This window comes from Triticum urartu, chromosome 6A (assembly GCF_056163025.1).
Source record: "Triticum urartu cultivar PI428250 chromosome 6A, HENAU_Tu73, whole genome shotgun sequence".
NCBI lineage: Eukaryota > Viridiplantae > Streptophyta > Magnoliopsida > Poales > Poaceae > Triticum > Triticum urartu.
Window position 1 is genome coordinate 489,768,329 of NC_141878.1, and position 72,089 is coordinate 489,840,417.

Below are 72,089 nucleotides of genomic sequence, written 5' to 3' on the forward strand. Positions count from 1 at the left end.
GAAAAATGTGCAATTTTTCTAATTCGAATAAAATAGCAATAAACTCCAAATAAAATCCAATATTTAATTTTAATATTTTTCCTCCAATATTTCATTTATTTTGGAGAAGTCATATTATTTCCTCTCGTATATTTTAATATGAAATATTTTCAGAGAGAAAAATAATTAAAACTAGAAATCCTCGTTTCAATATTCGATAGAATTCAAATATGAAAACGGTGAAATCCCCAACTCTCTCCGAGGGTCCTTGAGTTGCTTAGAATTTCGAGGATCGCGAAACGAAATGCAGCAAAATATGATATGCAGGAATGATCTATGTATAACATTCCAAATTGGAAATTTGGGATGTTACAAACCTACCCCCCTTAAGATGAATCTCGCCCTCGAGATTCGGGTTGGCTAGAAAATAGGTGTGGGTGGTCTTTGCGAAGAGCATCCTCTCGTTCCCAGGTGGCTTCATCCTCGGTATGGTGGCTCCACTGAACTTTGCAAAACTTGATAACCTTGTTGCGGGTGACTCGGCTGGCAAATTCAAGAATCCTGACTGGCTTCTCCTCATAGGTCAGATCACTGTCCAACCGAATCGCCTCCAAGGGCACTGTATCTCTTAGCGGTATTTCGGCCATCTCAGCGTGACACTTTTTCAACTGTGAAACATGAAACACATCATGAACTCCTGACAATCCTTCGGGTAATTCCAACTTATAAGCAACCTCTCCCATGCGTTCCAAAACTCTGTATGGTCCCACAAAGCGTGGCGCTAGCTTTCCCTTAACTCCAAAGCGCTTAACTCCTCAGAGTGGTGATACTCGAAGATACACTCTGTCTCCGATTTCATAAGCTACCTCCTTGCGTTTTGAATCCGCATAACTCTTCTGTCGGGACTGTGCTACCTTCAGTCTATCTCTAATCAATTTAACATTCTCTTCTGATTCCTTGATCAAATATGGTCCAAACAATTGTCGGTCTCCAACTTCATCCCACATCAACGGTGTTCTGCACCTTCGTCCATAAAGGGCTTCGAACGGTGCCATCTTCAAACTGGCTTGATAGCTATTATTGTATGAGAACTCTGCGTAGGGCAAATTGTCATCCGAACTAGATCCATAATCTAGCGCATAGGCCCTCAACATATCCTCCAGAATCTGGTTGACTCTCTCGGTCTGTCCATCTGTCTGCGGGTGGAATGATGTACCGAACTCCAACCTCGTTCCCAAAGTCTGGTGCAGTTGATGCCAAAACTTTGAGATAAACTGTGTTCCTCTATCTGATACGATGGTTCTCGGAACTCCATGCAGACATACGATCATGGTCATGTATATTTTGGCCAACTTCGCACTTGTATAGGTGGTTTTCACTGGGATAAAGTGAGCCACTTTGGTCAAGCGATCTACTACTACCCATATAGAATCATATCCTGATTTGGTCCTGAGCAATCCGGTGATGAAATCCATGCCAAGTTTATCCCACTTCCATTCGGGTATCGGCATAGGCTGTAACAATCCTGCGGGCTTTTGATGCTCAGCCTTCACTCTCTAACATACATCACATACGGCTACATACTTTGCAATATCCTTCTTCATACCAGTCCACCAGAAAAGTTCCTTCAAATCTAAGTACATCTTGGTGTTTCCGGGGTGTATCGAGTATGGTGAGTCATGAGCCTCCTGAAGTATTAACTTCCTGGTCTCTGTGTTATTGGGCACATAAACACGGCCCTCAAACCATAATGTGTCGTGCTCATCTTCACGAAAACCTTTTGCCTTTCCTTTGCCCATTCCCTCCTTTATCTCAGCAATCTCTTTGTCATCTTTCTGAGCTTCTCGAATCTTTCCTAACAATGTCGACTGAACTTCCATTGTTGCAACAAAACCTCTAGGAACAATCTCCAATCGAAGTTCCCTGAGATCCTCTGCTAACTCCTTTGGCAATCCCGTGCTTACTAGGGTATTAGCATAACTCTTCCGACTCAAAGTGTCTGCTACGACATTGGCCTTGCCTGGATGATAGTGAAGCTTCATGTCATAATCCTTTATAAGCTCCAACCATATCCTCTGCCTAAAGTTCAACTCCTTCTGTGTGAAAATGTACTTCAAACTCTTATGATCCGTGTACACATCACAACGGTTTCCAATAAGGTAATGTCTCCAAGTCTTCAACGCATGCACTACGACAGCCAACTCCAAATCATGCGTGGCATAATTCAACTCATGCGGTTTCAGTTGTCGCGAGGCATACGAAACAACTCTTCGTCCTGCATAAGCACACTTCCAAGTCCTAGGCGAGAGGCATTGCAATACACTTGAAACTCCTTACGTATATCCGGCAGAATCAGCACTGGGGCTGTAGTCAAACGTTTCTTTAACTCTTGAAAACTCGCCTCACATTCTTCCGTCCATTTAAATTTGGTATCCTTCTTCAATAACTCCGTCATTGGCTTCGCAATCTTGGAAAAATTCTCAATGAATCTCCAATAGTATCCTGCGAGTCCAAGAAAACTGCTGATCTCGCTAACTGAAGTGGGTGCCAACCATTCAGTGACTGACTGTACCTTGGTGGGATCTACTGCTACACCTTCTCCTAATATAACATGTCCAAGGAATCCGACTTCTTTCAACCAAAACTCACATTTGCTGAACTTGGCATACAACTGATGTTCCCTGAGTTTCTCGAGAACTAAATGCAAATGTTCCTTGTGCTCCTCTTCGTTCTTTGAGTATACCATTATATCATCAATGAACACCACAACAAACTTATCCAAATATTCCATGAACACCTTGTTCATCATGCTCATGAAATAGGCAGGGGTGTTAGTCAGTCCAAATGACATGACCGTATATTCATACAACCCGTACCGTGTGGTGAATGCTGTCTTTGGTATATCCTTCTCTTGAATCTTCAGCTGGTGATATCCTGATCACAGATCGATCTTTGAAAACACCTTAGTTCCTTGCAGCTGGTCAAACAAGTCATTGATCATCGGCAGTGGGTATTTGTTCTTGATCGTCACCTCATTCAGTGCACGATAATCAACAACCATCCTTAGAGTTTTATCCTTCTTCTCAACCAAAAGCACTAGGGCTCACCATGGGGATGAGCTCCGTCGAATGTAACCTTTCTCCAATAACTCCTTGATCTGCTTCTTAATCTCCTCCAGATCATGTGCGGGCATCCAGTAGGGTCTCTTTGATATTGGCCCGGTGCCTGGCAATAGCTCTATCAAAAACTCGATGTCTCGATCCGGTGGCATGCCTGGTAACTCCTCTGGAAAAACATCTGGGTAATCCTGTACTACAAGCACTTCCTCCTGAACAACTCCTGTGAGGGTATTTACTTGGCTACTCCTAGGTGCATGCCTAGATACATACTTAATCATTTTTCCCTCAGGGGTGGTGAGATAAATTGACTTACTAGCACAGTCAATGCTTCCTCCACACTTTGACATCTAGTCCATGCCTAATATCATATCCAATCCTTGTGACTCCAGAATTATTAGGTCTGACGGGAAAACATGGCTACCAATGGTTAAGGGTATCTGGTCACACCATCGACTAGCCATATACTCTGCTCCAGGTGAACTTACTAACAGAGGGGTCCTAAGGGTTTGGGTTGGTAGTTTAAACTTATCCACGAATCCCCTTGATATGTATGAATGTGATGCACCAGTATCAAAAAGAACAAGGGCGGTAAAAGACTTAACCAAAAACTTACCAATAACCGCGTCTGGCTGCTCTTCAACCTCCTCCACGTTAATGTGGTTCACTTGTCCTTTGTTGAATGGATTAGGCTTCTTCCCAGCGCTCCCATTACCGTTTCCATTCTTCGCTTCAGGGCACTCCGTGGCATAGTGTCCAGTCTTCCCGCACTTGAAACAAGTAACGTGGCTCAGGTCTCTCTTGGCGGGTGTGGCTGGATTGGGGCGGTTCTGATTGTTGTTTGCTCCATTCCCATTCCCATTCCTTGGGCCAGTATGATTGTGGGTACTTCCTCCATTGTGGGTGTGGCCTCCATGGTTATGAACAAGTCCTCCCGAGTTCGGGGTTAGACGAGGCTTCTGCTGAGCTCCTGAGTTGTACCTTCCTTGTCCATACTTCCTTTTACGGCTCTCAACTTGCTGTTGCTTCCCTTCAATCATAAGAGCTTTATCTACCAACTCCTGGTAGTTGTTGAATGTTGCCACCATCAACTGCATGCTCATCTCATCGTTCAGCCCTTCCATAAACTTCTCCTGCTTCACGGCATCTGTGGCCACATCGTCAGGGGCATAGCGAGATAACTTGCTAAACTCATCCACGTACTGAGCCACAGTACGGTTCCCCTGGCATAAGTTGCGAAACTCATGCTTATTCATACTCATAGCTCCAGTTGAGACATGGGCTGTACGGAAAGCTTGCTGAAACTGATCCCATGTAACAGTGGCTATAGGATAGGTGACTATGTAATTCTCCCACCATGAGGCTGCTGGTCCATCCAACTGATGTGCGGTGAAACACACCTTCTCAGCATCTGTACATCCTGTAGTGGTTAACTCCCTTCCAATCCTGCGGAGCCAACCATCTGCCACTATTGGCTCGGTGCTACTAGAAAACACCGGCGGCTGCAACCTCAGGAAGCGGGCTAAGTTGTCAACTAGTGGTGGTGGTGGTGGGTTGTTGTTGTTGTTATTGCCTTGGTTCTGAACTAACAACTGCATCAGGGTATTCTGCTGCTGGATCAACTGAGTGAGCTCCAGTGGGTAAGTAAATCCGGGGTCACGTCTCGGAGGCATCTGAGGGTGTAGAGGGAAGAGATTAGAATAGAATGAGGTCTAGTGAGAAAAACACTACTCATATGCACATGAGACAAACACAATCATTTCACTCAATCAATCAAGCAAGGGCATACAATCGATCTAACTATCGTTACAAAAGTGCTTGGACTATACTATATACATGGTGGAATACTACTACTAATGTGGTGGTCTTCTAGAAATATTGACCGGTCGACGACTCCATAATGTCTGCTCCAGCTTAATCTTCATAGTCATCATCGCTATCGTCGGGGTCCGAGTCGGTGTCGTCGATGATGATGTAGTCCTTAGAACGAATCTCCTTGGGTTCTTCGTCTTCTCCTCCTGGCGCGGGGTCTCCCATGAATACTCCCAGCTTCCTTTCCAGATCATCATTCTTCTCCACTAGTACGATGATTTCCTCCTCATAATCTTCGCGGGTAGCCTTGAGTTCTTCCTCCAGTTCCGTGATCCTTGTCATTGCCTTCTTCAGATCTATCATGCCTACGCACATCTGGTTCTCCTAGCGACGAATGTGCTGGTTTAACTCCTGGATGAAAGCGGCGATTGATCTATCCTTCCGGGTGCTAATCATCTCTCATTGCTCATCTCAGCGCCCACAAATATGATAGATAGTATCCTTAAGCTCCTTATGGTAAACTTCTCCAATGCGTCCCATGGTGATGTGAGCTGCCATGCTCTTTCCAAGACTCCAGGTTGGTGCATCAAAGGAAAACTCTATGGGTTTGGTGACTGGCACGAATGTCCTTCCTGGAACTTGAACTTGAATCATCCATCGCTCCTCTTCTGGTAAAGTGGCATTGTAAGTCCCGATGAAGCTTGGTATTCCAATGTTCAGGTACCTAGTGACTTCCTTCAAGTGTCGTCCAAAAGGTGCTTCTTCATCCGGTTGTGCAAACTTGTTCCTTGCGTCTGCCATCCTAAAGAGTAGAAAATGGAGAGGAGTCGGAAATGAGAAGAGAGTGGTGATCTAGGGCTTTAGCTTACTGGTCGTGTCCTACACTCAGCGTGTGCTCTGATACCATCTTGTAGCGACCCGACCTCAAACGGTCAAGTCTCTGTGCTTCAGTGTCATCCCTGGATCGGTAATGCTGACACACAGAGTACTTGAAGGATTTATAACAGAGTAGCAATCACACACTTATTACATCGAATGTCTCAAAAGAGAACTTATTACAATAAATATGGCTTAAGGCCATCTAATACGATAACAGCGGAAGGCTTGGAAGATAAAGTGAGTCCATCAACTCCAACGGCATAGCTGAGCTGCACGGCAACGACCTAACGAACCTTACTCCTCGCCTGAAAAGTCTGCAACATAATACGTTGCAGCCCGAAACGGATCAGCACATGGAATATGCTGGCAATATAACACAGTAGAGCAAAACAAAATAATGCTATCACTATATGCATATATGGCTGGTGGAAAGCTCTATGGTTGTAGTGTTTGCGAAAAGCCAATTTTTTCCTACAACAAAGGAATAGATTTTATTTAACTATCATGGTAGTTGAAACATCATTGAGAAGGTTCCTCCAACTCAATCCCAATTAAAAGTAATTATCAACCCAACAATATTAATTTAGAGTGATGAGATACATATGATAATCCAAGTACTAGATACTCAAGATTTGTCCATAACCGGGGACACGACTAACCATGATTAGTTTATACACTCTGCAGAGGTTTGCCCACTTTTCCCCACAAGACTCGATCTCCTCCGTTGGATTTCTCGCACTACATGATGTTTGAGAAACGGATGGCCGAGACATAGTCTTTCAGAAGCATTAACTCTCTACTCCGGATAGACTATACCACCTACAACCCACTACCTACTAGTCTATCTCTTCAACAGTTTACCGCAACTTACTCAACTATGCTAGAGCCCATAATAGCTTGTGGCTGCACACGGAAGTTTCTAGCATGAAATATCTCAGTTCCCTTTGAGCCTGGGTGGCGGACCGTAGGATTATCACACGGGTACTCCGGGATATCCTAGGACAACACTGGATTCTCCAGGTGCCCAACAAGCAATCCACCCAGATGTGTATTAAAGTTGCCACCTTAAATTGCACCATTAATTATCAATCTCACATCTGTCATGGTTTCACTCAAATCCAATCCACGTCTACGAGCATAGCATAGCAATATAAGCAATACGTAGAAGTAACCCCCAAGGGTTTGATAATAACAGGGCAATAGGTTCTACCTCATCAACTACTTCCCAACCCACATGTTATCAAGTCCTAACCATGCAATGTTTGAGGATTGAAACTAATGCATAAAAACTGGGTGATAAAGGGATATGATCAAAGTGTTACTTGCCTTGCTGATGATCCGCAAAACCTAGAGACTCGTAGTAGCACGCTTCGCACTCCGGATGTTCTATTGCAAACAAACAATAGCATACATAAGAAATCAAGCAAAGAAGCACGGGTAAAACTCAAATAAGAGATCTAACCAGAAAGTTCAACTTAAGAACTCCGGATTGCAAAAAAATCAAATCAAACGGAGCAACGAAACTCAAACGACGAAAGAAACAAGATCCATTTACTAATCTAGACTAAAGTCAAATTTTACAGTACCAAAATCTTGTTCAAGTTGATTAAACAGAAAGAGGGTTTCGAGACGAATATCTAGGCACTTGAATTGCCTGATTCCGATAAACGAGCGAAAAGATAAACTAAAACGAAAATCGGATCAGAAATCGCGATCAAAAATAATTGCGGAAAATCTGAGAAAAAGAAAACTGGCGAACAGGCTAACGAATGAACGTTCGCTGTCTGCGGCTAACGAGTGAACACCGTTCGTTAAAACGAAAGTATGGACGAACGTCCGCTAAATAAACTAAATCGAGAAAACCAGCGAACCGATCAAAAAAACGAACCTAGGGTTTTCTAAAAAAACCGAACGGCGGCTTATACCTCCGGCGAGGTGGCGCGGCTCCGGCGGGGTCCGGCTGCGGCAGCGGGTGGTGCGGGTGGCACAGGGCAGCGACGGCAGGCGGCGGGGCGGCGACGGCAGCGGCGGCACGGCGCTAGGCGGCGGCGGGTGGCGCGGTCTAGGCGGCGGGGCGGGGTGGTTCGGGTGGTGAGGTGGGGTGCGGGGGCGGCGTATATAAGGAGGGGGGCTAGCTTGGGGGAGGGGGCAAGGTGGCGCGGGGAGGAGTCCCGGCCGGACTCGGCTTGCGGCGGCAGCGCGGTCTCCTTGAGGGAGACGGCGGTGGCCCGGCCTGGCTCGGTTGGGCTTCGGCCCAGCCGGGCGCTAAAGATTTTTTTTAAAAATAATTTCACCGAAACTTAAATAAATCCTAGAAAATAAAATAAAAATCTAAAAATGCCAAAACAAATTTTCACCGTCTAAATAAAATATTTAGAACAAGATGAACATTTTCTTGGCCCTAAAATGCAACTCTGAAAAACGTGCAATTTTTCTAATTCGAATAAAATAGCAATAAACTCCGAATAAAATCCAATATTTGATTTTAATATTTTTCCTCCAATATTTCATTTATTTTGGAGAAGTCATATTATCTCCTCTCATATATTTTAATATGAAATATTTTCGAAGAGAAATATAATTAAAACCAAAAGTCCTCGTTTCAATATTCGATAGAATTCAAATATGAAAATGGTGAAATCTCCAACTCTCTCTGAGGGTCCTTGAGTTGCTTAGAATTTCGAGGGTCGTGAAACGAAATGCAGCAAAATATGATATGCAGGAATGATCTATGTATAACATTCCAAATTGGAAATTTGGGATGTTACGCATAAGTTTAATGCTATGGATAGATTTTATCTTAATTCTTCTTTCGTAGTTGTGGATGCTTGCGAGAGAGGTTAATCATAAGTGGGAGGCTTGTTCAAGTAAGAATATCACCCAAGCACCGATCCACCCATATATCAAATTATCAAAGTAGCGAACGCGAATCAAACCAACCTGATGAAAGTGACTAGATGAAATTCCCGTGTGTCCTCAAGAACGCTTTGCTTATTATAAGAGACCTTTCCGGCTTGTCCTTTGCTATAAAAAGGATTGGGCTACCTTGATGCACCTATAGTTACTATTGCTACTTATTACTTGTTACAAATTATCTTGCTATCAAACTACCTGTGACCGACAATTTTAGTGCCTGCAGAAATTACCTTGCTGAAAACTGCTTATCATTTTCTTTTGATCCTCGTTGGGTTCGACACTCTTACTTATCGAAAGGACTACGATTGATCCCCTATACTAGTGGGTCATCACGCGTGGTGGAGAGAGTGGAAGCACATGATTCCTACTTCAACCTCACCAGAGATTGTTGCAGATAACTCTCATTCTCTTCTAAGCAGAAGTGCCCATCTTCTATGAGGATGCTTGCACTAGGTACCACCGTCAATGCCGTTGGTGAGATGGTCTGGATGCGGGAGAGCACATGCCTGAAGACGACTGTGAGATTGTCCCACGTCGTGGTGTAGGTGTTTGGAGCAGAGTATCTGAGAGAACCAAATGTGCAAGATACAGAAAAGTTGATGGCTATTGGAGCAGCAAGAGGCTTTTCAGGTATGCTCGGTTCAATGGTTGCATGCATTGGCAATGGAAGAACTGTCCCAAAGGTTTGCACGGGATGCACCAAGGTCACACCAAACAGGCAACCATCATACTTAAAGAAGTGGCATCAAAGGACTTGCGGATTTGGCATGCTTTCTTTGGCATGTGTCTGGTTCTCACAACTACATCAATGTGCTCTAGTGATCTCCCGTGTTCAAGAGACTTTGCAATGGGGAAGCGCCAACATGCAACTACACTGCCAATGAGCACGGCAACAACATGGGGTACTGCCTTGCAAATGGTATCTATCCTCAGTGGGCGGCATTTGTGAAGACCATATTTTGATTCTCATGGCAATAAAAAAACAACTTTGCAACAATGCAAGAATTAGCTAGGAAGGATGTGGAGAGGGAATTCGAAGTGCTCCAAGCTCATCGGGAAATTTGTACATGGATTTGCAATGATGTGGGAATCAAAGATTTTGTTGCAGCTGATGACATGTTGTGTCATTTTGCATAATATGATTGTTGGGGACGAGGATGAAAGGGTATCCCGAACCCATGATTCGAGAAGCCCGGAGAACAAGACCACATCCCGGATCAAGATGCGGGTATGATTATGATTTTTTTTGCGTATGCATCGGAATCTTTGAGGTGAACAGGTGCACGTGTAGTTACTCAATGATCTTATGGAGCAATGTGAACCCACAATTAAAACCAAGAAGTTTAATATTTGAACTCTGCACTCCAAATAAATTTTATGTTTGAGCTATGTATTTCATGCGTGAACTATGTTTGAATTGTCGTACTACTCTATTCTCTTCTGATATTCAGGTGTATGTTGGACATGCATGAATTTGCATGGATTTGGAGGTCAGTTATGATGAGTGTGGTTGTCTAACAAGACCTTTGAGGGGCCGCCTGGACGGCGCATGCCATGACGTGTGGGCCTTGGCTCTCCTTCTGCCTCGTAAAGTGCTCTGGCTCTTCGATCCCGAGCGGGAGCGTCTTCGCGTTCTTGCGGCGGAGCGCCTTCGTATTCTTGCGATGGAGGCGCCTAGGGTCTAAAGCAAATATGCCCTAGAGGCAATAATAAAGTTATTATTTATTTCCTTATATCATGATAAATGTTTATTATTCATGCTAGAATTGTATTAACCGGAAACATAATACATGTGTGAATACATAGACAAATAGAGTGTCACTAGTATGCCTCTACTTGACTAGCTCGTTGATCAAAGATGGTTATTTTTCCTAACCATAGACATGAGTTGTCATTTGATTAACGGGATCACATCATTAGGAGAATGATGTGATTGAGTAGACCCATTCCGTTAGCTTAGCACTTGATCGTTTAGTTTGTTGCTATTGCTTTCTTCATGACTTATACATGTTCCTATGACTATGAGATTATGCAACTCCCGTTTACCGGAGGAACACTTTGTGTGCCACCAAATGTCACAACATAATTGGGTGATTATAAAGGTGCTCTACAGGTGTCTCCTAAGGTACTTGTTGGGTTGGCCTATTTCGAGATTAGGATTTGTTACTCCGATTGTCGGAGAGGTATCTCTGGGCCCACTCGGTAATGCACATCACTATAAGCCTTACAAGCATTGCAGCTAATGAGTTAGTTGCGGGATGATGTATTATGGAACGAGTAAAGTGACTTGCCGGTAACGAGATTGAAATAGGTATTGAGATACCGACGATCGAATCTCGGGCAAGTAACATACCGATGACAAAGGGAACAACGTATGTTGTTGTGCGGTTTGACCGATAAAGATCTTCGTAGAATATGTGGGAGTCAATATGAGCATCCAGGTTCCGCTATTGGTTATTGACCGGAGACGTGTCTCGGTCATGTCTACATAGTTCTCGAACCCGTAGGGTCCGCACGCTTAACGTTACGATGACGGTTATATTATGAGTTTATATGTTTTGATGTACCGAAGGTTGTTCGGAGTCCCGGATGTGATCAAGGACATGACAAGGAGTCTCTAAATGGTCGAGACATGAAGATTGATATATTGGAAGCCTATGTTTGGATGTCGGAAGTGTTCCGGGTGAAATCAGGATTTTACCGGCGTACCGGGAGGTTACCGGAACCCCCCGGGAGCTTAATGGGCCTATATGGGCCTTAGTGGAAATAGAGGGAAGCAAGGGGAGTGTGGGGCGCCCCCCCCCAAGGCCCAAACCGAATTGGTTTAGGGCAAGGGGGGCGGCCCCCTCTTTCCTTCTTCTCCTCTCTCTTTCCTTCTCCCGAATCCTATTCCAACTAGGAAAGGGGGAGTCCTACTCCCGGTGGGAGTACGACTCCTCCTGGCACGCCCTCTCCCTGGCCGGCCGCACCCCCCTTGCTCCTTTATATACGGGGGCAGGGGGCACCCCATAGACACAACAATTGATCGTTTGATCCTTTAGCCGTGTAAGGTGCCCCCCTCCACCATAGTCCACCTCGATAATACTATAACGGTGCTTAGGCGAAGCCCTGCGTCGGTAGAACATCAACATCGTCACCACACCGTCGTGCTGACGAAACTCTCCCTCAACACTCGGTTGGATCGGAGTTCGAGGGACGTCATCGGGCTGAACATGTGCTGAACTCAGAAGTGCCGTACGTTCGGTACTTGATCGGTCGGATCGTGAAGACGTACGACTACATCAACCGCGTTGTGCTAACGCTTCCGCTTTCGGTCTACGAGGGTACGTAGACAACACTCTCCCCTCTCGTTGCTATGCATCACAATGATCTTGCGTGTGCATAGGATTTTTTTTGAAATTACTACGTTCCCAACAGTGGCATCCGAGCCAGGTTTTATGCGTTGATGTAATATGCACGAGTAGAACACAAGTGAGTTGTGGGCGATATAAGTCATACTTCTTACCAGCATGTCACACTTTGGTTCGGCGGTATTGTTGGATGAAGCGTCCTGGACCGACATTACGCGTACGCTTACGCGAGACTGGTTTTACCGCCGCGCTATGCACACAGGTGACTAGCGGGTGTCAGTTTCTCCAACTTTAGTTGAACCGAGTGTGGCTATGTCCGGTCCTTGCGAAGGTTAAAACAACACCAACTTGACAAACTATCGTTGTGGTTTTGATGCATAGGTAAGAACAGTTCTTGCTCAGCCCGTAGCAGCCACGTAAAACTTGCAACAACAAAGTAGAGGACGTCTAACTTGTTTATGCAGGGCATGTTGTGATGTGATATGGTCAAGGCATGATGCTAAATTTTATTGTATGAGATGATCATGTTTTGTTTCCGAGTTATCGGCAACTGGCAGGAGCCATATGGTTGTCACTTTATTGTATGCAATGCAAACGCCCTGTAATGCTTCACTTTATCACTAAGCGGTAGCGATAGTCGTAGAAGCATAAGTTGGCGATACGACAACGATGATACGATGGAGATCAAGGTGGCGCGGCGGTGACGATGGTGATCATGACGATGCTTCGGAGATGGAGATCACAAGCACAAGAAGATGATGGCCATATCATATCACTTATATCGATTGCATGTGATGTTTATCTTGTATGCATCTTATCTTGCTTTGATTGATGGTAGCATTATAAGATGATCTCTCACTAAATTTCAAGATAAAAGTGTTCTCCCTGAGTATGCACCGTTGCCAAAGTTCGTCGTGCCCAGACACCACGTGATGATCGGGTGTGATAAGCTCTACGTCCATCTACAACGGGTGCAAGCCAGTTTTGCACACGCAGAATACTCAGGTTAAACTTGACGAGCCTAGCATATGCAGATATGGCCTCGGAACACTGAGACCGAAAGGTCGAGCGTGAATCATATAGTAGATATGATCAACATAATGATGTTCACCATTGAAAGCTACTCCATTTCACATGATGATCGGTTATGGTTTAGTTGATTTGGATCACGTGATCACTTAGATGATTAGAGGGATGTCTATCTAAGTGGGAGTTCTTAAGTAATATGATTAATTGAACTTTAATTTATCATGAACTTAGTCCTAGTAGTATTAGCATATCTATGTTGTAGATCAATAGCTCGCGATGTTGCTCCCCGTTTAATTTTTATATGTTCCTAGAGAAAACTAAGTTGAAAAATGTTAGTAGCAATGATGTGGATTGGATCCATGATCTGAGGATTATCCTCATTGCTGCACAGAAGAATTATGTCCTTGATGCACCGCTAGGTGACAGACCTATTGCAGGAGCAGATGCATACGTTTTGAACGTTTGGCTAGCTCAATATGATGACTACTTGATAGTTTAGTGCATCATTCTTAACGGCTTAGAATCGGGACTTCAAAGATGTTTTGAACGTCATGGAACATATGAGATGTTCCAGGAGTTGAAGTTAATATTTCAAGCAAATACCCAAGTTGAGGGATATGAAGTCTCCAACAAGTTCTATAGCTAAAAGATGGAGGAGAATAGCTCAAGCAGTGAGCATGTGCTCAGATTGTCTGGGTACTACAATCGCTTGAATCAAGTGGGAGTTAATCTTCCAGATAAAATAGTGATTGACAGAATTCTCTAGTCACCATCACCAAGTTAGTAGAACTTCATGATGAACTATAATATGCAAGGGATAACGGAAACGATTCCCAAGCTCTTCGTGATGCTGAAATCGACGAAGGTAGAAATCAAGAAAAGCATCAAGTGTTGATGGTAAACAAAACCACTAGTTTCAAGTAAAGGGACAAAGGGAAGAAAGGGGAACTTCAAGCAGAACGGCAAGCAAGTTGCTGCTCAAGTGAAAAACCCAAGTCTAGACCTAAGCCTAAAACTGAGTGCTTCAAAGGGACTGGTCACTGGAATCGGAACTACCCCAAGTAATTGGCGGATAAGAAGGATGGCAAAGTGAACATAGGTATATTTGATATACGAGTTATTGATGTGTACTTTACTAGTGTTTATAGCAACCCCTCAGTATTTCATACTAGTTCAGTTGCTAAGAATAGTAACTCAAAACGGGAGTTGCAGAATGAACAGAGACTAGTTAAGGGTGAAGTGACGATGTGTATTCAAAATGGTTCCAAGATTGATATGATCATCATCGCACACTCCCTATACTTTCGGGATTAGTGTTAAACCTAAAATAAATGTTATTTAGTGTTTGTGTTGAGCATGAATATGATTGGATCATGTTTATTGCAATACGGTTATTCATGTAAGTTAGAGAATAATTGTTGTTCTGTTTACATGAATAAAACCTTCTATGGTCATACACCCAATGAAAATGGTTTGTTGGATCTCGATCGTGGTGATACACATTTTCATAATATTGAAGCCAAAAGATGCAAATTTAATAATGATAGTGCAACTTATTTGTGGCAATTCCGTTTAGGTCATATTGGTGTAAAGCGCATGAAGAAAATCCATGCTGATGGGCTTTTGGAATCACTTGATTATGAATCAGTTGATGCTTGCGAACCATGCCTCATGGGCAAGATGACTAAGACTCCGTTCCCCGAAACAATGGAGCGAGGAAAAGATTTGTTGGAAATCGTACATACTGATGTATGTGGTTCGATGAATATTGAGGCTCGCGACAGGTATCATTATTTTCTGATCTTCATAGATGATTTGAGCAGATATGAGTATATCTACTTGATGAAACACAAGTCTGAAACATTTGAAAAGTTCAAAGAATTTTAGAGTGAAGTGGAGAATCATCGTAACAAAAATAAAAGTTTCTACGATATGATCGCAGAAGTAAAATATTTGAGTTACGAGTTTGGCCTTCAGTTAAAACAATGTGAAATAGTTTCACTACTCACGCCACCTAGAACACCACAGCATAATGGTGTGTCTGAACATCATAATCGTACTATTATTGGATATAGTGCAATCTATGATGTTTCTTACCGATTAAACCACTATATTTTTGGGGTTATGCATTAGAGACAGCTGCATTCACGTTAAAAAGGGAACCATCTAGATCCGTTGAGACGACATCGTATGAACTGTGGTTTGGCAAGAAACCAAAGTTGTCATTTCTTAAAGTTTGGGGTTACGATGCTTATAAGAAAAAGTTTCATCCTGATAAGTTCAAACCCAAATCGGAGAAATCTGTCTTCATAGGATACCCAAAGGAAACAGTTGGGTACACCTTCTATCACAGATCCGAAGGCAAGACATTCGTTGCTGAGAATGGATCCTTTCTAGATAAGGAGTTTCTCTCGAAAGAAGTGAGTGGGAGGAAAGTAGAACTTGATGAGGTAACTGTACCTGCTCCCTTATTGGAAAGTAGTTCATCATAGAAATCTGTTCCTGTGACTACTACACCAATTAGTAAGGAAGCTAATGATGATGATCATGCAACTTCAGATCAAGTTACTACCGAAACATCGTAGGTAAACCATAGTGAGATTTGCACCAGAGTGGTGCGGTAATCCTGTTCTGGAGGTCATGTTAATTGACCATGACGAACCTACGAACTATGATGAAGCGATGATGAGCCCAGATTCTGCGAAATGGCTTGAGGCCATGAAATCTGAGATGAGATCCATGTATGAGAACAAAGTATGGACTTTGATTGACTTGCCCAATGATCGGCGAGCCATTAAGAATAAATGGATCTTCAAGAGGAAGACGGACGCTGATAGTAGTGTTACTATCTACAAAGCTAGAATTGTCGCAAAAGGTTTTTCGACAAGTTCAAGGTGTTGACTACGATGAGAGTTTCTCACTCATATCTATGCTTAAATCTGTCTGAATCATGTTAGCAATTGCCGCATTTTATGAAATCTGGCAAATGGAAAAACAAAACTACCTTCCTTAATGGATTTATTTAAGTGGAGTTGTATATGATGCAACCAGAAGGTTTTGTCAATCCTAAAGGTGCTAACAAAATATGCAAGCTCCAGCGATCCATCTATGGACCGGTGCAAGCATCTCGGAGTTGGAATATACGCTTTGATAATTTGATCAAAGCATATAGTTTTATACAGACTTGCGGTGAAGCCTGTATTTACAAGAAAGTGAGTGGGAGCACTACAGCATTTCTGATAAGTATATGTGAATGACATATTGTTGATTGGAGATAATGTAGAATTATCCTGCAAAGCATAAAGGAGTGTTTGAAAGGAGTTTTTTCAAAGAAAGACCTCGGTAAATCTGCTTACATATTGAGCATCAAGATCTATAGAAATAGATCAAGACGCTTGATGAGTTTTTCAATGAGTACATACCTTGACAAGATTTTGAAGTAGTTCAAAATGGAACAGTCAAAGAAGGAGTTCTTGCCTGTGTTACAAGGTGTGAAGTTGAGTAAGACTCAGAACCCGACCACGGCAGAAGATAGAGAGAGAATGAAAGTCATTCCCTATGCCTCAGCCATAGGTTCTATAAAGTATGCCATGCTGTGTACAAGACCTATTGTATACCCTGCCCTAAGTTTGGCAAGGGAGTACAATAGTGATCTAGGAGTAGATCACTAGACATTGGTCAAAATTATCCTTAGTGGAGTAAGGATATGTTTCTCGATTATGGAGGTGACAAAAGGTTTGTCGTAAAGGGTTACATCGATGCAAGTTTTGACACTGATCCAGATGACTCAAAGTCTCAATCTGGATAATTATTGAAAGTGGGAGCAATTAGCTAGAGTAGCTCCGTGCAGAGCATTGTTGACATAGAAATTTGCAAAATACATACGGATCTGAATGTGGTAGACCCGTTGTCTAAACTTCTCTCACAAGCAAAACATGATCACACCTTAGTACTCTTTGGGTGTTAATCACATAACAATGTGAACTAGATTATTGACTCTAGTAAACCCTTTGGGTGTAGGTCACATGTCGATGTGAACTATGGGTGTTAATCACATGGTGATGTGAACTATTGGTATTAAATCACATGGCGATGTGAACTAGATTATTGACTCTAGTGCAAGTGGGAGACTGAAGGAAATATGCCCTAGAGGCAATAATAAAGTTATTATTTATTTCCTTATATCATGATAAATGTTTATTATTCATACTAGAATTGTATTAACCGGAAACATAATACATGTGTGAATACATAGACAAACAGAGTGTCACTAGTATGCCTCTACTTGACTAGCTCGTTGATCAAAGATGGTTATGTTTCCTAACCATAGACATGAGTTGTCATTTGATTAACAGGATCACATCATTAGGAGAATGATGTGATTGACTTGACCCATTCCGTTAGCTTAGCACTTGATCGTTTAGTTTGTTGCTATTGCTTTCTTCATGACTTATACATGTTCCTATGACTATGAGATTATGCAACTCCCGTTTACCGGAGGAACACTTTGTGTGCCACCAAACATCACAACATAATTGGGTGATTATAAAGGTGCTCTATAGGTGTCTCCGAAGGTACTTGTTGGGTTGGCGTATTTCAAGATTAGGATTTGTCACTCCGATTGTCGGAGAGGTATCTCTGGGCCCACTCGGTAATGCACATCACTATAAGCCTTGCAAGCATTGCAGCTAATGAGTTAGTTGCGGGATGATATATTACGGAACGAGTAAAGAGACTTGCCAGTAACGGGATTGAAATAGGTATTGAGATACCGACGATCGAATCTCGGGCAAGTAACATACCGATGACAAAGGGAACAACGTATGTTGTTGTGCGGTTTGACCAGTAAAGATCTTCGTAGAATATGTGGGAGCCAATATGAGCATCCAGGTTCCGCTATTGGTTATTGACCGGAGACGTGTCTCGGTCATGTCTACATAGTTCTCGAACCCGTAGGGTCCGCATGCTTAATGTTACGATGACGGTTATATTATGAGTTTATATGTTTTGATGTACTGAAGGTTGTTTGGAGTCCCGGATGTGATCAAGGACATGACGGGGAGTCTCGAAATGGTCGAGACATGAAGATTGATATATTGGAAGCCTATGTTTGGATGTCGGAAGTGTTCCGGGTGAAATCGGGATTTTACCGGAGTACCGGGAGGTTACCGGAACCCTCCGGGAGCTTAATGGGCCTATATGGGCCTTAGTGGAAATATAGGGAAGCAAGGGGAGTGTGCCCCCCCAAGGCCCAAACCGAATTGGTTTAGGGCAAGGGGGCGGCCCCCTCTTTCCTTCTTCTCTCTCTTTCCTTCTCCTGAATCCTATTCCAACTAGGAAAGGGGGGAGTCCTACTCCCGGTGGGAGTAGGACTCCTCCTGGCGCTCCCTCTCCCTGGTCGGCCGCACCCCCTTTGCTCCTAAGGATGGCAATGGGTCGGATTTGGATCGGGTTGAACAATATCAAATCCATATCCATATCCATGAAGACAGTCTTTGGCCGCCCGTGAAAAAATCCATGGGTGAAAAATTGTGTCCATGTCCAAACCCGATGGATATCCATACCCATTGGATATCCGTTGGGTCCTCTGAAGACATATAAATAAGACATAGCATAATGTTAACATAAGCTCTTCCATTCTTCACCTTGTGGCGGGCTATACTTCACTTATGGTAAACATCAACTTATGGCAAATCAACGTCCACTAACAACCTAATATCACTTAGTATTTTTCTAAAAGATGAGAATGACGAGTCATTTAATGAGGAGATAAAAATAAGGGAAGGGTCGTTGAAGTATGTTATGGTGGGAATTGAATGTCAACTAATAGAAGTTACGTCGGGGATCATGCAATTTTTTGTATGTTTTAGATAACAAAGTGGAAAATTGCAGTGGGACATGTGACTGTGGGGTAAGGATAGCAGATTTTGGCCCAATAAATCATACTATCTGGTCGAGTTTGGGTATACCCATGGGTACAAGTTTAGATCCATGCCTTACCATGAGCAATCGGGTCGGGTTTGGACGCTATCCATGGGCACAAAAGCATATCCAAACCCTATCCATTCGGGTCGGATATCCATGGGTATCCATGTCCATGGGTAAAATTGACATCCTTACTTGCTCCTTATATACGGGGGCAGGGGGCACCCCATAGACACAACAATTGATCGTTTGATCCGTTAGCCATGTGCGGTGCCCCCCTCCACCATAGTCCACCTCGATATTACTGTAACGGTGCTTAGGCAAAGCCCTGCGTCGGTAGAACATCAACATCGTCACCACACCGTCGTGCTGACGAAACTCTCCCTCAACACTCGGCTGGATCGGAGTTCAAGGGACGTCATCGGGCTAAACGTGTGCTGAACTCGGAGGTGTCGTACGTTCGGTACTTGATCGGTCGGATCATGAAGACGTACAACTACATCAACCGCGTTGTGCTAACGCTTCCGCTTTTGGTCTACGAGGGTACGTAGACAACACTCTCCCCTCTCGTTGCTATGCATCACCATGATCTTGCGTGTGCGTAGGAATTTTTTTGAAATTACTACGTTCCCAACAGGGTCCGCACCCACCGTCATCAGCAACCGACGGAGGACATCGCGGAGGAGCCTTTGCATGCTTCCAGATTCGTGCTCAGTTGATGAACTCTTTATCTAGTGGTACTTCCAGAATCACTAGATAAATAGTAGGTTACTTCATACCACTAGATAAAAATACACCACAAGACAGTTGATGAGCGAGTGCAAATGAGTGGAGTACCATATGCCTCTGTTATTGGCTCCATCATGTATGCTATGATATGTACAAGACCAGATGTTTCTTATGCGCTAAGTTTTAGTAGCAGATACCAGAGTGATCTAGGAGTGGCTCACTAGATAGCAGTTAAAAATATTCTTAAGTACCTTAGGAAAACAAAGTACATGCTCCTTGTTTATGGAGGAGATGAAGAACTCGGTGTAAATGGTTACACCGATGCTAGCTTCATGACTGATATAGATGACTATGGATCTCAATTAGGTTATGTTTTCACGCTTAATGGTGGTGCGGTTGTTTGGAAGAGTTACAAACAAAACACTGTTGCGGATCCTACAACAGAAGCAGAGTATATTGCAGCTTCAGAAGCTTCAAAGGAGGCATTCTGGATCAAGAAGATTCTTGAAGAGGTTGGTGTAGTCCCAAGTGTGATGAATCCAATGGCTCTCTATTGTGACAATAGTGGAGAAGACCAGAAACATTGAACACAAGTATCACATTGTCCGACAATAGGTTGAGAAGGGCTATGTGAAGATTCTCAAGTTTCACATGGATTTGAATGTGTCAGATCCAATGACGAAGGCTTTACCACGAGCAAAACATGAGCAACACTAGATATCTAGAGGTGTTAAAGAGACTATGTAAACTAGATTATTGACTCTAGTGCAAGTGGGAGACTGTTGGAAATATGTCCTAGAGGCAATAATATTTGTATTATTATATTTCCATATTCATGATTATAGAGTTTATATTCTATGCTATAACTGCTATGATCCTGGAATATGCGATTCACTGGAAAACCCATATGCACGTGTGGAATGATAAATGGTTAAATAAAAGGTTCATAGTCTTGCCTCTAGGAGTAGCTCAAGTGTTTTTGGGGATCATGTTTTCCGGATCTTAGGATATCGTCAAGTTTTTCCTAAAACAACATTGAGATTATGACGTTAGAAGAACGGTCATATTGAATCGACCCGATCTAGTTTGTTATGACTTGAGTTAATATTGTATGTAATCAGTTGTAATAACATGGAGTGTTAACATGTGATTTTGCTCCTTAGACCATAGAGAGTATCGCGCTCACTTATTGCCAAACGTTGGGCTTTGGGGTTGCTCGAACGTCACCTGTAACACTGTGATTATAATGACAACTTACGGGTTCATCAGAAAGTTTGATAAGTGGTCGGATAGCTCGAGAGTGGAATTTGCTCCTCCGATGATGGAGAAATATTCTTATGGCCCTCTCGTGTGACACCATCCATCATCATCTAGCCAGACACAGGTGACTACATGATATGTCTCCAACATATCTATAATTTATGAAGTATTCATGCCATGTTTACAACAATTTTATATGGTTTTGGTATGATTTGATTAGAACTAACCCGAACTGACGTTGTTTTCAACAAAACTACTATGGTGTTGTTTTTTATGCAGAAATAAAAGTTCTCGGAATGGGTTGAAAATTTCCGATGATTTTTTTGGACCAAAAGAGACCCCCGAAGCACTGGAGCTGGGCCAGAAGAGTCCCTAGGAGGCCACAAGCCTCTAGGGAACGCCCTTGTGGGCCCCTCGGGCACCCCCCTGACATGTATCCAACGCCGAAATTTTTTATAAATACGGAAACCCCTGAAAAGAACCCTAGATCGGAAGTTCCGCCGCCGCAAGCCTCTGTAGCCACGTAAAACCAATCGGGAGCCCGTTCCGGCACCCTTCCGGAGGGGGAAACCATCACCGGAGGCCATCTTCATCATCCCGGCGGTCTCCATGATGAGGAGGGAGTAGTTCACCCTCGGGGCCGAGGGTGTGTACCAGTAGCTATGTGTTTGATCTCTCTCTCTCGTGTTCTTGATGTGGCACGATCTCGATGTACCGCGAGCTTTGTTACTATAGTTGGATCTTATGGTGTTCTTCCCCCTCTACCTTCTTGTGCTGAATTGAGTCTTGCTCTTTGAGGTTTTGTTATGTTGGATTGAGTATTGGATTTGAGAACACTTGATGTATGTCTTGCGATGGGATATATGTGGTGACAATGGGATGTTCTATTGATTCACTTGATGTATGTTTTGGCACTCAACTCACGAATTCCCGAGGTGACATTGGGGTAATCTATGCATAGGGGTTGATGCATGTTTTTGTCCTACATTCTCCGATAGAAACTTGGGAGTGATTCTTTGTTGCACGTTGAGGGATTGTTATATGATCCAATTATGTTATCATTGTTGAGAGATTTTGCACTAGTGAAAGTATGAACCCTAGGCCTTGATTTCAAGCCTTGCAATACCATTTTTGCTCACTTTTGTTACTAGTTACCTTGCTGTTTTTATATTTTCAGATTACAAAAACCTATGTCCGCTATCCATATTACACTTGTATCGCCATCTCTTCGCCGAACCAGTGCACCTATACAATTTACCATTGTATTGGGTGTGTTGGGGACACAAGAGACTCTTTGTTATTTGGTTGCAGGGTTGTTTGAGAGAGAGCATCTTCATCCTACGCCTCCCACGGATTGATAAACCTTAGGTCATCCACTTGAGGGAAAATTGCTACTGTCCTACAAAACTCTACGCTTGGAGGCTCAACACGAGTCTACAAGAAGAAAGTTTGCATAGTAGACATCACTACATCACGGGGATGTTGGAACACAATAACGAGAAAGAAGAACAAAACCGGTAACAAGGATTTCGGTATAGTGAGCATGGTGATGACTCAGGAGGATACCGATGAATCCCGGGTTTTGTGAAATATCACAAAGCAAAGGGGACATCACATGATAACCAAAGTTTCACTCAAATATCATTCGTGTTCTCATAGGGATCGATATGGACATCCACGGTCCCGCTATCGGTTATTGAACGAACAATTTCATTCATATCTATGAGTTAGCGAGCCTACGGGGTCACAAGCTTAAGGCAATTACAATCTATTGAGTGTTAGTAGGACGGGAGTGATGAGAATATATTTGTGAAATTGTTTCATTAATATTTGGAATAGTTTTGAGAGGAACCGAAACCGTATTGGGGTCACCGGAAGGGTTTCGGTGAATATCAGGTAATATAATGATCTAAAAGTATTTAAAACTATTTTATATTTAATTTAATATCAATGGGCTTTAAAAGGCCAAGAAGGAAGGCGCCCCTTCCTATAAGGAAGGAGGCCGAATTGGGAGGGGAGGAGTCAGACTCCTCCTCCCCCTGGCCGGCGCACCAAGGGGGAAACTTTCCCCCTTAGTGGCAGCCCTCCCTCTCCCCTCTATCCTATATATACTTGAGGTTTGATGCTCTTCTGAATACACAAGTTTTGGAGCCTCCTCTAGTTCTTCTAGTTCTAGTTGGTCCTAGTTGACTAATTAGAGCTAGGCTAATTCTCTTTTCCTCATAATTAGAAGCCCCGTGTGGTTCTAATCTCCCCCCTCTAATTCTCCGGCAATGATTAGCTCTGGATGGCAAAGCGCTGCCGGATCCTGAAGGTTGCATGCTTGAAACCAAGTAGAGAGGTCGTGGGCAGTTCGCGGGATCGTTCATCGATAGTTCGAGAGACTCCAAGTACGATCTACATCGACACGTTCTTCTTCCGCTGCAACTTGGTGACGGTAACGATCGTGATCCCAACGCATCATACATCTTCATATTGATCTTGGGTATGCGTACGCGTGGAATTTTTTGTTTTCTACTACATTTGCCAACATATTTGGGGATAACATTTATTCATGGCTAAAGCACATTTTGGGATAACACATACACCCTCCATCCATATATATATGCCTAATGCGTTTTCTGAGACTGACTTTGAATATTGATAAGATTAATAGTACTATATGAGATGTATAATGTGAAAATTATATCATTGAAAGCTTCTTTCACGAATGAATTTGATGGTATGATGTGTGTAACTTGCATGCCATGTATTATTGCTCTAACATATGGTCAAAGTTAGCCTTGAAAAACACATTAGGCCATATATATATAGATAGAGGGAGGGAGTAACATTAAATTCATGGCTAAAGCGTGTTTTGGCCACGAGTCTAACCGTTGGGAGTAAAGTTCATTTTGGGATAACATTGATTCGCCCCTAAAACGCGTTTTGGGATAACACGTAACATTGATTCATGGCTAAGGCGCGTTTGACCTTGAATCTGACCGTTGGGATTAAAGCCTATTTCGACCGTGAATCTGACCGTTGGGAGTAAAGTCCACTTTGGGATAACATTGATTCACATTTAAAGCATGTTTTGGCATAACATGTAACATTTATTCATGGATGAAGCGTGTTTTGACCGTGAATCGACCGTTGGTACTCGAAATCCATAAATAGGGGTGGGGTTGGACCATGGTAGGTATACTCCATCGTTGTGCCTCCTTTCCCTGCCGAGTAGCGCAACCGCGCCTCTTTGCTCGGGAGCGCAGGCGTGCGCAACCGCGCCTCTTTGCTCAGGAGCGCAGGTGTTACCATCAACTCCTCGCCAAACGAATCAGCACCTACCTCTCCTACTCTTATGGCTTGAGATCACTTCTCCCCATCTAAAAACCCTCCCCCATGAATTTATTTGCACAAGATCCAATCAAGGAGAAACCTTAGAGGCCCAGAATGGAGGCGTCGGGGTCTTTGTGCACCCCATCTGGAGTCCGAAGCAAGCTCACGTTCAAGATCTCCGGCTATAGCCTTCAAAGGGGCCTCGGCGTTGGAAGTACTTTTTGTCTGCCGCCTTCGATGTCGACGTCTACTTCTGGCGCATCAAGTACTACCCTAATGAGGACTACATGTCCCTTTCTGTGGAGCTTGCGACCAGGCGAGGGCATCCTTCGAGGTCAGGCTCGTTGACCAGACCAGCAAGTTGTCGCCGTTGGTGGTGCTCTCCCAGAAGATGTCGATAGTGTTCTGCTCTCATTCGCCAACCTATGTGGGCACTTCCTGCAACCATCGGAGTATTTGCAGGATAACAACCCTGTGATTGAATGTGATGTCACAGTTCTGGCGGCAATAACTGTGCCGCCCTTTAACATCCAAGTGCCTCCCTCGGACCTGCCGGATAATCTCAAAGAACTGCTTAAGGAAGGGGAAGGAACAGATGTCACATTCAAGGTTAGAAGGGGGAGTTTTCCTACACACAAGATTGTACTTGCGATGTGGTCGCCTGTCTTCGAAGCGGATCTCTTTGGGTCGATGGGCGACGGGACAAGGCGTACCATAACCATAGAAGATATGCAACCTGCTATTTTCAGTGCATTGCTTCACTTCATCTACATGGATTCATTGCCTTCCATCGGGACATCTGATGGAGATGATGGTGAAGAAATGGTCAAGCACTTGGTCATGACTAAGAACAGGTATGCCATGAAGAGGATAAAGGTGATATGTGAGAGCATCCTTTGCAAGAATCTTAATGTTCGAAATGTTACTACTCCCTCTATTCCATAATGTAATGTGTATAGATTTATTTATTTTTGAAAAGTCAAACCTAACAAACTTTGACCAAGTTTGTGAAGACAGATATTTACATCTAGAACGCCAAACAAATATCCTTAGATTCACCATAAGACGTAGTTTCATGTTTGTATATATTTGATATTGTAGATATATATTTGATAAGTTCAGTTTAAGTTTGCAAAATTTGGCTTATCAAAAAATCTATATGCACAACATTATGGAATGAAGGGAGTACTACTTTAGCTCTCGTGACCATTATCATTGCAACCACCTAAAAAATGCTTGCCTTGAGTTTCTCACTTCTCCAGATAGAATAGCCGATGTGGTGGCAAGCGAAGGGTATGCTCACATCAAAAGATCTTTCCCTGCTATCATAGCAGATGTTTTTGAAAGGGCAACTGAGTCTCGCAAAATTTAGTGTGCTCATCCTTGGTTAGCTGTATAGCTAATGGATATTGGCTTGTTCACAATAAATTCGGTTCGCAACAATTCTTCCATGCCGACAATCATTTTGGCTTAAATATTTGATGTTTCAGTTCCATAGTTCTCAGTCAAGCTGAAATGAGCAATAGAATGAGATAGCCCAGATGCTATCTTCAGTTTAAATTTATCTTGAAAAGCCATATAGGCAGGGCCACATGAATGGTGATCAGACTCTGGACTCTGGAGCCTGCCAGTTGATCAGCACTGAAGATTTAGGTGAGAGAAATAGGCAGTGAAGCAAAAAAAAAGTCTCATACAAGATCCATCTCCAGTAAGAAAAAGCAAGAGTCAAGGTACATATATACAACAATAACATCTCATAGTTCTTCCAAAGGTTCTGTAAAGTGTCATTACGCTACTATCTCACAAGACATCATCTTCTTGCAAGTACAGACCACCATCCGTCTCACAAGACATCATCTTCTTGCACGTACAGACCACCATCGGTCTCAATGGGCATAGAAGGCGGAGTTCCAGGTGGAATGCAATCGGCCCCGGCCTCACCTGCAATGCTACACAATGCCTCGGCGTCCTGAATAGCCCGATCAATATTGATTTGACCACTTAGCTCATTGATGAACTTGAGAAGGGTGTCGAAGTCCATCCCTTCCCCAATTATCCGCAGGCGGTACCTTTTCAAGATACCGACGCACAAGTACAGGTGAAAGTGTTCTGAAAAATAGTGAGTCCACAAAACTTCCCACAAGAGCATGATCTGATCAAAACTGAACTCCCTGCAATCCATAAGAATTTGGTGTGACTTGGAACTTAAGAGAGAGAGAGAGAGAGACTAACTGCTAACTGTGTTTTCTTTCTTTTCAAATAAATGCTTCAGAGCTCACTGAATAAATGCATTTCTGTACAATTTATCTCTGTCAATCAAAATATTTTTAAAATGGCATGAAACTGGTAATGGTGAAAACAGTTTGTGTTTGCCATACCAGGCCAGTAACCACTGGTATAGACTAAAAAATAACTTCACAGTGGTAGCCAGACATAAATCAGGCACACTGATTTATAGGCATCTTTTGGTTCGTTAGGTCTTTGCTAAAAGAGAACTAATTTTGCTCTCCCTGCATGGGCATCTCTTTCCTTACTCTGCATCTCTTCCCTTTAACTCCAGATCTCTTACCATTAATTCTGCTAACATTTTGTTAAAGAAAAGAACCAGACATACCCCGACTGCCAAGTCGACTAAACTAGGTCTGGACTTAGGTAGGGCCTACTCACCAGCAAAAACCTAGGTTTAAAACCAAATTAAGTTATCAAACTCAAAAAGTAACTATCATGATTGATAGATTCGGTTTTTTCTGTCACAGCTGATTACTCCTCTTTTTGTGTCCTTTGTACATGATTGATGCCACTGGTAAATGTTTTGCTGGGAATGAGAGCTGGTAGACTACCAAGAAGGCGCCAGCCTACTTGCGGTACAACCAATAAAGCTGTGCCAAATGTAAGTTGCAACAGCAGGGCACTATGATACAGTAATCCCAGCTGCTTGCACGAAATATTAACTACTAAGAATGCTTCTGGCCAGTAATACTAGGTGAAATTTGGCCTTGTTAGAAATATGGATGCAGATGGGGCAGTTCAGTTTGCCAGGTTTGCTGATCCACTTGGCCTGCTCAAAACTGTAAAGGCTATGTTTGGATGTCTGTAATGGACTCCCAGATTGGGATTTGGTATTCCCAGCTACCAATTCGGTTGTTTGGGTGCACATCAAAACGTCGAATGGAAATGGGCTCAAATACATCAGCGAATTCGCCATCTCACGCCCTCCCATGTTACGGAGCCATTTGCTACCAAAAGTTAAGAGGAAGTCCAGAGTGCTGAAACGGACCACGTGCATCCTAACTTAAAAGCTACGTGTGCTTTCACTTTCTGGATAACTTCTAAACCTTATGATTCCCTTAATTTGGCTACTGAAGAACACTCATTTTCTGCATATCTAGATTTCAGTAAAATTAATGAGTTACAACTGTATAACAATGGCTCTCTCCAAGAATTACAAGTCAGTAAGATGCAAACGCTGCAACTTTAAAATGAAGAATTTACCTTTTGAATTGTATAAGAACCCAGCGGAAACAGAAGAAGTAGTTTAGACAGTCGTTCTGCCTAAAATAGTTATGCAATGAAGGATCGAGAAGCTCCACCAGCTGAGGTAGGAAAAATATATACAAACTCAGTATGTTGTATTTATATTAGATTAAAAAGGTAAGAAATGGATGGAACCAATTACTATGAGACTAAGCTGAACAGCATTCATCAAAGACTTGAAATGAATAGCCATAGCATAGTTGGGATTAGAAGATACTCCCTCCGTTCCAAAATAGATGACTCAACTTTATATTAACTTTGTACTAAAATTAGTACAAAGTTGGGTCATCTATTTTGGAACGGAGAGAGTAGTAACCATGGGATTGATGCATAGCTATAAAAATAATACATTATAATTCAGCATCTTAAAAAGTTAAAGATATTTAAAGGCTTCAAAGGATATGAGTGCATTGCCATTTGTCAAAGAAACCGAGGGAATCATATAAGTATTAATTAACACAAACCATAAGTATGCCCAAAGTGAAAATGTTTTCCTTGATTTGCATTAGATACACCAACAAAACTATTCTAATAGATATAATATTGACCTCTAACAAGAATATCTACCGCGTACAGCTAGATTGGAAAAGGAGCAACATGATAATCAATAGTCCATATATACCTTGGATAATCCAAGTAGTTGAGCATGCATGCCATTCTGATCACGATTAAAATTGCCTCCTAGTCGTTCCATCAAAGAAGCAAAGCACCAAAATGCTTCGGACTCATCCTCCATGACATAAAGTATAGGTGCCAAGAAATCACTCATTCCCTGGAGGACAGATCATATATGAATATGGTATCGTTCCAACAAAACTGTAGACAAAACTTTATGGTCATCATAAAGAAAAATAAGTTTATGTAAGGTTTGAAGTTCAACTTTGTATCCCAAATAATCAGTTAATAAAGTTGCATAGATTTACAAGTTAATAACATAAAGATTTACTGGGTTGGTATACAGTACCAAGTACTCCCTCCGTTCCTAAATATAAGTCTTTTTAGACGATTTCAATATGTACTATATACGCAGCGAAATGCGTGAATCTCACTCTAAACTGTGTCTATATACATCCGTACCTAATCCACATTGAAATCTCTAAAAAGACTTATATTTAGAAATGGAGGGATTATCGATCATCAAACAGCTAATGTACCAACATGAAGCCGCTCTGTGTGTCAACACAGCGAAATAATGTCTAGGATGGCACACCTAACTCTCCTGAGTGTTGTATTAGATCTAAAACTGAGAATGAATGCATGCCAGGTGATAAGTAAATTCAACATCTATCTATGATGCTATTGTCTTAAACAAGCATGAGAATGAAGCATCTTCAAGCATTAAGACCAAAAGAAGGAAACAAAATAAGTAGTCGAAGACAGCTAGTGGACAGCTTGTTTCAGTTAAATGCCACACAGTTTCATTACATGGCGGGAATTGCAGATGCAGGGCTATATGTAAAGCACACTTACTTGACAATAACCCAGGTCAAAATTATAGAAGGAATATGTCACCAAGATGTCACGTAGAACTACAACATTTGGATTGTCATCTCCTTCATAGTAAGGAACAGATCTGTCTGTTCTCACCTTCATACCAAAAAAAAACGTCAAAATGTAAGCGAAAATAGTACAGTAGTACAGAATTATATACAAGGAGATGGTAGAAAGGATAAGAGGAAACTTATCCATACCACGTCTTTGTCAATAAGACCTTTTCTTTCCCTAAACTTGGTGAACCTTTTAGCTTGTGTGGTTGAGATACTCTGCAAATGCCACATGGTATAAGAATAATCACAATTATTTATTTAAAATGGAGATCGGTGTATCTCCTGATCTGAAAGCAATGAATATGATAAGAATTAAAACAGCTGGATGTGATCTAACAATACTTTGAATGGGTTGCTATTTATGCAAGCAACAGTATGCTTAACATAAATATCAGCCAATGTAATCACACCCAGAAACTGTGTCCAAACATTAATGTGCGACCATTCTCCTACTCGTCAAAACCAGAAATGCCTCGCAGACCATAAGCCTAAGAGAACAATATGTGTTTATCTTCCTCATAAGCCAAATTCAGAGTTAAAAAAATTAACTATATCTATATAGTGCAACTGTGCAAGGGGATATGTCATGACCAGCATTCATAATTTATGCAGGAAAGGAGCAGCTTCGGGCACACTGAATTGCAGAAAATTAAACTTGTGAACCTTGACTAACCTTCCACTGGGATTTTATGGCTTCATATTCTTCTCGTTTCATGGCAGCAAGGTATTCCCTCTCAGCTTGTGTTGAATCATATTCATGATAACCCAACAAGAATTTCCAGACCTGCATGTTGAATATCAGTATATATGGATAAGATTGCCTTGCTGAGTAATTATGACACACAGAGTTAAGTACAACACCTCTTTTCTCAGAACATGATCGACTCCCCCATAGAAAATCTTCTTCCTCAGTGCCTTTGAATCCATAATTCTACCTTCAGGATCTAAGAAAGATCTCCACTGTCCAAAGATATTTATTCCCAAAAATAGTAAGGATTCAGATGAAACAGAGAAGTACTGACATAGCATGATCAATACAGAAATAAGTGCCAGATGGTCGGTGATAAAGATCCATGAAACTAGGAACATGATGTTCAGTATAAATTCACACGGCTCCTGGTGACTGAAAAAAAATATCAGACTAGCTTTTGGTAAAGCAATCCTTGTAAAGTGTTCAGCATGGTGCAGCTTAGGTTGTGGCATTACCAAGGATAAGTGGATAACTACAGGTTTGGACTGGAGGAAACAGGTAATGGCCTGCAAACTATCTAACCTTCAGAAACGGTGTTGTTCATACCAAAGGTTTCAGTATCTAATACAAAGGTTAGTAGGCCAGCCAGGAAGAGTAAGGTTTTGAACTTATGGGACACCTCCATTAGCAGGGGCGGGCCTAGGACCGGTGCTAGACGGTCCAGCCCAAGTAACCAAGGGAACATGTTGTACTGAAGACAAAAAATTCTGAATCTGAGTAGTCCAGCACCCTGTGACCGGTCAGCAGCCCACTTGGCCCCTCCCTTGGTCCGTTCCTGGGTGCACCCTTGTCCCTAACCTAAAGCTTCCTTAAAATCCAGGTCATAAACCAAAATTGAACATGATTGTTCCTAGAGTCTGAGCGAGAGACCAGGCAAATCTGGGAAGTGTGTACGTCCAACTTTATTGTTTTCAGTCCCACGATTGAACTGTACTTGATTGTCCTGAGGATCATAATATTTTATGATCATAAACACACTAGAAATCAAATGTCGGACTCATCCCAATTGTTTGGTTACACAACGTTCACAAGAGATGTATTACGCAAACTCGGTTACGGAACTAGCAACAATTACTACTGCTTCACAGCAGAATATGTGTAGTGCAACATGGATTTTTGTAAGGAAACATATATAGATGGTGACATAAAGTGCTCACAAAAATACATCAAATATCCGAGAATTGTTACCTCTTCAACACTTAATGGGTTGCCTCTCTTTTTTCCCCACACCAGCAGTAACTCGTCAGACTACGAAAAGAGTAAGGAAACTGATGTTACACAAAATGAAGTATGCACAGTTCATAACCATGGAAGGTTAAGCAGGTTCAAACTTTCAATGTCATCACAATTCAGAACATAAAACTAAGCAGATCATTGTTTTCTAGAAAAAAATTCAAATCAAGTTTTCAAATTTGAGTTCATTAATTTACAGAAACTACAGTTAATAAAGTTCACTGGTGGTGAATTGACAGGTTATGATATTACATTTGAGCAAATGTCAGAAAAAATAGTAGCACAGCTTCAATTATCCGCCCGGTATAAGTGGCCTGCGGCCATGATCCTAATTTAAGCTTCGGAAGTTATTGCCAATTTGATTTAAATATATAAGTAAAATTAAATCTAAAAAGGAAGTAAAGTTCAAATGTGTGTCCAGACATCTGGTAAGCAACACTTCAAGAAGATGTATTTCAGTGCCGCAAGTTGTGGTGCCTGAATGGATACAAAGACAATACATCATGTAACATATGTTACCTCTACCGAGTCCGAGGGCAAAGAAGCATCATCCGGTGTTATTAGCTGATCTGCGTACTTGTCACTTGCTTTGTTGTCCAAAACATATTCTTGTTTTTGCCGTCCATAAGCATGAGAACCACTACTGTGATTTTCACGAAAGAGGCTTGATGTTGTCTCGCGCGCAAACTTCGTAACCAGTGAGAATTTCTCCAGAACTTGAAACGAAATGTCTCGGCCTGGATCACTCGATTTGCGCCTTTGCTTTGAGACATATTCAGACATGGTTGAAGGCCCCCCATATTTGGCATCATCTCCATGTCGTACTTCACTAACTGAACCAGTGAAGCTGAAGGAATTCTGTCGTGACATGGCATTAGCCACAGTGGCAACCCCTGGAAGCTCTAGAGATGACAGGCTTTTCTACAAAGGCATCAAAAGAGTTGGATTAAGGATGATGGCCTTTCTACAAGGAACAAGCGTAAATACTGCATCAGTAATCAGTAATCACTATAAGTTCAATTTGGTCAACACCTTGGTCAGAAAAAGAATTTTTTACCAATGATACTAGAAAGCCCAAACTTAACAGATTCACAAGGTCAACAGTTGCTGCAGGACAGAAAGAAGGGGGCCAAGGAACTAAAAAGAATCCCATTGATGGCATTGCGTCTTTTTACTATGACAGAGTAAGCTACCAACAGAATAACAAGATTCCAAATTATCAATTGAGAATGTTTTGCTCGATTCAAGAAGCTACAGCGGTATAACAAACCTGAAGAGGATCTTCAAAGTCGTTGACAAGAAATACATTAGGATCATCATCCGACCTACAACATAAAGAAAACATGTAACCACAAGCAGGTAAGAAAGACATTTGATACAAAGAGAAGTTAAATAGCATTTATAAATGTGGTTTCATAATCATGGGGATGTAGATCTTGTGGTCAGAGTTTGATGCTTCATTCAATTTCTTTCGAATAGGATGGATTGATGTTAAGATTCACAATCGAACTCTAGTAGAGTAGATGGCAAGGTCAACAGTCGGAGTTATCTCCCTGAGTTCAGAATATGTGGCACTAAGATGCTATCATACACAACAGGAGTAAAGCAAGACATGCATCGAGAAATTGTAGTTGAGAATATAGTTGATAGCCTTAATACATGACGCTTTCCGTTAAGGCATTTGTCAGTTGCTTTAAGTTCCATTTGTAGGAAGGCACAAGTTAGGCATTAATAAACAAAATATGTACAAACATGATTAAATATTTAGGATCACTGAGCCGAAAGAAGGAAACCTGATAATAAAGACATGCTGTTTCAATGTTGCGAACAATTCACGAATTCCGCCATTGTAGAAATAGAAAGGAGGAAAAGCCAAGCCTGCAGAAGTTGACAGACTAGATAAATAAGACTGGTCCCACTCATAAATTTGTCTGCCAGTGTGCTCATCTAATGATGATTGGGTCAGCTGGCAGAAGCAGAAATGCTAGGTGCGAACAATATATCTGAAAAAATCCGACCGCCAAGATATAAAAATCAAGCAGAGTTTCAAACCAGCTGCGAGATAAGAGGAACGAACACCAAGAAAAACACTTCACCTGATGAGAGAACAATGATTATGTACTCCAATCCAAATGTTGGGGTGTGCCTACGGATGAAGCGCACGTCACTTAGAGGCAAGGCCTGAATGGTGTACAAATTTCTATCTGCACAGAACCACATATGTAAAGAGTCAGGCACCATCGCTGCTGTGCTTCACTTGCCAAATTTAGTACGACCAAAGACGCAAACTATAGATTCCTACATTTTTCTATTTCTGCAGTGATTGAACTGGTTGAGAAACTGTTAACTCCCTCGTTTGGCTCCCAGCTCTGTCAAACATATCAGACGAAGCATTAGCAGAAGAAGCAGAACTGTATTGAGGTAGCAACTAGCCATAACTCATCCAAGTCTAATATCCAGTATACAGAGGATAATACTATGAAGTGGAAAACAGCAAGTAACATCCTCTCAATCATTGTCACATAAATGGCCGCAGAAGAGTGCAATATAAGCCAATGGGCATGCAGTCTGCGTAATAACACGGTTCCTCACAGCAGTTAAAAAGTGACAAGGTTCTGGCGCATGAGTTCTAATATCAATTTCTACCCCTAAATCATGCACTATCATGTACGAACCACCACACATTCATATTAGCTGGTTGTGATGTGGATAGCTCACCAGGAAGAGGGAGCCGAGCTGCAAGTAGAGGCGCAGCTTGCCGCTGATCCGGCCGGAGCCATACTGAGTGGGGTGGATGGTGACGCGCTCCTTCTCGTACACCACGTCCATCCTCGCCGTCTCCTCGGACCCTATGTCCGCCATGTCGGTCCGCATGGCCTTCGATCACCAGAACGACACCATGTCAGTAACCAGTTAAACCAAAAAGGGGAAAACACGCAGAATCGATTGCCGGTGGAACAACAGAAGTATCTATCTATCTATCCGATGCTAAAACAAGAGAAGAGGGCAAGAGCAAGCCCCGAACCCCGTCCTCCGGACTCACGAAACCGGCGAGCGAGCGAGCGACCTAACCAACCGATCGACTCGTCGGCGCCGGGCCCTGAACCCCAAACCGCGCTAGGAAGGAAGCGGAAGCGGAAACGGGGGAGGCGCGGGAGGGCGAGTGGTACCGCGTGGATGGAGGCGGGGACGGAGGCGGCGTCGGCGTAATCGGGGTCGTCGGAGAGGTCGTGCGGGTCCGGCGAGCGCGGGTGGCCCGCGTCGGCGGCGCCTGCTCCCCGCGCTGCTGACTCTGCTTCCCCGCGCATCGATCCAGGGAGGGGAGGGGTGGGGTGGGGAGTCGGTCGCTGGGATTGGGTTTGCTGCTGATCTCGCTCGGGTTTTTGCCAGTCGCAATAATGGGGATCGACCATATAGCGCTGCGTTGGAGTGCTTGGCCCCGTGACCCCCGTCTCTCAGTTGCCCTCTCTCTTTGCTTTGCGAGAGCGTTGCAGTGCGGCGAAAGAATTCCCCGGCGATAATAAATAAACAAAACAAATAAATATCCCAGGCCAAATCATTTTTGGGCTGGAGAAAAATACAGGAGCGACGGAACGGCAGGTGAGACTTGACTGTTTAGCGCTGCTGGCGTTGCTTGGTGGAGGTGCATGTGCAAAAAATGCTTTCGTTTTTTCTCCAACGTATGGCGGAGGGCATCTTGTGGACAGATATGGTAGTAGTAATTTGCACTGGTGACTAAACAAGGGTGACGTGGCATACGGTACGGGTGCCAACGGAAAGCGACCACATCCGCAACCAAGTTGCTTTTGCTAGCTACTCCAGGCTTGGTCTCGACTCTGGGTAATAGTAACAGGTCGGTCGTGCCTTAGAGACAAAGGCAGGGAAAGAAATCAGCGTCACCTTAGCCGCGTGAGCAAGGACCCGCAGTCACACGGACGGAACCACGGAATCACGGCAGCTGTTAGATCACAACTTTACGCAGGCAGACTCCCGTCGGCAAGTAGGGGCCTGTTCGGAAACACTCTGGCTCCAAACTTCGCGGAGCTGAAATGGCAGAGGGGAGCGGAGCAGTTCATTTTTGCGAAGCTGCCATTTTGTCGCTCCGCATTCCAGCGCTGAGCGGAGCGGAGTAGCTGGGGCGGTCCGTTGCCAAACAGGTATTAGGTCGATGTCCGTTGAAGACCAGGCAGACTCGCAGTGGCGCATTGAAGATGAAATAAGAGTATCTACAGCCGGCATCTCAAACCCGCCTCAAACGTCTGAGCGGACAACTGGGTCACTGATGGGTCATCAAAAAGCGACCCAAACGAACTCATCAAACGCGCGCTGACCGATACCCTCTTATATTCAGCCCAAATCCGGGACGGATATGGGGGCGCCCGGGCGCGTCCACCACGCCGGACTAGCGATGGGGCCTCACAGAAAAACATCTCTGAAACTCGACGGTCTAAGCTCGTCACCTCCATCGAACCGATGGCGTGGCGCCACTCCGACGGGTCGCGTAGTGTCTAGTCTGGCTATTTAAGCCAACCGCCGGCATCAAAACCCTACACGTCCACATTTCCCTCCGCCCATCCGCCAGTGCGCCAGGCTGCAACTCCTTAAGCAAATATGGGCAAGGTGCGAAGCCCGGATCGCCACGGGACTACCAGACCCTGCACCCATCAAAGCCCTCCCCTTGTTCCGGCTAACAGCACCGCCTCCCGCTTGTTGCAGACTCATCATAGTTCAACGCTTTGCTCTCACGCAAAAATCAAGGACCCCAATAACCAACGAACATTTTTTATGACAAATTCTTTGAAAACACATGACAATTTCTTCATAACCACATGGCAAATTCTGGCAAACAAACACTTCAAGGAGTTGCCATACTTCCAACACAAGCCCCATGTTACATTATGCTAGAACAACAGATCAACGTGCTCAGCTGGAATGTGAGGGGTCTAAACAACCCAGACCGAAAAGCCACTGTCCATGAAACGATCGCAGCATCGTCGTGCCAAATTGCCTGCTTGCAAGAGTCCAAACTCGGCAATATTGATCAATTCACCGCTGCCTTCCTTGGGGGAAATAGACTTTGCGTTTTCGCGCAACGCCTGATGAAGCTATGTACCTAGGGTAGGGTCATGGACCTGTCCCAGCTGCCCTACCCAAGGACATCTTAAGAAGAAATCACCTTCCAATCGACTTGGAGGTGTTCCACTCGACAAACTCGAAAACACTCGACCAAGAAACAATCACTCGACCAAGATCCAACCACCCGACGGCCAGGAGACCTAAAGGCACTCCGCACGCTAACGGTCGGTTATTAAGTAGTTTTTATGGTCATCATAGCACTTTATTAGAGGCGTTACCAGTAACGCCCGACCTTAATCTATTTAAGACCCTGCACAACTGAGGGCCGGAGGGGTCCGGCGAACTCTATATAAGCCACCCCCTCCTCAGTGTAAAGGGTTCGCACCCCTGTAATTCATACACGCATAATCCAGTCGACCGCCTCCGGGCTCCGAGACATAGGGCTATTACTTCCTTCGAGAAGGGCCTGAACTCGTAAACCTCGTGTGCTTACAACTTCTCCATAGCTAAGATCTTGCCTCTCCATACCTACCCCCCTACATTACTGTCAGACTTAGAACCACAACAGTTGGCGCCCACCGTGGGGCAGGTGTTTTAGCGATTTATTGGAGGAGTTGCGATCTTTCCCGATCCAAATCATCATGGTTTCTGGCGGAGGTTTGATGGAGGGCTGCGAGATCCGTCTCGGCGCGCTCACGTTCATCGCCGACGACTCCGCTTGGCTTCAGGAGGCTCCGCTCGACGTGGACGCACTCCCTGTCCGCAGGGCGACGGCGTGCGTCCGCGGCATCCTCTTGCGGCAACCATCGACCCACTATCGGTCGGCTCCTGTGCTGTCCTCCCTCCCTGTTTCCCGCCGGCGCAAGCGCTCCGGTCGGTCGAGACTTCAGCGGTGGGTGAGACACGCAGTGGCACGCCAGTCGGCCACCCCTCAAGTCGCGGCGATCGAGCCCGACGAATCCCTCTACGGCTTGTTCGACCTGTCGACTGGCTCCGCAGAGACCGCATCCGAGTGCGACAGCAGTGATCCGGCGACGGAGGTTCTGATGGTCGATGGACCACTCAGTCCTCCCGGTTTTCCCCGCACCGACGGAGGCGCAGGTGGAGGCGACCCGTCGCGTCCCCATGAGGAATATCTCCCCGAGCCTCTCACGTCGCTGCAGAGAGAAGAACTTCGTCGCCGGAACATGGATGCACTGCACACTCCTATCGTTGGAGAAACCCCCGAGGCTCGTGCCTTAAAGGACGCGCGCCTGGCAAACTTGGCCGAGCGCACCCGACTGGAGAACCTCCAGCGAGCACTCGACGAGCGTGCGCGACAACGGGTTCTAGAATCCAGTCGACGTCAGCTCTTTCCGCCCCCGCAGGTATATCGAACTCCGATTCAAAACTTAGCAGCTGCAGCCCGTATAGCAGAGTCGATTCAGCCTTCCCTGTCGGAGGCTGGCAGAGGCTTGCTGCAGATCAGAGCGTTACTCCGAGCAGCAGGAGACCAGAATTCCGCTGTTTCTCAGTCGCGGAATAGGATTCATAGCAGATCCATTGCTGCAGACACAGTCCAGTCGGCTCATAGCCCAAGATCACCCCCGAGGACGTGGGGACCGGCGGAATCAGTACGGGAACCGTGAGCAGTATGATCACCGATTCGATCATGACGATCAACGTCGAGTGCCCACCCCTCCCCCGAGGAGCGGGTCGTATGTGCCTCGACAGCAGGATGACATGCGCCCTCATAGTGTTGGGCGAAGGATTCCAGTCGACCCCAGGGAACCAGGCTTTGATGCGAGATCCATTCTCGTTCAAGGTTTGGTCGACAGGAACAGAGCTCACCGAGAAGGTCACGACAGAGATGCACCTACCAACAGCGGAGTACATGTTTCGGGGCCAGAGTGCTTTAGTAGAGCCATCAGGGCCGCTGTGATTCCTCCCAACTTCAGGTTGGCGACTGGGGTCAGTAAGTTCACTGGTGAGTCCAAGCCCGATACTTGGCTTGAAGACTACCGAGTGGCCGTCCAGATTGGCGGTGGCAATGATGAGGTGGCCATGAAGCACCTGCCTCTCATGTTGGAGGGCTCGGCCAGAGCGTGGCTGAATCAGTTAGCACCCAGCAGCATTTACACTTGGGAAGATCTCACCCGAGTGTTTGTCACCACATTTGAAGGAACATGCAAGCGACCGGCAGGGCTGACGGAACTGCGGTCCTGCGTGCAGAAGCCGAATGAGACTTTGAGGGATTACATCCATAGATGGATCACGTTACATCACACGGTAGAGAATGTGCCTGACCATCAAGCGGTCTGTGCCTTCAAAGAAGGCGTCAAGTACAGAGAACTGAATCTGAAATTCGGTCGAACCGGAGACATGTCCTTGAATCGGATGATGGAGATTGCCACCAAGTACGCTAATGTGAAGATGAGGATCGACTCAGGAGCGGCAAGCTCAAGTCAGTCGTTCAAGAAACCGGAGGAGGAAATTCCAATCGGAAATAGAAGCGGAAAGCCGAGCCAGCTGCTCCTGGGGAAGCCTTGGCTGTAACTCAAGGAAAGTTTAAGGGGAAACCCAAAGGACCTTGGAACCCCAAGAAAGTTAAAGACCAGGACGGAAATGATGTGTTGGATTTGCCATGTCACATCCACACCAAGAAAGATGAAGAGGGTAATTTCATTTACCCGAAACATACCACTCGACAGTGTCGACTCTTGATCCAGCAGTTCCAGGGCAAGCAGCCCAAAGATAAGGAAAAGGAGTCGGACAAAGTTGAGGACAAGGAAGATAGTGACGATGGATACCCCCAGGTCAATTTCACCCTGATGATTTTTGCTGATGTTGAAAGCAAAAGTCGACTGAAAGTTATCAACCGAGAGGTGAATATGGTTGCTCCGGTGACACCCAGTTATCTGAAGTGGTCTCAGACTGCCATCACATTCGACCGGTCCGATCACCCAATGCACATTGCCACCCCTGGGAGGCAAGCTTTGGTGGTCGACCCAGTTGTTGAAGGCACTCGACTGACCAAAGTCTTGATGGATGGTGGCAGTGGTTTGAACATACTATATGCTAAGACGTTGAAAGGGATGGGCATTCCGATGTCCAGACTCAGTCCCAGCAACATGAGTTTCCATGGAGTCATTCCTGGGAAGAAGGCTGAATCACTCGGCTAGATTGCTCTTGATGTGGTTTTCGGTGATTCCAAGAATTACCGCAAAGAAAAGTTGACGTTCGAAGTTGTAGACTTCCAGAGTGCCTATCACGCTATTTTGGGCAGGCCGGCTTATGCACGCTTCATGGCCTGACCATGTTATGTGTATCTCAAATTGAAGATGCCTGGCCCCAAAGGTGTGATCACTGTTACGGGCAATCGGAAGAAAGCAGAAGAATGTTTTCAGAAAGGTTCAAAGATAGCGGATGCTCAGATGGCAGTGGTGGAGCTGCAGGAATACCAGAAGACTGCAGACCCGAGTGATTTGTTGCGAGCCAAGAAGCCCGCTACAGAATCAGCTTTTCAGTCGTCTGGCGAAACGAAGACAGCTCACATCCACCCGACCAATCCCAGCGCTGCTCCAACTCATATCTCAACAACACTCGACTCCAAATAGGAAGAAGCGCTCATCTAGTTCCTCCGTGAGAACTGGGACATTTTCGCATGGAAGCCTTCTGACATGCCAGGTGTTCCCAGGGAGCTGGCTGAGCATCGCCTACGAGTCGACTCAAAAATAAAACCTGTCAAAGAACATCTCCGACGGTCCGCCGTCCAGAAGAGAAAGGCTATTGGCGAGGAGGTGGCTCGGCTCTTAGCAGCGGAGTTCATCCGAGAGATCTACCACTCCGAGTGGCTCGCCAACGTTGTCATGGTCCCCAAGAAGGACAAGTCACTTCGCATGTGCATTGACTTTAAACATATCAATCAGGCCTGCCCGAAAGATCATTTTCCTCTCCCCCGCATCGACCAGATAGTCGACTCGACTACGGGATGTGAGCGACTGTCTTTTTTAGATGCCTATTCCGGGTACCATCAGATCCGTCTGTATGGGCCTGACGAGATCAGAACAGCTTTCATCACTCCATTCGGGTGCTTCTGTTATGTTACCATGCCATTCGGCCTCAAGAATGCCGGAGCCACATTCATGAGGATGATTCAGAAGTGTTTGCTCACTCAAATCAGTCGGAATGTGGAAGCATACATGGATGATATTGTGGTCAAGTCACGGAAGGGTTCCGACCTGCTGACTGACCTTGCTGAAACCTTTGCCAACCTCAGGATGTATGACATCAAGCTTAATCCATCAAAGTGCACATTCGGAGTTCCTGGCGGAAAGTTACTCGGTTTCCTCGTTTCCGAACGGGGAATCGACGCAAATCTGGAAAAAGTCGGTACTATACTCCGAATGAAAAGTCCTGTGCGAGTGCACGATGTCCAAAAGCTTACTGGTTGCTTGGCCGCTTTAAGTCGATTCATCTCTCGTCTCGGTGAAAAGGCATTGCCTCTTTACCGATTGATGAAGAAGTCGGACAAGTTCGAGTGGACTCCTGAAGCTGATGCAGCGTTTGCAGAGCTCAAAGCTCTGCTCTCCACCCAGCCGGTGCTTGCTGCCCCAATCAGCAAAGAGCCTTTGCTGCTTTACATCGCAGCCACGGGACAAGTCGTCAGTACGGTACTGACGGTCGAGCGGGAAGAAGAAGGAAAAGCCTTCAAAGTTCAGCGCCCAGTGTATTATATTTCTGAAGTTTTGACCCCATCGAAGCAAAGATATCCTCACTATTAGAAGCTTGTATATGGGATTTATATGACCACAAAGAAGGCCGCTCACTACTTCTCTGATCATTCCATTACATTCGTCAGCGACGCTCCATTGTCAGAGATCCTGCATAACAGAGATGCGACTGGTCGAGTGGCAAAATGGGCGATTGAACTCCTTCCTCTAGATATCAAGTTTGAGGCAAAGAAAGCTATCAAGTCCCAAGCAATAGCAGATTTCGTCGCCGAGTGGATTGAACAGCAACTACCGACTCAAGTTCACTCGGAGCATTGGACCATGTTCTTCGACGGTTCCAAAATTCTCAATGGTTCCGGTGCCGGAGTGGTACTGGTTTCCCCCCGAGGGGATAAGCTCAGATATGTTCTTCAAATCCACTTTGATTCCTCCAATAACGAGGCAGAATATGAAGCACTTTTATATGGATTGCGCATGGCCATTTCGCTCGGCGTCCGTCGCCTCATGGTCTATGGCGACTCAGATTTGGTGATTAATCAGGTGATGAAGGAGTGGGACGTCAGAAGTCCAGCCATGACTGGTTATTGCAATGCAGTGAGAAAGATGGAGAAGAAATTCGAGGGGTTAGAACTTCATCACATACCCCGACTGAAAAATCAAGCAGCCGATGATTTGGCGAAAATAGGTTCCAAAAGAGAAGCCATTCCCAGCAATGTGTTTTTGGAACACATCCACACACCATCAGTTCAGGAGGATTCCTTCACTGAAGAAACCCTGCAGCCAAAAAGTGCCACGGATCCGATTGAAGTTGAAGTTCCAGCTGTGGTCGACCTGGTCATGGAAGTCTTGATTATCACTCCCGAGTGGACAATACCGTACATCGAGTACATCCTAAGGAAAGAACTCCCATAGGACGAGGAAGAGGCTCGACAGATCGTCCTTCGATCCAAGGCCTTTACAGTCATAAAGGGACAGTTGTATAGAGAAAGCGCGACTAGAGTCAGTCAGAAGTGTATAACACTAGAAGAAGGTCAGATGATCCTTGATGATATCCACTCGGGGACCTGTGGTCATCATGCGTCCTCTCGGACCATTGTGGCCAAAGCATACCGAGCGGGATTCTACTGGCCAAGGGCCAATGAAATGGCAAAAGAGATAGTCGACAAATGTGAAGGATGTCAGTATTACTCCAATATGTCGCACAAGCCCGCGTCAGCCCTGAAAACCATTCCACTCGTCTGACCCTTCGCTGTTTGGGGGCTGGACATGGTTGGACCACTGAGAACAGGCAGGAGCGGCTTCACTCATGTGCTAGTAGCAGTCGACAAGTTCACCAAATGGATTGAAGCTAAGCCTATCAAGAATCTTGATGCTTGCACTGCTATCAGTTTCATCAGAGAGTTGATATTCAGATATGGAGTTCCGCACCACATCATCACTGACAATGGGTCAAACTTCGATTCCGACAAATTCAGGGCCTTTTGCGCTTCTCAGGGCACACGAGTCGACTACGCTTCGGTCGCTCACCCCCAGTCGAATGGACAAGCGAAAAGAGCAAACGGCCTAATTCTCAAAGGACTGAAACCTCGATTGATGTGCGATCTCAAGCACGCAGCAGGTGCATGGGTCGACGAGCTTCCATCAGTCCTTTGGGGATTGAGGACAACCCCGAACCGATCGACCGGAAGAACCCCATTCTTTCTGGTCTACGGGGCCGAAGCAGTTTTGCCAAGTGACCTGCTTCACAACGCACCCCGAGTCGAGCTCTACTCTGAAGACGAAGCAGAACAAGCCCGGCGGGACGCAGTCGACCTCCTGGAAGAAGAAAGAGAAATGGCCATGATCCGATCGACCATCTATCAGCAAGACTTGCGTCGATTCCATGCCAGAAATGTGAAGAGTCGAGCCTTCCAAGAAGGAGACTTGGTCCTCCGAGTGGATCAACAGAAACCACACAAACTCGCTCCTACTTGGGAAGGTCCCTTCATAGTCACCAGAGTTCTCCACAATGGAGCGTACCACCTTTATAATGTCGATCGCCAGATTGATGAGCCACGAGCCTGGAATGCGGAGCTGCTCCACCCCTTTTATACTTGAATTCTCACTCGGATGAGATGTAATAAGAAAAACTTCTGTAGTTTATTTATCAAAGACAAGAGCGGTATAATTTTCCCAGTGATTGTTATTGCTTTTGTTTGCGTGAGAAATCCCCCAGCGGGTCGCTTAGATGCGAATCCGTTTCGCCTAAGTTTGTAAAAATAATTTCCTACCGAGTGGTGAGCCAGCCTCCCACTCGGAGGCTTAGCTGCGAACCCGTTTCACCTAAGTATTTGAAAATCCTACCGAGTGGCGAGCCAGCCTCCCACTCGGGGGCTTAGCTGTAGTCCAGTACTCGCCTAAGTATTTGAAAAATCCTACCGAGTGGAGAGCGACCCTCCCACTCGGGGGCTTAGCTGCAGTCCAGTACTCGCCTAAGTATTTGAAAATCCTACCGAGTGGAGAGCGACCCTCCCACTCGGGGGCTTAGCTGCAGTCCAGTACTCGCCTAAGTATTTGAAAAATCCTACCGAGTGGGAGCCAGCCTCCCACTCGGGGGCTTAGCTGCAGTCCAGTACTCGCCTAAGTGTTTGAAAATCCTGCCGAGTGGCGAGCCAGCCTCCCACTCGGAGGCTTAGCTGCAGTCCAGTACTCGCCTAAGTATTTGAAAATCCTACCGAGTGGCGAGCCAGCCTCCCACTCGGGGGCTTAGCTGCAGTCCAGTACTCGCCTAAGTATTTGAAAATCCTACCGAGTGGCGAGCCAGCCTCCCACTCGAAGGCTTAGCTGCAGTCCAGTACTCGCCTAAGTGTTTGAAAATCCTACCGAGTGGCGAGCCAGCCTCCCACCCGGGGGCTTAGCTACAGTCCAGTACTCGCCTAAGTGTTTGAAAATCCTGCCGAGTGGCGAGCCAGCCTCCCACTCGGAGGCTTAGCTGCAGTCCAGTACTCGCCTAAGTATTTGAAAATCCTACCGAGTGGCGAGCCAGCCTCCCACTCGGGGGCTTAGCTGCAGTCCAGTACTCGCCTAAGTATTTGAAAATCCTACCGAGTGGCGAGCCAGCCTCCCACTTGGAGGCTTAGCTACAGTCCAGTACTCGCCTAAGTGTTTGAAAATCCTACCGAGTGGCGAGCCAGCCTCCCACTCGGGGGCTTAGCTGCAGTCCAATACTCGCCTAAGTATTTGAAAATCCTGCCGAGTGGCGAGCCAGCCTCCCACTCGAGGGCTTAGCTGCAGTCCAGTACTCGCCTAAGTATTTGAAAATCCTACCGAGTGGTGAGCCGGCCTCCCACTCGGGGGGCTTAGCTGCAGTCCAGTACTCGCCTAAGTATTTGAAAATCCTACCGAGTGGTGAGCCAGTCTCCCACTCGGGGGACTTAGCTGCAGTCCAGTACTCGCCTAAGTACGTGCGCTCCATCCCACTCCGCAAGGACGATGAGGTGCAGGTCGACTGCCACCTTCTCCTTGGGATCTTCGCCACAAATACAACGTGCGCTCCATCGCCGACCCGCAAGGACGATGACGAGTAGGTCGACTGCCACCTTCTCCTTGGGAGCTTCGCCACAGATACAATGTACGCTCCATTGCCGACCCGCAAGGACGACGAGGTGCAGGTCGACTGCCACCTTCTCCTTGGGAGCTTCGCCACAAATACAACATGCGCTCCATCGCCGACCCGCAAGGACGACGAGGTGCAGGTCGACTGCCACCTTCTCCTTGGGAGCTTCGCCACAAATACAACATGCGCTCCATCGCCGACCCGCAAGGACGACGAGGTGCAGGTCGACTGCCATCTTCTCCTTGGGAGCTTCGCCACAAATACAACGTGCGCTCCATCGCCGACCCGCAAGGACGACGAGGTGCAGGTCGACTACCACCTTATCCTTGGGAGCTTCGCCACAAATACAACGTGCGCTCCATCGCCGACCCGCAAGGACGATGAGGTGCAGGTCAACTGCCACCTTCTCCTTGGGAGCTTCACCACAAATACAGCGTGCGCTCCATCGCCGACCCGCAAGGACGACGAGGTGCAGGTCGACTACTACCTTCTCCTTCGGGGCTACGCCACAAATACAAAAGTTGTCTCGAGTGAAGAACGAGTTCCATTCGACGGAGGATTCATGAAGACATTCAATGATAAAACCAAGTTCAGATAAATCCCAAAGGATCCGGACCACAGATCGAAGTGCTCGGGCATTCAGCCCGAAAGAGTTTAACGGTTACAAAAACCATTCGGCATTCCGAGGCAAATTTAAGGTGAGGCATAAAAGTTTGTTCACTCCGCGGGAGGAGGACTAGCAGGCTCGACGAACTCGTCTAGGTCGACGCCGTCGGCGATCCGAGTGGCTGCAGCGATGAAAGTCTCCATAAAAGATCGGAAGTCATGCTTCTGGGTGTTGGTGACCTTGATTGCTGCCAGCTTATCTTGTCGCACCTCCTTGCAATGGACACGGACCAAAGACAGAGCCACATCAGCACCACACCGGGCAGAAGATTTCTTCCACTCCTGCACTCGGTCAGGGATCTCGTTAAGTCGAGTCATCAGGGACTCAAGATCATTCTGTAGCATGGCCTCTGGCCAAAGTGTCGGGTCGATCCATGACGTGGCGACCTTCAGTCAAGCCAAGTAGTCCACAACACCGTCGATGCGGGATTCTAGTCGGAGCAGATTCATGGCAGTTTCATCTTTCATGGGAGAATTGATTGGGTCCAAACCTGGCTCAATCCGCCCAGTCTCCTCCTCGAAGTTCTGGCAAAACTCTGCATTCACGATCCAAGGATAAGTCAATTTTCGTACACTGAGTCGACAAAAAAAATCAGTCGGAACAAAATGTGTACCTTCAAGCTTGATGAACAACTTCTTGGCAAGGCTCCTCAGATAGCTCTCCAGATCGTCCCTCCTGCGAGCGATGCCTTCCATCTTCTCGTACAGGTTGAGATTGTCCTTCTTCAAGCGCGTGCACTCCTTGTTGGCTTCGTTCAGAGCAGATTTCATCTTGGTATTCTCTTCTTCCAACTGGCCGACCGAAGCCAGTTTCTGTTCAGCCAGAGCGGTCCTGTCGTCAGCTTCCTTTCGAGCAGCAGCCAAATCCTGATCCTTCTTCGCCAGAGCTTCTCTCAGTTTTTCTGCAAAGAAATGATGCTTGACTCAGAAAGAGCAGAAGGGTACTCAAGCCTAAGACAAACCAGTCGACAAACTCGTCTTACCATTGGCGCCGTCCTTGGCCTTTTGCAGCTCTGTCTTGGCCAGCTCCAAGTCAAGGTTCAGTTGGATCTGCTATTTCTCCAAGTCAGCAAAGCGAGCTCCAAGATCACAAGATTTCTGTAATCAAAGAGAAGTTATTTTACAGCAAAAAACGACAAAGACAATAAGTACTAAGACTACGGTCGATTGCCCGCAGTCCACCATAGTCTCGGGGACTACACCCAGTGGGTGCACTTTGCGTGCCCCCACCGGTTCTGATCCCACTCGACCGGCCCGCCGGAGTCGAGTGCAGGGAGTAAAAAAAAGGGGGGGAGAGAAAGAAGAACTCAGACAACAGTCGACTGCCAGCAGTCGACCGCGGTCTCGGGGACTACACCCAGTGGGTGCACTTGGCGTGCCCCCATCGGTTATGATCCCACTCGACCAGACCGAGTGGAAGAGACAAACTACCAGTTCGGTTTACACTCGACAAAATACAAAGACTACAGTCGGCTGCCAGCAGTCCACCGTAGTCTCGGGGACTACACCCAGTGGGTGCACTCAGCGTGCCCCCACTAGTTCAAAAATTCAATCGACGCACCCAGTGGGTGTACAGATGCAAAGATTTTCGGAAAGAGTCTTCAGATAGCATATCCTAACAGAACAAGCGGTGACCAACTAACCTGAACGTTGCTTTGGAGAGCCGAGCTGGCGTCGTAGGCGGCCTGACTGGCATCCCGCACCGTCTTCATCTTCTCCATCATGATGCCCGCCTGGCGTATGGCTTCCTTGGCAGCATTCACTTCGTCCTCTGGGACATGATGGGTCACAAAAACTGAAGGTGGGTCGACAGGGGCCTGAGCAGTCGACGAAGAAGGCAAGGCACTCGACAGTGGCACAGCGAAGGTAATAGAACCCCGATTGGCGTCGCCAGTGTCCTGAACGACTGGTTCCGCCCTCGGCGTCGACTGTGGCACCTTGCTTGCAGGAGCTTGCCTATTCTTCCTCGTCAAAGGCCTCTCGGGCTCTTCATCATCATCGGGGAGGTCGATAATGTTGGGAGCTGTGCAAAGTTCAATCGCCAAAATCACATCACCCAATGGTGCACATTGCAGTTGAGTCGACCAAATAAAGACAGAATGGCAGAAATCATACCCAGATTGGAAGTGACCACATCCTCCATTACCTCATCCTCGTCCCTGTAAGCTGAGGTCCCGGAAGTAGCAGCGCTGCCAGTTCCAAAGTTCATCTGGTTAAAACAAGAAAAACAAACAGCACGGGGCGTTGAGTGAATACAAAGGGATACACTCACGCAGAAGCGACGGGGATGTCAATCTTAATCTTCGGCAACGCCTTCCGAGGCTTCGGCTCTGCAACTTTGGGATGCTTTGGCACTTTTTCGGTCGGGGTTGGTGAAGAGATCCGAGGACGCTTTGAAGACTGACCAGCCTGAGCAGTCGCCTTTTTGCGGGCGCTCGGTCGTTCTTGGTCAAGCTTGGATCACCTCTCCCTGCGAGGAGGCGACTCGACTTCTTCTTCGTCACTTGAGTCGTCGCTTTCTCTGTCCCCTTCACCGTCAGAAGTCCATTCGCCAGTGTCGCCACCGCTCACCTCTCCTTCCAGATCTTGCTATTGCTCTTCATTGGGCATTGAATACATTTCGATAAGGGCCTGAAAGAAAGCAGGAAGAATAAAGGCAGTCGACACGGTATAGACAGCTGCGCGAGTGAATTCAGATTACAATCAAAAGCTCGGAATCGGACCTTCTCTGGTACATGGGACTGGTCGAATGGAGGAACTCTCCTGGCTCCCCTGGGGTTGTCCTTGTTTCCGGTCATGCCCGACAGCCACTTCTCCAGTGTGTCGTCATCGACCTCTTCTGGGTGAATCTGAGTGGAGTCGTCAAGACCCGAATACATCCACATCGGATGGTCTCGGGCTTGAAGAGGCTGGATGCGCCGCTGAAGGAAGACCTCCAAGAGATCCATACCGGTGACCCCGTCACGAATAAGCTGGACCACTCGCTCGACCAGCACCCTCACCTGCGCCTTCTCATCCGGGAGCACCTTCAAAGATGAGGGTTTCCTCACTCGGTCCATGGTAAAAGGAGGGAGGCCAGTCGACTGCCCTGGCGTCGACTGAGTCGACTGGTCTTTGCAGTAAAACCAGGTCGACTGCCATCCGTGAACCGAGTCGGGAAGAATCATGGCCGGAAAGGAACTTTTCCCCTCTCATCTGAACACCAAGACCCCCAAACATCTGAATCACTTGAGTTCTCTCATCACTCGGATTGGCCTTTTTCACTGTCTGAGAGCGACAAGTGAAAATGTGCTTGAAAAGATCCCAGTGAGGCCAACAACCCAGGAAATTCTCACACAAAGAAACAAAAGCGGTGAGATAAACGATTGTGTTGGGAGTGAAGTGGTGGAGTTGTGCCCCAAAGAAGTTCAGAAATCCCCGAAAGAAAGGGTGAGGAGGCAAGGAAAATCCACGATCGACGTGGGTGGCAAGGAGAACGCGCTCACCCTCTCGAGGTTGCGGCTCGGATTACTTCCCCGGAAGCCTCGTCGATTCATGGGGGATCAGCCCTCCTTCGGCTAGGTCGTCGAGGTCCTCTTGGGTGATCGTCGAGCGGATCCAGTCGCCCTGGATCCAGCCCTTCGGCAGGCCGGTTCGCGAGGAAGATCCACCCGACTGGTCACCTTCCCCTTCGCCTTTGCCGTCGCCTTCTTCGCCCGCTCCAGAGCCGCCGTCTTCTCCTTCCCCATCGTTGCCGGCGAGACGCGTACGGAGCGGTGGCGCTGGGGCGAGAGCGAGCGCAACGAAGGAGCCTGAAGAGGAGAAGAGATAATGGGGACGCATTGTTCAAGAGACCCCGGTCCGACGCCTTATATGAGGCCGCTTCCGAGTGGCTGGCTGGTAGGCCCGGGCGGTCCTGTCAAATCCCGTAACAATCGCGCGCGCGATACGTGGCGAAAAAGGTGGCGCGGGAATCAAGGCGGCTCTGCCCTATCCCATCCGATTACTGCGGCCTCCCCCGTCCCGTGCGCTTCCCAAAATTTGGATCCCGCGAAATCTGCGGGCAGCAGAACAACTTGTCAGACCGAAGATCTCCTCCACACCGTCACTCGGAGCCTTTCAAGTAAAGAAACTCACTCGACAAAAAACTAAGAATGGATCAAGGCAACTGAAAAGGAAGTTGCTGTCATCACTCAGGTTCATTGATCCGAAACAAGATATGCTCATGACATGAAAAATGAGTCGGAGAAGTGCTCAACCCCTTCCCCACTCAAACCTCGATCCATTCGGGGGCTAATGATGAAGCTATGTACCTAGGGTAGGGTCATGGACCTATCCCAGCTGCCTTACCCAAGGACATCTCAAGAAGAAATCACCTTCCAATCGACTTGGAGGTGTTCCACTCGACAAACTCGAAAACACTCGACCAAGAAGCAATCACTCGACCAAGATCCAACCATCCGACGGCCAGGAGACCTAAAGGCACTCCGCACGCTAACGGTCGGTTATTAAGTAGCTTTTATGGTCATCATAGCACTTTATTAGAGGCGTTACCAGTAACGCCCGACCTTAATGTATTTAAGACCCTGCACAACTGAGGGCCAGAGGGATCCGGCGAACTCTATATAAGCCACCCCCCTCCTCAATGTAAAGGGTTCGCACCCCTGTAATTCATACACGCATAATCCAGTCGACCGCCTCCGGGCTCCGAGACGTAGGGCTATTACTTCCTGCGAGAAGGGGCTGAACTCGTAAACCTCGTGTGCTTACAACTTCTCCATAGCTAATATCTTGCCTCTCCATACCTACCCCCCTACATTACTGTCAGACTTAGAACCATGACAACGCCCGGCAGCTGGGACAAGAGGCGGGATCCTCTTGCTCCGGGACGACCTTATCGTTGATGTGCATGACATTGCGATTTCCACTTACTGCCTCTCGGCCATGGTCCACATCAGGGACACCGAGGTCCACTTTAAAATCACAACCATCTACGGCCCTACTGATTCCTCTTGCAAAGATGTGTTCTTTGCGGAGCTCATCGATCAAAAACCACCAAGTGGGGTGAAATGGTTGGCGCTTGGTGACTTCAATCAAATATACCGGGCACGTGACAAAAACAAGAGAAATGTTAACCGTAGCCGCATAAACCGTTTCCGGACAACTCTTCAAAATTATGAGCTGCAAGAGATTCACCTACAGAATAGACATTTCACATGGAGTAACGAGAGGATGACCCCGACGTTGTGCAAGTTGGACTCCTTCTTTTGCAACGCCGAGTGGGATCTCCAATTCAAACTCACATCCTCCATGCCATGTCATCCTCGCTTTCGGACCATTGCCCTCTGCTCCTTGCCGATGTGAGGGGGCCTAGAAGGCCCCGTGCTTTTAAGTTTGAAAAAATTTGGGCATCTATGTCGGGCTTCACTGAGATCTTTCACAATGCTTGGAACGAGCAGACGGACCACGTCGAGCCATGCCAAGTGCTCCACCATAAACTCAAGACGACTGGCCTTCGGCTCGCTGCATGGAGTGGGGGCCTTTTTTCAAAGGCTAAGATTCATCTTCATGCAGCCCTTCTTGTCATTCTCCATCTTGACTTGGCTCAAGAAGAGCGGACACTCTCCCTTGATGAGAGAGACCTCAGAGCAAAACTTAAAAGAAGGGTCATCTGTCTTTCGGTGCTCGAGAGATCACGGAAGAAACAATGTGCGAGAATGTCAAACCTGAAGGAAGGAGATGCAAATACAAAATTCTTTCACCGTCGTATTAACGCTAGGAGAAGAAAGAACCACATCTACAGGATCCACCACAATCAGGGGTGGGTCACTGACCATAATGCAAAGGAGGAAGTAATATTTGAGCACTTCTCTGAGGTGATGGGAAGAGGGCCCCCCCAAGATCAAGGGACCCAAATTGGGAGGAACTACAGTTAGAGACCCACGAGTTGGGTGAGCTTGCAGACCCAATCTCCGAGGAGGAGGTTAAGGCGGCTATCAATGATATGCACAACGACAAGGCTCCTGGCCCCGATGGCTTCACCGGTATCTTCTTCAAGAAATGTTGGAATATCATCAAGGGTGATATCATGCGGGTTATTCATCTCTTCGAGAACCTTCACGGCTCCAATCTCCATTGGCTAAATTCTGCAAATGTCGTGCTGCTGCCCAAAAAAGAAGGTGCGGAGGGGATCTCGGACTACCAACCTATTAGCCTCATCCATGCGATTGCAAAGATCATTGCCAAAATTCTCGCAAACCGCCTTCGTCCACTCATGGACTCTATTGTCTCCAATGCCCAAAGTGCCTTCATAAAAGGGAGAAGTATCCATGACAACTTCATGCATGTCAGGAACCTTGTGTGTCGGTTGCACAAAAACAAAACACCCTCGTTTCTCTTCAAGTTGGACATTCGCAAGGCTTTTGATTCCGTGAAATGGGAGTACCTCATTGAACTCCTACAAAGAAAAGGTTTTCCCAGCAAGTTCAGAAACTGGATCGTCGCGCTTCTTGTCACATCTTCATCCCGTATCCTCCTGAATGGGGTGTCTGGCACTCCTATCCACCATGGAAATGGGTTGCGACAAGGGGACCCGATGTCGCCCCTCCTATTTGTCATTGCTATTGATCCGCTCCAACATCTTCTTGACTTGGCACTCGCAAGGGGTTGCTCCACAAAGTCCGTGTGAAGGAAATATGCCCTAAAGGCAATGATAAAGTTATTATTTATTTCCTTATATCATGATAAATGTTTATTATTCATGCTAGAATTGTATTAACCGGAAACGTAATACATGTGTGAATACATAGACAAACAGAGTGTCACTAGTATGCCTCTACTTGACTAGCTCGTTAATCAAAGATGGTTATGTTTCCTAGCCATAGACATGAGTTGTCATTTGATTAACGGGATCACATCATTAGGAGAATGATGTGATTGACTTGACCCATTCCATTAGCTTAGCACTTGATCGTTTAGTTTGTTGCTATTGCTTTCTTCATAACTTATACATGTTCCTATGACTATGAGATTATGCAACTCCCGTTTATCGGAGGAACACTTTGTGTGCTACCAAACGTCACAACATAACTGGATGATTATAAAGGTGCTCTATAGGTGTCTCCGAAGGTACTTGTTGGGTTGGCGTATTTTGAGATTAGGATTTGTCACTCCGATTGTCGGAGAGGTATCTCTAGGCCCACTCGGTAATGCACATCACTATAAGCATTGCAACTAATGAGTTAGTTGCGGGATGATGTGTTACGGAACGAGTAAAGAGACTTGCCGGTAACGAGATTGAACTAGGTATTGAGATACCGACGATCGAATCTCGGGCAAGTAACATACCGATGACAAAGGGAACAACGTATGTTGTTATGCGGTTTGACCGATAAAGATCTTCATAGAATATGTAGGAGCCAATATGAGCATCCAGGTTCCGCTATTGGTTATTGACCAGAGACGTGTCTCGGTCATGTCTACATAGTTCTCGAACCCGTAGGGTCCGCACGCTTAAAGTTCGATGACGGTTATATTATGAGTTTATGTGTTTTGATGTACCGAAGGAGTTCGGAGTCCCGGATGAGATCAGGGACATGACGAGGAGTCTCGAGATGGTCGAGACGTAAAGATCGATATATTGGACGACTATATTCGGACATCGGAAAGGTTCCGAGTGATTCGGGTATTTTCGGGAGTACCGGGGAGTTACGGGAATTCGTATTGGGCCTTAATGGGCCATACAGGAAAGGAGAGAAAGGCCTCAAAGGGTGGCCGCACCCCTCCCCATGGGCTGGTCCGAATTGGACTAGGGAGGGGGGCGGGGTGCTCCTATACGGCGCTGCAGGCGCCGGTTCGCGCTCCTGGCGCCTGCAGCGCCCCACGAGGCCCCCCACACTGGGCCGGCCCAGGAAACGCGCAGACTAGCGAACGCAGCTCGCAAAAGGAAAAAACGCAAAGATCGATATATTGGATGACTATATTCGGACATCGGAGTCCCGGATGAGATCAGGGACATGACGAGGAGTCTCGAAATGGTCGAGACGTAAAGATCGATATATTGGACGACTATATTCGGACATCGGAAAGGTTCCTAGTGATTCGGGTATTTTCGGGAGTACCGGGGAGTTACGGGAATTCGTATTGGGCCTTAATGGACCATACAGGAAAGGAGAGAAAGGCCTCAAAGGGTGGCCGCACCCCTCCCCATGGGCTGCTCCGAATTGGACTAGGGAGGGGGGGCGGGGTGCTCCTATACGGCGCTGCAGCGCCGGTTCACGCTCCTGGCGCCTGCAGCGCCCCACGAGGCCCCCCACACTGGGCCGGCCCAGGAAACGCGCAGACTAGCGAACGCAGCTCGCAAAAGGAAAAAAGGCAAAAAGTATTGCTTTATACATGATTCGAACTCACCACGTCGAGTTCACAAACAAACGCGAGCAGCCACCTGAGCTACCTGTCGTTTCTGATTATTATTAGAGGCAAATACTTAATAACAAGGTCGCAGCACTGTTTTATTACACAAAACCATTCATCTACTGTATCACTTAATGTTTTCAATTATTTCAGAAAAAGATCGTGATTTTGAAAAAAAGTTCTTCATTTTAGAAGAAAAGTTCACAAACCTGAAATAAGTTCATCGATTTTACAAAAAGGTTCATCAAATTAGAAAAATGTTAACAGATTTTGAAAAGAAAAAATAATCAAATTGGAAAAACGTTCATCAATTTTGATAAAAAAGTTCAACGATTTCAAAAAAGTTCATCGAATTTGAAAATAAAGTTAATCAATTTTCAAAAACAGTTCACCAAATTTGAAAATGTTCATGAATTGGGCAAAAAAGTTCATCAAATTTGAAAAAGGTTCATCAATTTTGATAAAAAGTTCAGTGATTTCGAAAACGTTCATCGAATTTGAAAAAAAAAGTTCATCAATTTTCAAAAAAGTTCATCGTATTTGAAAAAAGTTCATACAATTTGAAAAAAGTTCATCAAATTTGAAAAAAGCATCGTGTTTGAAAAAAGGTCATCAAATTTTCTTTTAAAAAGTTCATCATTTTTTAAAAAGTTCATTGAATTTGAAAAAAAGTTCATGTTTTTTTAGAAAAGTTCACAAAAATTGAAAACAGGCCATGCATTTTTGAAACGTATTTTGGAGAAAAAGTTCACCGATTTACAATCACCCATTTAAAACAGAAAATAAACAGAAAATAAAAAATGAAAAAAGAAAATAGGGAAAAAAAGAAAAACTGAAAAGGGAAAAGGGAAAAGAAAGAATAAGAAAGGTAGAAAGTTCAATAATAACAGAACCCAGTGTGGTGACGTGGTGGTTGCACATGTAATTTGCTCGGGGAGGTCGCGGGTTCGAATCAAGAGCACCGCAGTTTGCTTGAGTTTTTCCTTTTTAAACACAGAAGAAAAACCTAGATGGGCCGGCCCAGCTGACGCGCCTGCAGGCGCCGGTTTGCAGAAACAACAGTAACCGGTGCCTGCAGCGCCAAATAGGAAATGCCGGGGGGGCACCCCCTTCCTTCCTTCTCCTTTTTCCTTCCCTTTCCTTCCCTCCTACTCCTACTACTTGGAAGGGCTCCTAATTCTACTAGGAAAGGAGGAATCCTAGGGCGCGCCATAGAGAGGGCCGGCCCTCCCCCTCCTCCACTCCTTTATATACGGGCGCAGGGGCACCCCATAGAAACAACAATTGATCCTTTGGATCTCTTAACCGTGTGCGGTGCCCCTCTCCACCATAATCCACCTCGGTCATATCGTAGCGGTGCTTAGGCGAAGCCCTGCGTCGGTAGAACATCATCGTCGTCAACACGCCGTCGTGCTGACGGAACTCTCCCTCAAAGCTCGGCTGGATCGGAGTTCGAGGGACGTCATCGAGTTGAACGTGTGCAGAACTTGGAGGTGCCGTGCGTTCGGTACTGGATCGGTCGGATCGTGAAGACGTACGACTACATCAACCGCGTTGTGCTAACGCTTCCGCTTTCGGTCTACAAGGGTACGTGGACAACACTCTTCCCTCTCGTTGCTATGCATCATCATGATCTTGCGTGTGTGTAGGGAAATTTTTGAAATTACTACGTTCCCCAACAATGGCATCCGAGCCAGGTTCTATGCGTTGATGTAATATGCACGAGTAGAACACAAGTGAGTAGTGGGCGATATAAGTCATACTGCTTACCAGCATGTCACACCTTGGTTCGGCGGTATTGTTGAATGAAGCGGCCCGGACCGACATTACGCGTACGCTTACGCGAGACTGGTTTTACCGCCGTGCTATGCACACAGGTGACTGGCGGGTGTCAGTTTCTCCAACTTTAGTTGAACCGAGTGTGGCTACGCCCGGTCCTTGCGAAGGTTAAAACAGCACCAACTTGACAAACTATTGTTGTGGTTTTGATGCGTAGGTAAGAACGGTTCTTGCTAAGCCCGTAGCAGCCACGTAAAACTTGCAACAACAAAGTAGAGGACGTCTAACTTGTTTTTGCAGGGCTTGTTGTGATGTGATATGGTCAAGGCGTGATGAGATATAAGTTGTTGTATAAGATGATCATTTTTTGTTGACGTTATCGGCAACTGGCAGAAGCCTTATGGTTGTCTCTTTATTGCATAAGATGCAAGCGCCAAATAATTGCTTTACTTTATCGCTATGCGATAGCAATAGTTGCAAGAGCAATAGTTGGCGAGACGACCATGTGATGACACATTGATATAGATCAAGATGATGGAGATCATGGTGTCATGCTGGTGACGATGGAAATCATGACAATGCTTTGGAGATGGAGATCAAAGGCACAAGATGATGATGGCCATATCATGTCACATATTTTGATTGCATGTGATGTTTGTCTTTTATACATCTTATTTTGCTTAGTTCAGCGGTAGCATTATAAGATGATCTCTCACTAAATTTCAAGATAAAAGTGTTCTCCCTGAGTATGCACCGTTGCCAAAGTTCGTCGTGCCCAGACACCACGTGATGATCGGGTGTGATAAGCTCTACGTCCATCTACAACGGGTGCAAGCCAGTTTTGCACACGCAGAAATACTCGGGTTAAACTTGACGAGCCTAGCATATGCAGATATGGCCTCAAAACACTGAGACCGAAAGGTCGAGCGTGAATCATATAGTAGATATGATCAACATAATGATGTTCGCCATTGAAAGCTACTCCATTTCACGTGATGGTCGGTTATGGTTTAGTTGATTTGGATCACGTGATCACTTAGATGATTAGAGGGATGTCTATCTAAGTGGGAGTTCTTAAGTAATATGATTAATTGAACTTTAATTTATCATGAACTTAGTCCTAGTAGTATTAGCATATCTATGTTGTAGATCAATAGCTCGCGATGTTACTCCCCATTTAATTTTTATATGTTCCTAGAGAAAACTAAGTTGAAAAATGTTAGTAGCAATGATGCGGATTGGATCCATGATCTGAGATTTATCCTCATTGCTACACAGAAGGACTATGTCCTTGATGCACCGCTAGGTGACAAACCTATTGCAGGAGCAGATGCAGATGTTATGAACGTTTGGCTAGCTCAATATAATGACTACTTGATAGTTTAGTGCACCATGCTTAAACGGCTTAGAATCGGGACTTCAAAGACGTTTTGAACGTCATGAACCATATGAGATGTTCCAGGAGTTGAAGTTAATATTTCAAGTAAATACCCGAGTTGAGAGATATGAAGTCTCCAACAAGTTCAATAGCTAAAAGATGGAGGAGAATAGCTCAAGCAGTGAGCATGTGCTTAGATTGTCTGGGTACTACAATCGCTTGAATCAAGTGGGAGTTAATCTTCCAGATAAAATAGTGATTGACAGAATTCTCTAGTCACCATCACCAAGTTAGTAGAACTTCGTGATGAACTATAATATGTAAGGGATAACGGAAACGATTCTCAAGCTCTTCGTGCTGCTGAAATCGACGAAGGTAGAAATCAAGAAAAGCATCAAGTGTTGATGGTAAACAAAACCACTAGTTTCAAGTAAAGGGACAAAGGGAAAAAAGGGCAACTTCAAGAAGAACGGCAAGCAAGTTGCTGCTCAAGTGAAAAACCCAAGTCTGGACCTAAGCCTGAAACTGAGTGCTTCTACTGCAAAAGGACTGGTCACTGGAAGCGGAACTACCCCAATAAATTGGCGGATAAGAAGGATGGCAAAGTGAACATAGGTATATTTGATATACATGTTATTGATGTGTACTTTACTAATGTTTATAGCAACCCCTTAGTATTTGATACTAGTTCAGTTGCTAAGAATAGTAACTCGAAACGGGAGTTGCAGAATGAACAGAGACTAGTTAAGGGTGAAGTGACGATGTGTATTGGAAATGGTTCCAAGATTGATATGATCATCATCGCACACTCCCTATACTTTCGGGATTAGTGTTAAACCTAAAATAAATGTTATTTAGTGTTTGCGTTGAGCATGAATATGATTGGATCATGTTTATTGCAATACGGTTATTCATGTAAGTTAGAGAATAATTGTTGTTATGTTTATATGAATAAAACCTTCTATGGTCATACACCCAATGAAAATGGTTTGTTGGATCTCGATCGTGGTGATACACATTTTTATAATATTGAAGCCAAAAGATGCAAAGTTAATAATGATAGTGCAACTTATTTGTGGCACTGCCGTTTAGGTCATATTGGTGTAAAGCGCATGAAGAAAATCCATGCTGATGGGCTTTTGGAATCACTTGATTATGAATCAGTTGATGCTTGCGAACCATGCCTCATGGGCAAGATGACTAAGACTCCGTTCTCCAGAACAATGGAGCGAGCAACAGATTTGTTGGAAATCATACATACTGATGTATGTGGTTTGATGAATATTGAGGCTCGCGGCAGGTATCATTATTTTCTGATCTTCACAGATGATTTGAGCAGATATGAGTATATCTACTTGATGAAACACAAGTCTAAAACATTTGAAAAGTTCAAAGAATTTCAGAGTGAAGTGGAGAATCATCGTAGCAAAAATAAAAGTTTCTACGATATGATCGCAGAAGTAAAATATTTGAGTTACGATTTTGGGCTTCAGTTAAAACAATGTGAAATAGTTTCACTACTAACGCCACCTGAAACACCACAGTGTAATGGTGTGTCCGAACATCGTAATCGTACTTTATTAGATAAGGTGCGATCTATGATGTCTCTTACCGATTTACCACTATCGTTTTGGGGTTATGCATTAGAGACAGCTACATTCACATTAAATAGGGCACCATCTAAATCCGTTGAGACGACACGTATGAACTATGGTTTGGCAAGAAACCTAAGCTGTCGTTTCTTAAAGTTGAGGTTGCAATGCTTATGTGAAAAAGTTTCAACCTGATAAGCTCAAACCCAAATCGGAGAAGTGCATCTTCATAGGATACCCAAAAGAAAATGTTGGGTACACCTTCTATCGACGATCCGAAGGCAAGATATTCATTGCTGAGAATGGATCCTTTCTAGAGAAGGAGTTTCTCTCGAAAGAAGTGAGTGGGAGGAAAGTAGAACCTGATGAGGTAACTGTACCTGCTCCCTTATTGGAAAGTAGTTCATCACAGAAATCTGTTCGTGTTACTACTAGACCAATTAGTGAGGAAGCTAATGATGATGATCATGTAACTTCAGATCAAGTTACTACCGAACCTCGTAGGTAAACCAGAGTGAGATCCGCACCAGAGTGGTACGGTAATCCTGTTCTGGAAGTCATGTTACTAGACCATGATGAACCTACAAACTATGAAGAAGTGATGGTGAGCCCAGATTCCGCGAAATGGCTTGAGGCCATGAAATCTGAGATGGGATCCATGTATGAGAACAAAGTGTGGACTTTGATTGACTTGCCTGTTGATCGACAAGCCATAGAAAAAATAAATGGATTTTCAAGAGGAAGACGGACGCTGATAGTAGTGTTACTATCTACAAAGCTAGACTTGTCGAAAAAGGTTTTGACAAAGTTCAAGGTGTTGACTATGATGAGATTTTCTCACTCGTAGTGATGCTTAAGTCTGTCCGAATCATTGTTAGCAAATTGCCACATTTTATGAAATGTGGCAAATGGATGTCAAAATTACATTCCTTAATGGATTTCTTAAAGAAGAGTTGTATATAATGCAACCAGAAGGTTTTTTCGATCCTAAAGGTGCTAACAAAATGTGCAAGCTCCAGCGATCCATCTATGGACTGGTGAAAGCATCTCGGAGTTGGAATATACGCTTTGATAAGTTGATCAAAGCATATAGTTTTATACAGACTTGCGGTGAAGCCTGTATTTACAAGAAAGTGAGTGGGAGCACTACAGCATTTCTGATAAGTATATGTGAATGACATATTGTTGATCGGAGATAATGTAGAATTATTCTGCAAAGCATAAAGGAATGTTTGAAAGGAGTATTTCAAAGAAAGACCTCGGTAAAGCTGCTTACATATTGAGCATCACGATCTATAGAGATAGATCAAGATGCTTGATAAGTTTTTTTTCAATGAGTACATACCTTGACAAGATTTTGAAGTAGTTCAAAATGGAACAGTCAAAGAAAGAGTTCTTGCCTGTGTTACAAGGTGTGAAATTGAGTAAGACTCAAAGCCCGACCACGGCAGAAGATAGAAAGAGAATGAAAGTCATTCCCTATGCCTCAGCCATAGGTTCTATAAAGTATGGCATGCTGTGTACCAGATCTATTGTATACCCTACACTGTTTTTGGCACGGGAGTACAATAGTGATCTAGGAGTAGGTCACTGGACAGCGGTCAAAATTATCCTTAGTGGAATAAGGATATGTTTCTTGATTATGGAGGTGACAAAAAGGTTCGTCGTAAAGGGTTACGTCGATGCAAATTTTGACACTGATTCAGATGACTCTAAGTCTCAATTTGGATACATATTGAAAGTGGGAGCAATTAGCTAGAGTAGCTCCGTGCAGAGCATTATTGACATAAAAATTTGCAAAATACTTACGGATCTGAATGTGGCAGACCCATTGACTAAACTTCTCTCACAAGCAAAACATGATCACACCTTGGTACTCTTTGGGTGTTAATCACATAGCGATGTGAACTAGATTATTGACTCTAGTGAACCCTTTGGGTGTTGGTCACATGTCGATGTGAACTATGGGTGTTAATCACATGGTGATGTGAACTATTGGTATTAAATCACATGGTGATGTGAACTAGATTATTGACTCTAGTCCAAGTGGGAGACTGAAGAAAATATGCCCTAGAGGCAATGATAAAGTTATTATTTATTTCCTTATATCATGATAAATGTTTATTATTCATGCTAGAATTGTATTAACCGGAAACATAATACGTGTGTGAATACATAGACAAACAGAGTGTCACTAATATGCCTCTACTTGACTAGCTCGTTAATCGAAGATGGTTATGTTTCCTAGCCATAGACATGAGTTGTCATTTGATTAACGGGATCACATCATTAGGAGAATGATGTGATTGACTTGACCCATTCCATTAGCTTAGCACTTGATCGTTTAGTTTGTTGCTATTGCTTTCTTCATAACTTATACATGTTCCTATGACTATGAGATTATGCAACTCCCGTTTACCGGAGGAACACTTTGTGTGCTACCAAATGTCACAACGTAACTGGGTGATTATAAAGGTCTCTACAGGTGTCTCCGAAGGTACTTGTTGGGTTGGCGTATTTCGAGATTAGGATTTGTCACTCCGATTGTCGGAGAGGTATCTCTGGGCCCACTCGGTAATGCACATCACTATAAGCCTTGCAAGCATTGCAACTAATGAGTTAGTTGCGGGATGATGTGTTACGGAACGAGTAAAGAGACTTGCCAGTAACGAGATTGAACTAGGTATTGAGATACCGACGATCGAATCTCGGGCAAGTAACATACCGATGACAAAGGGAACAACGTATGTTGTTATGCGGTTTGACCGATAAAGATCTTCGTAGAATATGTAGGAGCCAATATGAGCATCCAGGTTCCACTATTGGTTATTGACCAGAGACGTGTCTCGGTCATGTCTACATAGTTCTCGAACCCGTAGGGTCCGCACGCTTAAAGTTCGATGACGGTTATATTATGAGTTTATGTGTTTTGATGTACCGAAGGAGTTCGGAGTCTCAGATGAGATCAGGGACATGACGAGGAGTCTCAAAATGGTCGAGACGTAAAGATTGATATATTGGATGACTATATTCGGACATCGGAAAGGTTCCGAGTGATTCGGGTATTTTTGGGAGTACCGGGGAGTTACGGGAATTCGTATTGGGCCTTAATGGGCCATACGGGAAAGGAGAGAAAGGCCTCAAAGGGTGGCCGCACCCCTCCCCATGGGCTGGTCCGAATTGGACTAGGGAGGGGGACGCCCCCTTCCTTCCTTCTCCTTTTTCCTTCCCTTTCCTTCCCTCCTATTCCTACTACTTGGAAGGGCTCCTAGTTCTACTAGGAAAGGAGGAATCCTACTTCCGGTGGGAGTAGGACTCCCCTAGGGCGCTCCATAAAGAGGGCCGGCCCTCCCCCTCCTCCACTCCTTTATATACGGGTGCAGGGGCACCCCATAGAAACAACAATTGATTCTTTGGATCTCTTAACCGTGTGCGGTGCCCCTCTCCACCATAATCCACCTCGGTCATATCGTAGCGGTGCTTAGGCGAAGCACTGCGTCGGTAGAACATCATCATCGTCAACACGCCGTCGTGCTGACGGAACTCTCCCTCAAAGCTCGGCTGGATTGGAGTTCGAGGGACGTCGTCGAGTTGAACGTGTGCAGAACTCGGAGGTGTCGTGCGTTCGGTACTTGATCGGTCGGATCGTGAAGACGTACGACTACATCAACCGCGTTGTGCTAACACTTCCGCTTTCGGTCTACGAGGGTACGTGGACAACACTCTCCCCTCTCGTTGCTATGCATCACCATGATCTTGCGTGTGCATAGGGAAATTTTTGAAATTACTACGTTCCCCAACACCGTGGCCGTGGCACCACTATGAGAACCTCTCTTTATGCGGATGATGCAGCGGTGTTCATGGCACCCATCAAGAGAGACATTGATAACCTTGCTGGCATTTTGGAATGCTTTGGAGATGCCACCGGTCTGACCACCAACTTCCACAAAAGCTCGGTCGTTCCGATTCAATGTCGCCACCTCAACCTTGAGCGCATCCTTCAAAATCTACCTGCAAAAAGAGCATCCTTTCCCATGAAATATTTGGGTCTTCCACTTTCGGTTTGGATATTAAAGAAAGTAGACTTCCAGTTCCTCGAAGACAAGGTGGCGGCCAAACTTATTCCATGGGACGGCAACAACATCACCGCTATTGGTCGCACCACCTTGGTGAAGTCTGTGCTATCCTGCTTGTTGGTTTACTTCATCACATCTATCCACATCCTGCTGAGCACCTACATAACACAAGCAAGTTACAATGCGCTTTTATGTGGTCTGGCTCAGACAAAACCTCTGGAGCAAAATGCAAGGTCACTTGGGACTTAGTTTGCCGCCCTTACGAGCGTGGAGGCCTCGGCGTGCTAAACACCGTCAAATTCGCACGCGCACTGTGCTTGCGTTGGATATGATTTGAGTGGACGGTGCCACCCAAAATGTGGGTGGGCTTGGGCAACCCATGTGATGAAGAGGATTACAAATTTTCTATGCCTCCACCGTTATCACCGTTGGAATTGGGGCTAAAACACCCTTCTGGGATGCGCCTTGGGTTCATGGCCGCAAACCGAAGGATATTGCGCCGCTCATCCACGACGCATCCACAAGGAAAAACTGGAAGGTCAAGGAAGCACTCAACGAGGGCGCATAGATCTCCAAAATCAAGATGGCTATCGCCTTCACTATGGCTCACATTCACCAATTTGTGGAGCTTTGGATGCTCATTTCAGAATTCCACCTAGAGGAGCATGCGGAGGACGAGATCTCTTGGAAGCACACTACGAATGGTCAATACTCGGCGGCGTTTGCTTACTCGGCGCAATTCTTCGAAACCTTCTACTCTTCCATGGATCACACGGTGTGGAAAGCCTAGGCACCGCCTAAGGTGAAGTTCTTTGCGTGGCTTGCCATCCAGGACCGGATTTGGACCAGTGATCGCCTAGCACGCCGGGGATGGCCGAATTGCCATCTTTGCCCCCTCTGCAAACGGGAGCCGGAGTCCGGACTACACCTCTTCGTCAAGTGTCGTTTCACTCTTCGCCTTTGGAATTTGGTCAACGGGTGGCTAAACCTCGACAACCTTCACACTTCGACATGGCACCTTCAGGACTCCATTAAGGATTGGTGGGTGAGTCAATCGAGTTTGTGCACTCCCAACAGGAAAGCCATGGCATCCCTCACCATGCTTATCGGATGGACCATTTGGAATGAGAGGAACGCACGCATTTTCTGCAACAAGAGCATGCCACCCCCAATTCTGCTAAGCAACATCAAGAGTGAAGCCCTCACCTGGGTCACCGTCAGGGCTAAGAAGCTAGGTACTATAATACCGGAAGAGTAACACCACTTTGTATTTGTTGGGCTCGTGTAAAAACTCTATTCTCTCTTAATTAATATACGAGGCAAATTTTTTGCCTCGGTTCAAAAAAAATACTTCCAACACAACAAATGCCATGGAAACCGTTCGTTTTGCCATGCACCCAGGGAACGTTCGCTGAATAGCATTACCCACACAGCAAAAAAACATTCACACGCCTGTAATGCTTTTCTTTCCCACCTTTCTATTCAGAGGCACCAAAACTCGTGATGAATGACAAGATGCCGCAACACAGTGTAGAGAAGGTGAACAAAAGTAAGTAACCTGGACGTGGGATAAGGAACAAGAATTACAAACCTCAACAACTCTCGACTGTTACAGGCATCGCTGCCATAATATGAGTACATGGGGCATCACCTAAATTCTGTGAGCGCCATCCTCAAACTATGTCTGACTACAAAATATACTCATTCCCAATTACATGACGCTTTGACATAACGAGTGCAAGAAAATCTACTGATACATCATCACCGAACACACCAACAACCTAGAGTTCCAAGAATCGTCAATGCAAAACAAGAAACACTAGAAACAACCTAATCAGATGCAATTCTTATTCTTCCTCTTGTTATGTCGTGAAGAAAGACCATAGCGTTTTCCCAATCGATTTGTTTCGCCTCTCTGAATCATCATCATCATCATCCTCGTCATCATCTTCGACGCCCCCACGCTCACTTCCTGATGGTGTCATGGGCATCGCATCTTCACCTTGTTCACCATCCACAACAATATCACCATACTCCTCACCGGCAGTAGCATGGGCATCAACAGTTTCAGCCTAACATCAATGACAGGTTACCAGTTTATTAGCCCAGGTAAACACACATGCACCTGACATAGCGCAGAGTCTCTCTCTCTCTCTTACCTGGGAGAACTCTTGCAACTGCGATGCACCATCAGCTGATTCAGAAGGCCCCGTCCTCTTGCTATCAGCAGCTTTAGAGGTTCCTTCCGTGTCATCAGCAGTAGTTTCTACCGTCCGCTTTTTCCCTGTCCTCCCACCTTTCTTTTTCTCCGGTGCAGGAGGAGCTGCTGCCGCCGCATTTGCACTATACCAAGATGCAAAACGACAATATTATTCATTTACTAACTCCACGGTTCCAAGGAATGCAAGAGAAGACAACCCAGAGCAGAAATGAAATAGGGAAAGGTCAATTTAACTTACACTGTAGTGCGTCTCAAATTGTAGCGTTTTTCACCTGGGGCTTGCGTTGACGGGCCGGCTGGCTGCCGCCTCTTGCGACGCTGCCCACCAACTGAAACACTTCCAGATTGTGCTTCACTAATTTCTTCATCACTGATATCTGGTCCAGCAAGGCGCCTCTTCCGTGTACCACCAACAGTAACTGAATCTTCCTGATCATCATTCTTTTCATCTAAATTCTCACCAAGAATTACTTTAGCATCTTCAAGCACTGCACGAACCGACTTTGTCTTTTTCACCCCTCTTGGTCTACCCCTCCGTTTTGGAGGATTTGATGCTTCAGGTTGCAAATCTACTTCAGGGGCAGCCGTTGAGTCCTTTCCATTTTGGTCCACAGAGGCAATTGTTGTGTCAACTGCCATGTCATTAGCAGCAGCAAATGGCTGAGTTCCATGAACATCTATACAATTATCTGCGACTCCAACAGAAGACTCGATCTGGATATCATCAGCTATATCAAGCCTTTCGGATTCTTCATTCCCCCTTGCTCCACTGTCGGAAGGGAGACCCTCAGCATCAAAAGAATTATTTGCTGCCTGATAGACAGGAGTTGGCTCATAATCTGCTTCACTCGGTGAGGCTTCCTCTAATCTCGCACCAAAAGGAATGTTTATTTCCGCTTCCTGTTCCGATGACTGCTCGGCCTTTGTCCTAGGAGAGAACTTGAAAAGCCTTGAACACTTCTGCAACAGTGAGAAACGACCGGCTGAATTAACAAGTGTTCCTGTGTCTTGAGCCAAAGCATCAGTGTTCGGGGAACGATCATCTCCCTCAACAGCCAAACTTGGGTGGTCAATATCAGCATCATCCTTGAGAGATAGATCACCAAAGCCCTCAAAAACAGAAACCCCACAGCTTTTGCACACCTTGTACTTTTCAAACATGTCAATGAGGTTATTCCTGTCCCTGTTGTATGCTTCTCGACGATCCTTCAGACTCTTGCTGAGTGCATGAAGACTATCAATGTCTCTTCTAATGTCTGCCTTGTCAGTTTCCAATTTTCGCTTCTCCTCCACTAGAACTTCTTTTTCCCTCAGCAGCTGTTGTTTCTCCAATGTTATCTTTTGAATCTTGGACTCATTCAAATCAACAGCATGCTTTAGTTCATTTTCTACAAAATCCCTTTTCTTATTTAACTCATCCTCCTTCTGTTCCAGTTCCTTCTGTTTAATTGCTAGTTTATTCGCTATCTCCATCTCCAGTTCATGTCGATGGAGCTGCAAATTACGCTGAAGATCAGCACGTTCTCTCTTCAGATATTCATCAATCTCCTCACGCTGGTGTTTTATATCATCAGCCAAAGCTTTTTCCTTGAGTGCAAGATTATCCTGCTGCTCCTTGTACTTTGCATCCATTTCATCCTGTGTATCCTTGAATCTCTTCTCTTCATTGTGACGCCACCTTTCTAGATTTGTTTTTTCATTCTTGAGCACCTTTGCCTCCTCTTCTAGCCGAGCTCTTTTTTCATCAAGCTGCTCCCACTCTTCTTCAAATTTCTGCCGCTGCTTCCTCAAATCTTCAGTTTCTTCCGAGAGGGAATTGCTTCGCATTCTATACTCATCAATCTCCTTCTTCAGTTGTGCTGTCAGCATGCTGTGCTCTTGCCTCTCTTCCTCTGTAACTTTCAAATTGTTCTGTTCTTCTAAAATTTGCTTCTTTTCAGCTTCAATTGTGGCTTTCAGCCTTTCAACATCCGATCTGTACATCTCAGCCTGTTTTCGTTCATGATCTACTTGCAGCTTTTCTTCAGATAACTTATCCTTCTCAAGTTTCAGTGACTCATCCCACTTCTTCAAAGCTTTCGACTTGGTATCAAGGTCATTCTGCAATTCTTCCAGCTTTTTCTTGCTTTCATTTAACGCTTGCTCCCTTTTAGATATTTTGTTCTCCCTAGAACTGAGATCTTTTTCCTTCTTTACCAAATCAGCTTCCCTATGTTTCATCTTTTCATCAAAGGATTTCCTCTCACTCTCCAGCTCTAATTCAAAATCTCGTCTTTTTGCTTCAAGCTTCACCTCATGATCCTCGATAAGCTTCTGAAGCCCCATCTGAAACAGATTTCTCTGACAATATCAGATCACTGAAAAAGGTGCATGTTACACATAATATTCTGTGTGTCAAATATTCCAAAGAGGATGCTAGGAACATGAACACCTGTAGCTGACAAGCATAAGGAATAGAACAGAGTATCTGTATGAAAAGCTCGATGGCTCGAAAGTAATGAGATGAACACAGGATAGTGGCCAATCCGGCCAATTTACACATGACAAGGTGGGCAAGTGAAATAGCACAATGGGTAAAATAATAAGCTAAGCATGTCAACCTGTAAAAAGTTACAGAATAACATATACTCCCTCAGTCCGGAAATACTTGACTGAAAAATGGATGTATTAGAACTAAAATATGACTAGATACATCCATTGCTCCGACATGTATTTCCGGACGGAAGGAGTATATAGGGGAAAAGTCCACAGAAAAAACTAGAGAACATAAAATATCAACGGTACTCCCTCCGTAAAGAAATATAAGAGCGTTTAGATCACTACTTTACTAATCTAAACGCTCTTATATTTCTTTACAGAGGAAGTACATATTTAATATGCCATTAATTTTCCCCAAGGGTAAAATGCTCGAACTGCATAATGACCAAATAAATGTAACAGCAACATCGCTTGTACCCATTTATTCATAATGCCACAAATGGAGAGCAGACTGTTCATCGGTGTGTTACTTACTTTTTCTCTTGCACTAGCTTTTTCTTCTCTCTCAGATAACTTTTTCTCCTTTTTTTCCAAAATCTTGTGCTTTGCGTCAGCATCCTGCAAATGAATAGAAAATAAACAACATATATCTTTTTATTTTACTATCAACTCGTCATAACCCAGAATGAGGAGAAAAGAATGCAGGACCCATCACTGGGTTACCTTCTCTTGTGAGCGTAATTCATTTAGCCTTTTGGCAATATCATCCTCCTTTGTTTTCAAAATGATTTTAGTTGACTCCACTGTCTTCTTTGCCTCCTCCAATTCTTCCTGTTTTATCTTACAAAGTTTGTCATTCTCATTTGCTCTCTCCTCTCTGTCATTTACAGATCTCTGCAAATCAACGAGTCTGTTCTGACTTTCTTTAAGCTTTTTCTCCCAGACTTGCAGAGATTCCTCCTGCTCCTTGAGTTGCTTCTCTCGGGCCTTCCTCCTGTACGTAACCAAAACAATGAAACACAATACACAATATTATCACCTGCATAGCACAGTATAAAGTAGAGAAAGAAGACAGAGGAAATTGGCATACTCAGTCTCAAAATATAGCTTCTCCTTCTCCAACCTACGTTGCCGAGCTTCTGCCTCCTCTAAATCTCTGTCAGCTTGTGACTTCTTACGGTTTGCCTCCGCAAGCTTCGCATCTGCAGCATGAAGCTTCCCCTCGATCTCCAAAGATTTTTCCTCCAAATTAGCCTCAAGAGATTGAGCATCAGCTATCTTTTTCTGAGACGTGAACTTAACCTCAGCTATCTCTGATCGAATTTCACGTAGTGCCTTTTCAAGCTGCATATACAGACAAACAAAAAGTCATAAGGTAAACCAGAAAAAGAAAAATTGGAGTGCTTAATCAGTTTAAAACAGAGAGTAGTGCTTTCAGTAAAAGCAATACTGATGACTACAGTGGGTGCAGCAGCCTCTAATATTCATACCAACTCATTTTGGCTATTAGAGGATATACTAAAAAGTTAGATTACATAAAGCACACAACTGTAAGTATTGAACAACTTCCAAGAATCAAATATCTATGTAAAATGCAGTGCAAAAAATAGATATGCTCATTAGATCTCTGCAACTGGCAGAGTAGCCAGGTCAGAATGGTGCTGATAAATGACAAGAACAAAAAATTATGGGATAGAGAACAACATACATCAGCTACACATTGTTTCTCAACACCCAGTGATTTCCGCATGTTTTCTTCTCGCCTTTCATATTCTGATATAGCATTCAAATGTGCAGCTTGTTCCCGCTTTAAGATCTCCTCCTTTTGTGTCAGCACGTGGGTGACTTCGTCAAATTTGGCTGCCCACTCTTTTTTCTCAATCAAGAGCAGCCCCATATTGTATTGATATTCATGTAACTGTAAGACATACACATGAAAACACACATGTCAATAACTGTAACTGTTATGGGAATGAACAAAGTACAAAACAGAAGGTTAAATATCCTGACAGAAAATACTGTGATGAGGAAAAAGGAAATTTCTGAAGCAACATCCAAATTACACAAGGTGAGTGAGAAGGAAAATGCAAAAATACGCATAATAATTTTCTCCACTGCTTAACTTTTTACCTGTCCATATTATTGGTTTTAGAAGGCAGAAAACACTAGCTATAGCCCACAGTTCTTTCCACAAGGAGAACCCAATCATAATGATGACTAGCATTACTGAGAAGTGTTAAATGGTACTATAAGCAGAACCAATGTAACACTCTGCACTGCTTTGTTGAAAATGGTATAAGCAGACAGTTTTCTGGCTGTCTGGCCAAAACAGCCAGAAAAATGAGTTCTTCCATGGGTCACATGGAAATCTGATTCTTTAAGAACCAGCAAAGGCCAAAGGGTACAGTTTCGTCGTGCTAACAAGAAATTGTCAAAACCCTATCTTCTGAAAGGATTGCTGGTTTAAATCGAAAAGTTTGAGGCATGACTGATTTTAATAATGGTGTTATTTTTACTTTTCAAAATCTGACGACATGTGATAAAGAGAATACGTACTATATAGGATAATAGTACTGCATAGTTGGCCTTACTTGCTTGTGAATCTTATAATTTAAATAATTCGGGACAGAAGTCGAAGCGAGTAAAGAGACATAGCCCGAAACAAGATTCAAAAGTTGCATGGACTGGGGGGGGGGGGGGGGGGGGGGGGGGAACGGGGGCAAAGATTGGGCAAAACCTCCTGCTCGAGCTCGGCAGCTCTCTGTGAAGTCCCTTTGGCCTTGCCAAGGGGCGCAGATGCGGGCGGAGCGCCACCACCGGCCCGCTGGTTCCCTGGAGACGGCGTGGACCAGCCGTTCCATCCTTTCCCCTGCGGAGTAAACATCACGGCTTCTTGCTCCCAATTCCTTCACGGCGCATCAAAGAAACGAGGCGCCGCTCCCCTACCTGCAGTTCCAGAGGCCAAGAAAGGCACAGAGGTTACCAACCAAGCTCCCTCCAACAAAACCCTAACCACCAAGAAAACCCGGCAAAGGAAACCCTAATTGCCAAGAAACGCAGAGAATCCCGCCCCCGGAGCCGCGAGAAAGCCCCGCATTAGCAAGCGAGGACGGGCGTCCCCCGCCGAGAAGTCCGAATTTCAAACCCTCGAAATCCCAAGAAACCCCCCAAGAAACAAGCGGCGGAAAGAAGGTTAACGGATCTGCGAGGAGGGCGCTCACCGGGAGGTGCCCGGCGGCCACGGCGCGGCGGCGCGGTGGAGGCCGGCTGTGCGGGCGCGCGAGGGGCCGGGCTGGGCTAGGTCGGGGCTGCTGGTGCTCTGGGGGTTGGGTAGGTGCGTCGTGCGGCTGCGGTCAGATTTGGGAAAGGAGCGGGGAGACGGGGAGAGAGAAAGAGAAAAGGAGGGGGGAAGAGGCGGGCGGGGGGCTGGATGTAAATTGGCAGGGGGGCCGGGTGTCTGGCTGAAAAGCGGTGCTCGCGAGGGGAGCGTGTGGTGCGGCAAATGACCACGATGCCCCTTTGCATTTTGTGATGCTTTTTCGATGATGTAATCATGGGGCTCCGACTTGGCCCCCTCCTATTGGACAATCATTTGATGACCCAACTAGCATAACAACGGCATCAGTGCTGGCTGACAGTTTGGAACCAGTTTTTGTTGAAAGGAAAAAATAGTGCTGACTATAATGGCATGGAGCACCAAACCTTGACCATAGTGTCAAACCATTCTTTGATTAAAGTCGAAGGATATGACTCTCTGATTTTCAGAAGAAGAAAAGGTTGTATACGATTTGTAGGGTTTTATTTTGTAGAATTTTTTTCTCACATAGCCTGTTTTGATATGTATAATTGAAAATTATCTTTTATATGGACTGCTTTATGTGCAATTTCAAGAAAAAACTAGTGCATCTTTTAAAAAAAGTTGTCTCTTGAAGAACTATGATAGGCACCTGGTTTTTTCAAGACGTTCATGTGGTCTTTTTGAGGTGCAATTTCACATGTTTTTTTAGCATTCGAAACGGCAGGAGAGACTCCCACTGCTATAGCAATTTCACAATTTCTATTGCGTCTTTGTATGTTTTAATACCTATAGAGTTTAATATGGCACCCTGTTACCACGTTTTTTCATTCATGTGCATTTTAGTCACGAGGGTCATATGTATATTTCCATCATTTGAAACATATGACCAATCTTTAGTCGTCATCCTCACCTTCAAATTACATGCCTGATATGTGGTTTTAGGGCATGTTTGGTTCGTGTCCACCACAATGTGCCTGAGAAAATTGAGTGTCTGGATCTGGCCTGGGAAGGTGCTACATTTTTGCGTGGCCAGGCTAGTGTTGTTTGGTTTGTACCATGCCTGGTTAGAGTATTAGAAAATGTCACAACATGTTTACCTTCTGCTATTTGGACGGAACCACACATCTGCATGCCAGGAAGTCGTCCAGGCGTCCGGTTATGCTCGCCTGGGCAAGCTAGTGACCCTATCAGATTTTCAACCAGGCTAATGACATGTTGAGATTCCCCAGGTCAGGCTAGCATCGAATCATTAAGGATATAAACCAAACAAGTTCCACGCATGTCTCAGGTAAGCTCCAGGCTAGACAGATTTTACCCAGGGCTGCAACCAAAAAGGCCCTTAATGTGAGGTAGGATTGGCGCTCACAAACATCACATGCAGTATTTAAATGGGGCGGTTGATGCTTGTGCGTGTAGGACTTCATATTTGAGAGTTCGAACCCTCAATAC

At 45.2% G+C, this 72,089-nt stretch overlaps 2 protein-coding genes and 1 pseudogene across 2 annotated transcripts; 1 reads left to right on the forward strand and 2 right to left on the reverse strand.

Annotated features, from left to right (window-relative positions):
• The first annotated feature begins 24,196 nt into the window (after nt 1–24,196).
• LOC125516856 (BTB/POZ and MATH domain-containing protein 1-like) lies at nt 24,197–25,832 on the forward strand (annotated as a pseudogene).
• A 151-nt stretch (nt 25,833–25,983) lies between these two features.
• Nucleotides 25,984–34,868, reverse strand: LOC125514318 (RabGAP/TBC domain-containing protein). Its single transcript, XM_048679631.2, has 15 exons — nt 34,549–34,868; nt 34,097–34,255; nt 33,681–33,747; nt 33,475–33,582; nt 33,172–33,256; nt 32,649–32,703; nt 31,898–32,299; nt 31,334–31,393; nt 30,256–30,354; nt 30,068–30,178; nt 29,539–29,610; nt 29,318–29,434; nt 28,470–28,619; nt 27,806–27,906; nt 25,984–26,484 (listed from the first exon to the last, which is right to left on the reverse strand). The coding sequence occupies exons 1-15, from the start codon at nt 34,789–34,791 to the stop codon at nt 26,157–26,159; spliced, it is 2,157 nt and encodes a 718-aa protein (XP_048535588.2). The 5' UTR covers nt 34,792–34,868; the 3' UTR covers nt 25,984–26,156.
• Nucleotides 34,869–64,183: 29,315 nt separating this feature from the next.
• On the reverse strand, nt 64,184–70,735 carry LINC1 (little nuclei1). The gene is made up of 9 exons (XM_048679632.2): nt 70,564–70,735; nt 70,080–70,288; nt 69,051–69,260; nt 68,433–68,686; nt 68,066–68,336; nt 67,877–67,960; nt 65,103–67,189; nt 64,803–64,986; nt 64,184–64,715 (listed from the first exon to the last, which is right to left on the reverse strand). Exons 2-9 carry the CDS (start codon nt 70,224–70,226, stop codon nt 64,506–64,508), a joined length of 3,447 nt encoding a protein of 1,148 aa, XP_048535589.2. The 5' UTR covers nt 70,227–70,288; nt 70,564–70,735; the 3' UTR covers nt 64,184–64,505.
• Nucleotides 70,736–72,089: the final 1,354 nt, after the last annotated feature.

Coding starts and splice junctions, on each gene's coding strand:
- LOC125514318 (XM_048679631.2), bottom strand. CDS start 34,791: ATGGTCGATCCCCATTATTGCGACTGGCAAAAACCCGAGCGAGATCAG. Junction 33,257..33,474: donor AATCATTGTTCTCTCATCAG/GTGAAGTGTTTT, acceptor CAACTTCTGCAG/GCTTGGCTTTTCCTCCTTTC. Junction 30,355..31,333: donor ACCCATTAAGTGTTGAAGAG/GTAACAATTCTC, acceptor ATCTTTGGACAG/TGGAGATCTTTCTTAGATCC.
- LINC1 (XM_048679632.2), bottom strand. CDS start 70,226: ATGTTTACTCCGCAGGGGAAAGGATGGAACGGCTGGTCCACGCCGTCT. Junction 68,337..68,432: donor AAGCTATATTTTGAGACTGA/GTATGCCAATTT, acceptor GGTTACGTACAG/GAGGAAGGCCCGAGAGAAGC. Junction 64,716..64,802: donor AGTTGCAAGAGTTCTCCCAG/GTAAGAGAGAGA, acceptor CATTGATGTTAG/GCTGAAACTGTTGATGCCCA.